At 40.8% G+C, this 52,260-nt stretch overlaps 1 protein-coding gene across 1 annotated transcript; it reads right to left on the reverse strand.

The window, feature by feature from the left end:
* Positions 1–18,408: 18,408 nt before the first annotated feature.
* LOC124616528 (cytochrome P450 6k1-like) lies at positions 18,409–51,709 on the reverse strand. The gene is made up of 7 exons (XM_047144844.1): positions 51,490–51,709; positions 51,124–51,362; positions 45,881–46,143; positions 44,388–44,569; positions 23,402–23,623; positions 18,528–18,779; positions 18,409–18,413 (listed from the first exon to the last, which is right to left on the reverse strand). Exons 1-7 carry the CDS (start codon positions 51,707–51,709, stop codon positions 18,409–18,411), a joined length of 1,383 nt encoding a protein of 460 aa, XP_047000800.1.
* Positions 51,710–52,260: the final 551 nt, after the last annotated feature.

A 52,260-nucleotide genomic window follows, 5' to 3' on the forward strand; every position in this document is an offset into this window, starting at 1 on the left:
CTTGCTTACTCCCACGAGTGTTCAGTTGTTGAATTTCATATGGTATGATAATAGTTTTAGCTATTCTGAACCTTGTAAGGCATGTATGTAGAACTGTGTACGGATCCTAGCCAAGGCTTGACATACGTTACGTACCAAGAATAATGTAGATGTAACCCTTGTGCGCAATTTCTGGTTAAGCCACCTCACAAGGGCAGTTATAAATTTAAAAATTACAGGGTTGCCACCAGCCCAAGCCCTTCCTAACAATTAAGAAAAGATCAAATTGGAAATTATCAGTTCAACTAAATTAAGAATTTAATTATAAGAATGCAATTTTTTAAAGACACTAATAAGATGAACAGCATTGTATGTCGTACATCAATGAGCTTGTTTAATTAAATTGATTTTTCCTCCCATTTTTGTTCATCACAAGCAAGCAGATGAAATTAAAAAAATCAGGGAATAGAAAATTAATTTGAAAACTGGCATCAATGAGAAAGATAAAGGACTCAGAGTTTATCTTTTATGTAGCACATTTATTTCATTACTGATCTGATACACATCCTATGAATACACATGACTGGTGCCTGAATGAAAAATTTAACTAAATAATTCGCCAAAAATGGCAGAATAGCGCAATTAAAAAAGGATAAACACACAAAATGGAAGTAGAACACAATAATTCAATCATTCCATCTACACACCCAGGACAGAAACAGTTCAGAGAGATACCTATCACCATTATGCTCATACACTAGCTTGGAAAGAGGTTTATCCGATTCGCAAGGTTTGTATAGTAGATATAGGACATGGAATCCGCGCCTGCCTCTTACGAACGGAAGAACTTCGGGACGTGGTAAACTTGATTACGAGTTAACGATTCAGAAATTAGGCATTAAACCAGGCACAAATGTAAGAAATTTTAATGGTGCAATAGCAGAATGATTTTGCCGTCACGAAAAAACTCTCTAGGAGCTACTGACTGTACTCAATCACGGCTAGCTGCAGAGTGACCTTTCTCCCTCGAGCTTCGCCTAACTAGCGGTGCAACGGAAGCTGCCAGAGGGGTAGGCTTCCGCCACCAACCTGCCAGACAAACCAAACTCAGATTAAAAGGAGTAAACCCCTCTGTCCTTCTGGGAGAGTTAATAACTTTGTAAGTAGGCTGTTTATGTTTTCTTATTGGCAATGTTACGTAGCGCTCTGTATGAAAATCACTGGCTGTGCTGTGTGCAGTCTGTGGCTAGTTTGCATTGTTGTCTGCCATTGTAGTGTTGGGCAGCGGCAGCTGGATGTTAACAGCGCGTAGCGTTGCACAGTTGGAGGTGAGCCGCCAGCAGTGGTGGATGTGGGGAGAGAGATGGCGGAGTTTTGTAATTTGTCATGAACTGCTATATATATTATGACTATTAAGGTAAATACATTGTTTGTTCTCTATTAATATCTTTCATTTGCTAACTATCCCTATCAGTAGTTAGTGCCTTCCGTAGTTTGAATCTTTTATTTAGCTGGCAGTAGTGGTGCTCGCTGTATTTCAGTAGTTCGAGTAACCAAGATTTTTGTGAGGTAAGTGATTTGTGAAACGTATAGGCTAATGTTAGTCAGGGCCATTCTTTTGTAGGGATTTCTGAAAGTCAGATTGCGTTGCGCTAAAAATATTGTGTCAGTTTGAGCACAGTCGTGTATAATTGTTCAAAGGGGACGTTTCATATGTCGACCCTTAGCCTAGGATACCTCACTGGAATCTTCTGATTTTTTCTTGTAGTTTGTGTAATTAGTGTAGATTTTGTTTATTGCTGGCGCGTAATTGTAGAGAGAATCTCCTTTGTAGTTGCAGTCTTTCATTGTTGTACAGTAAAACAGGTGTGGCATGCATGTAGATTTGCACCAAGTATTTCGCAGCTGCGCTTGCAATTAAGTAGACATTATATCCATTGCTATGTTATTTTATTTTCCTCTTCAAATTGTGCTTTTCTGTGTTATCGTGTGAAATATTGTGACAATTATGGCGTGTGAAAAACGTAATACTAGGCTCCAAAGTAAACTGAGAAATGACAGTGAAGACGAAAGCAGTGTGTTAGCGCCACCGAGTAGTGAATTAACTGATGTTCAAAGTAGTAATTTGGTAATCGTGCATAGGGAAATGGAGCGGGCTGCAAACAATGGTGTAGACAGTGAAACAGGTAGTGAACAGGGAAGCATTATCGATCGATCGGTCGGCAACAGCTCGCCTCAGGAATCCGAAATGACAGGACACAATTTCGCAAATACTGTAGATTCAGGTTTTGGGTCATCACCGTTTTCTCAAATAAGTCAAGACACATTTTCTGCTTGTCAAAATGTGAATGTTGCCGGTGCAAATGCACTGCCGAAAAGCGTAGAGAAACAGATTCCAAACACTAATACATTATTATTGCAATTAATGCAACAAATGGAACAAAATCAGAGACAAATGGGACAAAATCTTAAAAAGTTAGACACAGTGGAACAAAATCTTAAAAAGTTAGACACAATGGAACAAAATCTTCAAAAGTTAGACACAATGGAACAACACCAGAGACAAACACAGCAACAGTTAGACACAATGGAACAAAATCTTCAAAAGTTAGACACCACACTTGAACAAACACGTGAAGATCTAACTACTGAGTTACATAACATTGAATAGAAATGTCAAAAAGTCTGTAATGACGTAAAAACACAAATTTGTGAGCATTTTCAACCTATTTTTTCGCGGCATGAAAATGCATTACAGAATCACGAAGCAGCCATAAAAGAACTGCAAACCATTGTTCATGAAAATCATGAGACCTTGTGGACTAAAATTGACTCAGTTGCATCTACCGATTCGGTTACGCAACTTGCAAAAACTCAGGCTAACTTAAAGGACACAGTAGATTCGATTTCAACACAAATGGACACTCTGAAATTTGATTCTGAAAAACACACTGAGGAAATGTGTTCACTATCGGAGAAAGTAGCCGAACTTTCGGATCAGGTCACTAACTTATCTACAAAGGTAGATGATGATCTGAATGACACAAGACCTGTAGCCTTCACAGACACAGAAGAGTATGAACAAATTAGAAAATTCAAACAGAATCAAAATCAAATCAATACACAGTACAAAAGAGAAATCCGGGAAGTACAAGATCAGCTGACACAGGTAATACAAGAATTACGTATTTCAGAGGATACTCGCGCCCCAATACGGGAAGAGGGACATAGAAATACGGAACAGCCACAAAATAGTAACACAGGGCATTTCGGAAGTTATGAAAGAAATTGGCAATGTGCACCGAATTTTGAGATGGAACGGCCGACACGACCTAACAATGACCGATATGCGACTCGCCGACATGATGATTTTGACTATAAGCTGTTCATTACTACACGTAAATTCAAAACATTTAAGAATTCTGGCAACGACATTCATCCACAAGCATGGCTCCATCAATTCTCTCATTGTTTTCCTCCCAACTGGTCGTTAGAACACAGATTAGAATTTATGTGTGGCTACTTGGAGAATGAACCAGCTGTAAGAATGCGATCGGTCATTCACGATTGTCACAGTGAAGGAGAATTTTATCATGCCTTCCTCTCAGCATATTGGTCTCAAGCTACACAAGACCGAGTAAAACATAGCATCATAATGATGAAACGTTTCGAACAATCTGAATTTTCCAGTCTTGTGAAACATTTTGAAGAGATGTTGCATAAGAATCAGTACCTGTCAAACCCATACAGCCCCTCAGAACTCATCCGCATTTGCTTAATCAAATTACCTGAACATTTACGACATATTATTTTGGCAGGACGTTGCAAAGACGACATTGAAGCTTTTCAGGGGCTCTTACAAGAACTGGAAATTGACACTGACATTCGCGGAATGCGAAAACAGGAGCACAGCAATTACAGGTCACATCCGTCACAATTCCGCGATGACAGAAATAATAACTGGACACGACAAGGCTATTCTCACAACACATATCGTGACCAAAACAGACACCACCCGTATGACAACCGTTGGCAGAGTAGTAATAATTACAGGGAAAGATCACTTCTCCGCGGTAGTGACTATCACAGAGACAATCAGAGAAACAGACAATTTGGGAACCAAAATAATTATTATCAAGGGAGACAGAATAACTTTAGACGCAACGGACCAGCGCGCAGGTACGATTCAGGGAGAAATTCTCCACCACGTGACCGACAAGAAAGAAACTATGTCATCCACCGACGAGACGACAGACGATATGATCGTAACGACAGACCTGAATTCCATCAGAACTGGCGGGATTCAAACAGAGCAGGGCCCTCTCGAGGAGGTGAATTTGTAGAAGTTAGGTCTCCAAATCCCAATAACGACGCGCGCCAACAAAGAGACAATAGGCAATGACTCATACCGCTGGCAGCCACGAAACATACGTATGAAACTGACGACGCAGCTGCCGTAGCTAGTAATTACGTAAAAATGGAAAACATTAGGGACATCTTACTCCAGGAACACGACATAAAACATAACAACATTGCAACATAGCATATCCTGTGATTCACATTACAGTAAATGATGTAAAATTTACGGCAGTACTTGACTCTGGCAGTCCCATTACAGTAATTAGTGCAACAGCCTTTAGCAAATGCAACAAATCGAACGATTGTCCCACACTTCCGTTACGTAAGATTAAATTACAAGGTGCAATCTTTGGAAAAAGTGTAGATGTACGCCAACAAACCAACTTAGAATTCTTTTGTCAAAGCCACAGCTTCTCTATGAACTTTCTTATTGTTCCATTATTGTCGACAGAAATTATATTGGGAGTAGACTTTTTGAATGAATACAAAGCAATCTTAAACTTTCACGATGCTGAAATAAGTTTAGAGAAGGAAGGTAAGTCAATAGCTTTGAAATTTGAAGATTGGCTCTCAAACCATGACGAAGAAATTAATCGGCTTTACCTTCTGTTGGACAACAGTTCGGAATTTTCTACTGAACTAGACACTAACAATCACTCTGCAAGTACTGACAGGGATGATATCGACGGCATATTTGAAATTAATGAGTTAATTCAGAATAAAATTCAAACAATTGAGAATTGTAATGATACTGATAGGCAAGACCTTTTTGAGATTTTACAAGCACATTCCACAGTTTTTACTCACAAAACAGGAACAATCAAGGGATTTCAATACCAATTTCGTGTTCGTGAGCATACTAAATTTTGTGTTAGACCATATGTAATTCCAGTGCATTATAGGGACCGTGTTAGAACAGAAATACAATTTATGCTTAATGAGGGCATTATTGAGCTGCAGTAAGCTCATACAACAATCCATTACATGTTGTTGAGAAGAAAAATGGATCGATCAGACTTGTCTTAGATTCGAGACAAATCAATACTATCATTATTCCTGAAACAGACAGGCCGCAAACGTTGGAAGAACTTCTTCAAAATTTTAATGGTGTAAAAGTGTTGTCTTCCATTGATCTCAGATCCAGCTTTTATCAGATCGAACTTCATCCAGAATGTAGAAAATACACAACTTTCCTTTGTTTCGGCGTTTGTTATCAGTTTCGGAAACTTCCTTTTGGTTTGAACATTTCTTCGGCAGCATTCATTCGCGGGCTAAATTCCATATTACCTGAGTTCTTAAAACGTCACATCACCTTATATGTGGACGATATTCTAATAGCAGAAGCTTCATGGGAACAGCATAATCGCATCCTCAACAGTTTGTTACGTATTTTTGCAGAATCTGGAATTACAGTTAACTTGGGAAAGTCTGAATTCGGTAGGTCAAACGTGAGGTTTTTGGGACATATTATTTATTCTGAAGGCATTCAGCCGGATCCTGAAAAGTTAGAAGCAATCAGAGCCATTCCAGTTCCATCCACAAAAAAACAAGTCCGCAGTTTTCTAGGTCTCGTAAATTTTTACCGTCGTTTTCTGAATATGCAAATTCTTGTTACACCAAAACTTTGTTCTCTCACTGGAAAAAATACTATTTGGAACTGGGACGAACAAGCACAGTTGGAATTCAATTCTTTGAAAGAAGCATTACTTAACGCGCCAATACTAGCTCATCCAGATCTGTCACAAGATTTCTGCCTTAGCACGGATTCTTCTAAAGTCGGTCTTGGTGCCCATTTATTTCAAGAAGCCATAGAAAATGACATTACTGTTCAGAAAACCATTGCTTTTGCTAGCCGAGTGCTAACAAAATCTGAAAAAAATTATTCCATTACTGAATTAGAAGCTTTAGCTATCGTTTGGGCATTTAACAAATTCCGTTTCTTTCTTTCTGGTAAACACGTAAAAGTATACAGTGATCATCGTGCATTACAATTTCTTATGTCTTCAAAATTAAATCATGACAAGTTAAAATGTTGGGCATTGTTTCTGTAAGAATTCCGCTTCACAATAGTCTACATTCCCGGCAAGGAGAACATTGTTGCGGACGCACTGTCACGCGCACCGGCTGGGCTTGAGAAAAGTAACACAGAAGGCAACCTCGAGAAAAGTTTCAGTATTCTTTACATTCAGAAAGTCGCCTTTGAAAACTTCATCACCACATCTTTAAAGGACATTGCTCATGAACAAGATAAAGATCCGATTTGGAAAGACATCAAGAGCAAATGGCATGGAAAGACACACACACAGATTCGGCATTATTACCTGGTTAGAAACAACATACTCTTCAAACGCTGCACTGTTGATGACAAGCTATGGGTACTTTGCATTCCAGACGATTTTGTTAATAAGCTCATTTGGTACATTCATTTCAGCTACGCACATTTTGGTCCACGAAAATGTTATCACATTCTTCGAACGACTTGTTATTTTAACAATACCGGTATGGAAAAAAGAATTCGAAGAGTCTTGTCTATTTGTAAACTTTGTCAAAAGGCGAAACCATCTACTGTCTCACATCGTGCTCCGTTGTTTCCTATTATTCCTTCTAAATTAAAAGAATTTGCTGCTGTTGATCTCTTGGGACCGCTTGTCAGAACATCCAATGGATTTTCGTACGTTCTAGTCGCTGTTGAACTTACTTCAAAATTTGTTTCTTTCACTCCGTTACGTAAAGCCACTGGACAGTCTGTATCCAACGCCTTTGTTAAAAATTTCTTACGTGAAGTTGGACACGTTAGTAAAGTCATTTCAGACAACGGACCGCAATTCAGATCTGCTGTTTGGTCACGTACGCTTCGGAATCATAAAATCAAACCTGTTTTTATTTCATTGTACTCACCACATTGTAACCCGTCTGAACGGATTATGAAAGAAATCAATAAGCATTGCTGACTTTATTGTCACAGAAAGCATCAGCATTGGGACAGATATTTACACTTATTTCAAAACGTGCTGAATGAAATGCCTCACGACTCCACTGCTTTACCACCTACTCTTGTACTGAAGAATGAAGAACCACCGAACAGAATCAGAGAGCTTGTACCTTTCCCGAATACACGTAAGCTTCGACACAAAGACATAATTGATTTGGCTCTTAAAAATATAAAATCTGCAGCAGACAAAAGGAGAAAACTACACGGTAAAGCAAATGCAAAGAAGTTGTATATTGGTCAGAAAGTTCTCATTAAAGCTCATTCATTGTCACATAAGAAGAAACACTTGAGTCACAAATTCTTTCTAGTTTACAATGGGCCTTACAAAATCCGACGTATACCACATGATAATTGCGTTGAAGTTGAAACTCTGCGTAGGAAGAGTAAAGGTTTACACCACATTTCACATGTAAAACCGTTTATTGAAAGATAATCTGCTTTTTAACTTAGTCTTTGCCATAAAATTTTTCGCTTCACATTACTAATATGCTTTGTCAGACTTAGAATCTGTTAACATACAACAATGTTTGAAGTTAAATATCCAATCAAGAACCAAGAGAACTTATTTAAACAGAAATGACGAATGCATTGTTATAGTGAACAGACGTCACAGTTTTATTGTGTGTGTACATTCTTGCTTGTTAGTTGCACGATTATGGAACGACTACAAGGCTCACATACTTAGAACATATACCGGCACTGCTAATGAGATTTTCATGTAACATTTTGGTTTACTTGAAAAGACATTCTTTATTTGAAGTACTTTCTGTGGGATTAAAGATGACTTAGCACTTGGTTTCTTTGACAGCTACACAATTATATCACGACACTACTAATGTGTGACACAATTTACATTGTTGCTTTTGTGCTGTATCTGCTTTATATCTGCACAGTTTTTTTGAATTCTTCTGGAAAGTAAAATATGTTTTAGTAGTAACTTTTGTGGTATAGCTACAATGAGACTGCCTTTTCTGTAGCACAACAATACGTTACAGCACAGTACTTTCTTCATCATGGCAATAAGCGTAATAACTAAGATATCTATACATAAAGCATTTCACTTTTGTTTATCATGAGGTAAGTACATTAACTTCTGCAGAACTTAGCTTTCGGAGGACGATAAGTGCGACACTTCCACAGAATTATCTTACAGCAAGACGCACATTTAGCGCTACAGGACACGCATTTGAGTGATTAATTTTGTACTTAAAACATTTATTTTTAAAGATATTTGAAGTACAATGATACAAAGGTTTTCAGTGATACATTTCATTTCATTGCTGTAATCTGTAACACCTGAGGGTATAATTACATTAATCCTCAGGGGGGTACACGCTTACTTTGTGTATCATGTGTTTGGCAAGCACAAGGAGCCCTAGCTAATATGGTATTTGCTTATACAACTTTACACATCGGTACCATATTTCTCTAACACAGAATTACACAGCTATCTGATCATTTAACTGAGAGATAAACATTTTTTTTTACTACATCAGTGACAGATGTTTATGTAATTACACAGTTGGATAACTTCACACTTATGAAATTGTATTTTGTATGTACTTTGTGAAATGCTCATATTTTTCTTAACCATAGTGATACTATGAGAGCTTTGAATGATGTATTTGGTATGGGATAATGATTTTTAAAGTACGTTTGAGGTAAATGACACTACTGACATGAGCAGAGAATTTTTTTTAGGTTTTGACATTATTGTAAAAAGCTACGACGTTTTTGAGATTTGACTGAGGTGTTATGATGTTATTATTATGACGACGATGTGTATTATGCTGTTGAGGTATGTTTATGATCAATGAGATGATGCTATATGAGGAATTTGATTATGCTACATATTTATTATAATGAAATATTGAAGAATGTCTACGAATACATATATGTGTAATAAGGTAAGAAATAATGAGTAGTGGTTAGGGACGCTGATTTGTGAAAAAGGTTGTTGGAAACCAAGAATCGTACTTTAAGAGTTATGAAATGTGTGTAAATGCATGAATGTATCACAATGCCGACGAAAACGTTTTGAACACTGTTATATTCATAGGATTTTGTTTCTACACATTTGCAACGCGAATTCTCGACCAGTGAAATTTTTTATATGAGACTGTCACTGTAATCCAAACTGGTGTCGTAAATATTTTGGTAAGAAAGTTAAGTGACCACCTGCACCTAATGCGTCGTGGGCACCCAGCTGGGCGACAGTCGCCTTGAAAAAAGCCATTAGCGTGTGCCTTCCAGAGGCACAGGTGGAAAAAGAATGGGAGGCCATTATCCTCGCTATTGACGTTCCTTTGTAGAAAGCATCGGAAAAACGACACGGTCGAACTTGATAACATATGATTACACTGTGGAGCTCTTAACTTATGATTTACTGAAATGCCTAATGAAATGATGAGAAATATTTTTATGTTTATACACCTGATTATGACTACTGTCTCTCTAGTTGAGAGATTTTTCTACTAAATGCCTAATGAATGCCTAATGACTACTGAATGATGTTCTTATGCTTTACTTTGTACATAGTTGCTTATTTCATTTGATATCTAGTTTCTAGCTGCACTGTAGCATTGGTTAAAATAAAATTTTATAGATGTACTAATATAAATATTTTCTGTCTACAGATCGAGTAAATAATAATTTTTTTCAAAAAAATGAGGGAGCACAAAACGACATTTACCTTCACAGGAACTGCATTCATAATTTTCTTTTCAAGTACTTGGTAATTTCTTTTGTAGAATAAATTGTGATGCATCACTCTAGTATTAAGATGTGACATAGGTATTAGACATGGCCATTTTTAGTGTACTATTTTTTCTGCTTGAGCTTTGTCATGTTTAGGTATAAGTTATTTCATTTTCTGTTGTTGGTTACCAGGCATAGTGCTACTGAATTTCAATTTGTGTTACTCTGCTAAGCCAGATTTATTTTTCTTGTTTGCTGTGCATTGCCTCATATTAGTTGTAATGTGAATTGCTTGGTAATTTAGATTTACTGTAGCTTGCTTTGCAAATTTCCATTTTTTTCATTGCTGTTTGCGTTAATTGTTTTGTGCTGCTGCATTGCCTCGGCCCTTAGTTTAGCATCTGAGCTCAGTAGATTTAAGTTAGCTTAAGAGGGGTAGACTATATAAGAAACTCACTATGGAGAATAGGTAAAGAAGGCGTTGCGAAGTTATATGAAAAAGATTTGGGTCAAAATGAGTATTGTACACTGAGAAATAATTATATTGAAAGAAATATGAATAGAATATAGAAAGCAGGTATAGATAGGACTGTTTGGGAATAATGATGAATGAAGGGAGATCTCCAAGAAGTAAATGAAGTTTTGTTTGCAAAATACTGCAGTAAAACAAACCCTGTCCTTTCGTTTTGTATTATTCCGCTATATGTGTGTGTACTCTTGTGTATTTATGTTTTTCCTGTCTTTATGTGTTTAGCTAATACGATTTATGATGTAGAATTTTTCTAGTACTAAGCTATATTCACTATGAGGAGGAATACTGTTATCCTCAAATATAAGTTACATTAATAATATGTTGTTTTCTATGTAAAGTTGTTTACAATTCTGTTCTGTTTCAATGTTCATGTGTGAAATTAATGTTTCGAAAACTGTTTTCATTATTTTATATATTTACTTATGTCATAATTACTGTAACTCTGATGGATATGTTATTTCGATTATTTTGTAAAGCCTGTACTACAAATGTTATCTGTATTGTTATGTTCTTTAATGATGTATTTTGTACCTTTGTAATTTTATTTTCATGTTGTAAATTTATAATTTTATAGACACCAGTTCTTCAAATTAAGTTACATTTCACTGCACACGTTTCTGTTGGTCATAGTATATGGACAATATGTGAGAAGTAGGGACTGTTAGTGTTTGCACGTGTGTTGATAATTCAGCAAGGGACTGGATAACAGCATTGCTGGTTCTAAAGACATTTCAAACAAATTTTTTGTGAGTGGACAAGTGGTGGTTTATAGACTTACTATATTATCTGCAAGACTCTTCAATGGTGATTGAGCACCTACACAATCACAGCAGATGGCTGCTGGCCGTCTCTAGAAGGACTACAGTGGGTCTGCATCTTTGATGACCCACCAATACCATGATTTCTACAAGGTCTACAGTGGGTCTGCACCTCTGGTGGCCCACCAGTACCTTAATCTCTACCAGGACTACAATGGGTCTACTCTGTGATGACCTACCTACCAATATTCTTCAAAACTTCGATTGACTCTGCTGTGGGTTTGCTCTGTTGTGGCCCATTACCTGTCTGCATGTCAAGAGTCAGCACTGTCTTTCTGTTGGAAGGACACTACTTCTTCAAGACTGCATGGAAATCCACTACTTCCATGTGCATTTTCTTTTACTGCTCAGACTTTTAAAAAAACACTGATATTTTACTGTGATGAATGATCAGGACTGTCTTTATGGACTGTGAGAAAATTTTAGCTTTTGACCAACATTGTATCAATAAGTGTGTGCATTTGATTTCTTTGTTATTGTAATTATGAAAAATTTTTTCAAATCATTATTGGCCACTGCCCAAAACAATTTGTAAATTTTTTTGTGGGGAGCATGAGGGCTATGTAAGTAGGCTGTTTATGTTTGCTTATTGCCAATGTTACGTAGCGCTCTGTATGAAAATCACTGGCTGTGCTGTGTGCAGTCTGTGGCTAGTTTGCATTGTTGTCTGCCATTGTAGTGTTGGGCAGCGGCAGCTGGATGTTAACAGCGCGTAGCGTTGCACAGTTGGAGGTGAGCAGCCAGCAGTGGTGGATGTGGGGAGAGAGATGGCGGAGTTTTGTAATTTGTCATGAACTGCTATATATATTATGACTATTAAGGTAAATACATTGTTTGTTCTCTATTAATATCTTTCATTTGCTAACTATCCCTATCAGTAGTTAGTGCCTTCCGTAGTTTGAATCTTTTATTTAGCTGGCAGTAGTGGTGCTCGCTGTATTGCAGTAGTTCGAGTAACCAAGATTTTTGTGAGGTAAGTGATTTGTGAAACGTATAGGTTAATGCTAGTCAGGGCCGTTCTTTTGTAGGGATTTCTGAAAGTCAGATTGCGTTGCGCTAAAAATATTGTGTCAGTTTGAGCACAGTCGTGTATAAATTTTTCTAAGGGGACGTTTCAACTTAAACCGCAATCAGGTGGTGGACAGAATAGGATGCACAGAATCCAGTGAGACAAGCGTCTATGAAACGACTCCACAGAGACGTTTCAACCTCGAGTCACCGAAACGCGCCTCTTCTTTTTCCAGAGAATTTAAACACCTCCTCGTCCTTGATGTAATACGTCCGCCTCCATCTCGGTTCGGTGGTCATGCATCGTCTCTCCTTATGCTGTTCTAAATAGTTTGCGATAGAAGTGCTAAGTACCTAACACTTTCGCAAAACAGTTGTTATAACGATTGTATGTGTCTTTCACATGAATAAAGTTCGCGTCATGGCACATGTTGATCGTATGTAGAATGCATTGTAGATCTCTCTTGGGCTGTTGCTTCGACCAAGGCACCCTCCTTCGTCATCTCGCAATCTGACGTACCAGGCACCCACACTCAGTGTCCCTTCGTCTCACGCCTAACCGCTCTAGTCAGTTATGCTGTCGCTCTGGACACAATGATACTGCATCGTGCTTGACTGCGTCATGTATAATACAATATTGTCCAAGCACTTGTCTATCTTACTTCTTTTATATCTTCAAATTTCACAAGTTTACATGATATTATTACCTAGCTTATCAGAACGTTTACTCCCTTAAAATACATAATAAGATTTAGAAACACTAAATTCTTTAGAAACTTTACAGAAGCCCTTACCTAAACTATACAAAAAAAAAAAAAATTCCTATTGCCGTTTTTATTATTTTAAATCTTTTAACCCAATAATATGTGAAACGTTTTATTAGTATAAAGATTATGGTATCATCATCTGCGTCACGGTGGCTAGTAAGAGCGGAATTGATGGTGATGAAGGTTAGTGTGTTAGTAAGTTCTTTTTCTTTTTTTTCTAGTTACAGGTACCTCAAATTGTCATGAAAACTTCGCACCTTGACTCCAACTCCAGCGTCTTTTTCTCTCAATATCTTCTTTTCGGCATTAGCTGTAACATAACTTCAAAATACGCTATATTGCTACTGTGTAATGTAGCAAGCTATTACCAGATAAAATTCTGTACAGTATAGCACGCAACTGTGTATTACGGTGGCTGCAGGATTAGCTCTCTGCTATGACTCACAGCTCAGCTGACGCTATTGGCCGTGAGAACGGTCTCTAGTAATATCTAATAGGAACGTAAATTCATACCCCCTACGAATCAAAATAATCTGTAGTAATTATCATCCGATTTTGCTCAAACGTGGAATAGTATCTTTTGTTATTAAGTCGAAGAACCTGTTAAAATACCAGATTTTTATCTATTATAGTTACTGAAACTGAGAAAATTACGTAAAAGTCAAAAAATCGACACTTATGTTTCAAAACTCAGTTAGGAACATTAGCTGTTTGTCAGTTATTATCATCTAAAGCCATAACCAGAGATCTTAGTGTATAAACTCACTTAATTGGAATTTTTCTTTCCGAAACTTTAATTACTCTGCATTTCGTAGTGTAAAAAAAAATCATTCAAAATTATTATCTGCTAGTATTTTGTTGTGTGTATACAAGGAAATGAATGAGAAAGTGTCTGTGAGGTATACATAAGAAACTTAATATTGTTTTACGTCTAACCCGATAAAATTGAATAGTGGGAAAATTGTGGTGCAACCACAATGCTGATGACGTATGTCGAAGTGTGCTTGCTTTTGTAAGAAAGCAGCCAGAATAAAAGTTAGAAGTGGAATATGTTTCTAAATTAATTTAATGATTATTTTGTATTTCGGTCAATTTTATTAAATATTATATTAGAAATTGGCATTGGAATGACGTAAATGATTTTCTGATTAGTGATTGGCTCAGGCAACTTTTGCCACGACAATGATCTAGAAGGATCGTTCTGAATGCTCACTCAGACCACCAGCCAATCAGAATTAAGCTGCTCCTGGGCGGAGAAAGTTAGATAGGCAGAGAGTGAGGGGGCATCGAGAGGGTCGCTCGCTAGCTGCAGTACGTGTGAGACTATGCTAGATGTCAGTGTGCAAACTGCATGTAAAATGAAGAACTATTTGAGTTCATTGCGTTTATAACTAGTCGTAACTAAGGAGGTTTGAGTTACGAACGTTTTGAGTAAAGTTAGATGTTTCTGAATTAGTTAATTTATGTGTTATGAGCAAGTGATATTTCGGTCATTGTGAAAATTCCACGTGGCACATACCTTATTCTTTATGGAATATTTAGGCGAGCACTTCAGACATTGAAGACCACTGATTTGACCAAATGTATTAACTGGCTATAGTAGTGGCTCAGTGAATGTCACATCGAACATTAATCGGGTCGGATTCATAGATATTCTGGCTGCTTTCCCATGTGAAATTATGGTGTATTGAATGTGAACTTGGAATGATAGAGCAGTTAAAAACAATAAATTCGGACTTGATAGCAATTTCACGTGCTTAGTGAAGTAGGTGTACAATTAAGGTGAGACAGTACGAACGGCGACGACAAACAAAAACCGCGCCCCCGCAACTTTTCTATTTCATTGTCCTAGAGCCTATATTTCTCAGTTGTACTTATCCTTTTCTCCTTCTTCTAAACAGTACACTTTTATATTCGTTTCTTCCCCATCATACTCTTACTTATTGAAATCCTCTCTTGGGTAAACTTACATCCCTCTGTCTGCCTCCTTCCACGAAATAACACGTTTCTCGCTTAGCTTAATAATTCAATTTTCTCTCTTAATTCTTTCCTCCAAACGGCCTTTTATACTTATTTCCCTCATATATCCATTGTAATATCAGCTTGTGGTACTTTCCTCAAATCATATGTACTTCTCATTTTCCCCCAAAATATCTCCTCAACTATATGTTCACCGCCCTCGACGGAACAAACCAGAAATGATTATCTCCTTCTTACCTAATTCTTTACTTTCTTCCTACTTCATGACTTCCTTTTGTTCACAAAAATCAACTTCTTTTTTTTCTTCTTCAGACTACCATTTGTAAGAGAGAATTTACTACTATTTCGTCACACTATCCACATGCCGATCTCTATCTTCCTGCTTGCTTTCTACTGTTTCCCCAGAACACAGTTCGTTTGCAGAGGAGTTACTTTAGTTCTTACTTTATTGTTTTTCCTTCACTATTATCCTTTTAACCTACTGCGAAAGTAGTCCTATTTATTTAAATGAGACGTACACAAATTAAAAAGTTTTATTTGTGTGCATTTTCTTAGGTTTCCTACTGTTTGATTTCTGGATATTTAATACAACTAAATTTCCTTGTGGGGTTTATATTTTTTTTGTTTTACTCTTGTAGAATTTCAAATCACTCACATGGTGTAAACCTAATGATTTTCCTGTTTTTGGATTAATCAACTCGACTGCGCTATTGCGGACTACTTTACTTACTTCCATAGGGTCTTTGTGTATCGAAAAGAACTAACTTTAACACCGTAGCCTTCCTATTGCTCAGTGCTAATCTTACTAGGTGTTGATGATATACTCTGGGTACAGGAGGGAATTTAATTCCGGCTTGGGTATCAATAATGCTGTTGCCAATGGTGCATTATCCTCTCGGCATACCATTTCTCTCTCGGTTTCGTATAAATGAACTACGTCCTTCACAATTTGGTCATCATCAATTTTTGTACATCTGCCTATGTTAGGTATTAACAACTCTTGTTCCTCATCATCGGTCAAGTCGCAGACAATTGTCTCCCAGCATGCTGGTATTTGTATCTGATCACCCCTCAAAACCTATTTCAGAATCTTGCTGATTAAAGCTAAGTCTATTTATATGTTGAATTATAAAATCAACTTCATTTGGCGACTCAATCGCTTGTGACTGGTCTTCGTACCGTTCATCTCGTCAGTTCTGTGATTTACCAGGATTTGGTGGCTTCAACTCGACTTCCTGCACCGGTTCATTTAGCGTGTGTTGTCCTGCTGAAGTCTGATTCTCCCAACCTTTCTGCGTTCTAGCATCCCAGTTAAACCCGAATAACTTGGGTTTTGTGGTGGAAAACATCTAAATCTTCCTGCTTCGTTTGCACGGTGATCATATCGTGAATCAAAGTTACCACCATGTTTTCTGGGACCAAAGCCATTATTGTAATTCCGCGGCTCACCAAAACCATAGTTATTGTTTGACCTCTGTGAGTTGCCAAAATATTAGCTATTATTATCCGATGGGTGATTACAATTCTTCCCAAAACGATTACCTTTCCCAACATTGTTATTGCCATTGTAAGCATTATTGAAGGCCAATCGGCTGCTCTTATTCCCCCTACCGTTAGTTTGTCTCACTGCACGCTGCTTCTATGCGTCATCTTCACTGAAGATGACTTCAGGTTGTCTTAACACCCCTGTAAATTCCTGTATATTATCTCCTGCTCTACCAACCAATGATCGCTGATAACGCAATGGTAACTTCATTGTGCACATACGTATCAGTTCTCCATCACTGTACGGATTGTCTAAACACTGATTCCTTTTTGCCGTTTCTTAAAAAAATCTAACTGGCTTCTTTTCTCCTGAATTTTCGAATGACTCCTTCTGTAGCAATTCATATTTTATCCTATTTTGGTTTTCCGTGGACCAGTATCGCTCCAAGAATGCACTCTTAAATTGTTCATACGGCTGTTTGCAGCGACTCTTTGCATGGTTTCCGCTATTGCACCTTCCATATGACCACAAATGAAGTCAAGTTTATGGCTAAGTGGGCAATGCACTGGTAAACATATCTGGAATTGATGTATAAATGTTCTTTGTAATGTTGGAATTTTCTGACTGTCAAAAAGTGATCATTGTCAATTTTTTCTATTGCACCATATGGCATTTGTGTTTTCGCAACATTTCACGTTCCCTTCAACTGAGATTTACAGAATTTCTTCAGTCATTATTTTACTACATATAAGCTAATTCTACTAAAATGCCAGTAAATTTTTAAAGCAATTCTCTGTGGACAGAGATTTTAAATACCGTTACAAGAATGTGGTGCTTTGCTTTAGTAATTTCATGATGCCAGAGTGTACTAGGATGACACTTTACACACACAATTGATAAGGCAAGGACGTACAGTTGAGTAGCCAGCATGTCCTCAGTATCCAACTCCTTTTAGTTTCCTTTAATGAGGAATGCCGAAGAATGAAGATTATAGAAAGAGACCAAAAATACTGAAGGCGCTACAAAGATGCGTCAGATGGTCAAGAAGAGTCGTCGTACCAGTCACATCGGCAGTTTTCTCAGGGGACGACAATGGCGTTGTATCGTTCCTAGTAGTGGTCACTTCGAATACATACGGCCTCCCAACAATGTCGCATTATTGTTAACTACACTTCATTTTCTCCGAAGAATCTGCGTGTCAAAGAATGACTAAAAGTTTTGAACCTTCCTTGCACTGCAGGAAATGTTGATTAAGTATGCAACAGAGGAACAAAAAATTTACTATAAACAATATTTTGTAGGTAGAATGAAATAATTTATTGTCTCTTCATCGTTTCCGACCACAAATAAAATGTTTACAAAACAAATAGTATAAAATGTTACACAGACAGACAAAGAGTGTGAAAGAAGGCTGAGAGCAACCAGTGAGGTAGTTTTGGTTACTTCCTGTGGGCCAGTTTCAGCTGTATACCAGTAGCGGACATCAGAACCGCGGACCACGTACTGTACTGAAGAGGCACCGTGGTTTCTTCACATCGACGAACTTCGTATTTGGACATCAAGTACGCCAGACCAATCTTAGCCTGAAGAAGACCTAACCGCATTCCTGGAAGACAAAAATTAGTCCAATCGCATGAGTCTGACGTTGATTTCCAAAATCCTCGTGTACAACTAATCGGGCTAAGAATATTTTCCAAAGGAAACTCGTTGGGGGAAAGAGACAACTGCAAAATCACGATAGTTACGAAACGAAATGCACTTATTTAAGAAAATGTAACCAACGTTGCTTATCAATCTACCACAGAAGAAAAAAAAATTTTATCATGAATCTGATGAGTTATAAAGAGACTATCGTAAATTTTTCGCATTACATGTCTGTTGCACCCATATTAAGAGTCTGAGGACTTACCTATACAGTTCCGAGGACCCTCACCAAACGGCATGTACACATATGGGTGTCTCGCTGCTTTCTGCCCTTCTGAGAACCTCTCGGGGTCGAAGCGTTGTGGTTCTGGGTAGTACTCGGGGTCGTGGTGGAGGGCGTAAATCGGGATGAACACAGGCGTTCCTTTCTCAATAAGAGGTCCACCATCAGGAAGCTGGAAGTCGCGTGCACATCTCCGGTCAGTGGCAGCTGCCGGTGGGTGTTTTCTAAGAGTCTCTGTGGAACGGAAAGAAAGCCTTTAGGAAATGAGGTAACTAACACCGTCAACAGTTGTTACAAATTTATAGATTGTAAGTCTTTCAGTGATTCCGCTAAAACCAAAACGAAGCGTTACATACATGCGCTGCCACTATGTCTTTCTTACAGTTGCGGTATTTTCTCCGCTAATGGACTGAGTGTTGTGTTGTCCTAATCATCATCATCTCATCCCCATCGACACGCAAGTTGCCGAAGTGGCGTCAACTCAAAAGACTTGCACCAAGCGACCGGCGTACCCAACGGGAGGCCCTAGCCAGAAAACATTTTTTTTATTACATTGTTTTATTTTGACGTGTTTTAACATCGGGTGAAGTATGAATTAACTCAGTCCTCGATAGGCTCGTTGTGTGAGGGGTGCTGAACAGGTAATGCAACACGTTTTTTTCTAAAAATACCTGGTTTTATTCAGGATTGCAATACGCCAATTATTCTCCACGCTTTTGGCTACAAAAACGTATACTCTCCGTTCAATGCGATGGCCTTAAGCCACCTTACTTGACGGCATGTATGCCCGTATGTTGCCAATCTAGCGGTCGACGTCAGAGACCACGTGTCACGATCAGTGTCGTAACGTACAGGGAATGGTCCTTCGTCGCTCTTTATGGTCTTCTGCTAGGCAGCGAGGAGCCTAGCGGGCACAAACATTTGAGTACCCCAACTGGAAGATGAGTGTGTCAGCAGGACCAACAGGAAAGTACAGTTGAGCAGCAAGGCGCATGATTCTGTCGCGTCGATCACCTCGAATGAGAGTCATGGAACGTATTTGCAGGTGCGAATATGGAGAATCATTAAAATTTGTATTCGACCGGGACTCGAACCCATATCTCCTGCTTATCGTGAGCGATCGCCCTACTTTTAGGCTGTCCGGGCACGCTTCACTGTCAGACCCAATCTTCAATCATGTGTCTACAAATGGTTCAAATGGCTCTGAGCACTATGGGACTTAACTTCTGAGGTCATCAATACTCTAGAACTTAGAACTACTTAAACCTCCGTTTTTGCCTCTAAAGCAACTGTTCACAAACACAAACGCCGTTTCAACGTCTCTTGGTTTCAACTCACAGGGGACACATGTTCCTTCTTTCTGAATCATGCCCATAGTCTTGAGACGTTTTGAAATGGCTTGTTGTGTCACTCCAAGTAATCGTGTCAGTTCTTCTTGAGTTTTTCGCGAGTCTTCACTCATCAATACATCCAATTCTGCATCTTCGACAACATTCTCTCTTCCACCACTGTGCCGGTCTACGCCGTTAAAATCAGCGTTCTTGAAGCGTTGAAACCACTCACGACACGTTCTTTCACTAATAGCTTACCATACGTACTTGAGAGCGTTCGATGAGACTCAGCTGCTGTTTTCTTCACATTGAAACAAAACAGCAACATCTCCCGCAAATGACGAGAATTAGGCTCGGAAACTGACGTTTTCCATCAAGTACAACTTTATGACGCAGACACAAGTAGACTAATGTTTCAATGAGGTTATGTTGAGCAAAGCCGGCCGAAGTGGCCGTGCGGTTAAAGGCGCTGCTGTCTGGAACCGCAAGACCGCTACAGTCGCAGGTTCGAATCCTGCCTCGGGCATGGCTGTTTGATGTCCTTAGGTTAGTTAGGTTGAAGTAGTTCTAAGTTCTAGGGGACTGATGACCTAAGATGTTAAGTCCCATAGTGCTCAGAGCCATATGTTGAGCGGGGTCCAAGCTAGCTGCCTGACGTCTGCGATCGATTTCTTTCTACCGCTACTTACCGTTGTCGCCACCTATCGGCAAACGACAGAAGCAAAGTTGTACACCTTGTAAATCACTATCCAAATAAGTAGCTCAACGTGGTCTAAACTCTTTCATGTATTTGGTTGTGATGAGATACGTTATTTCCATTTTTTTTGGTTTCACTATTGAACAAAATTAGAGCATTATCATCTGCCTCGCAACACCCACGAAATACATGAACTCTTTTAAGTGGAAACTTCGGTCGGTGATAACCATTCGAGATTGCTTGCCTGCGGGGTGTTGGACATTGTTACAATCGATTACTCTTTGTTTATTCCTGCTTCCGCATTGTCAGTTAAATATGTCATCCGCACTTGATCAAATAACAGCTTTTAATGGATTTATAAATTCTGTGGAAAACAATATACAATTGCACCAAAAAGCATTGGCACAGTTACATTTTAGTGGTTGTAGGTTAAGCGAAATATATGTTTCAGAACAGAACCCAGACACGTGCCACCTTCCATCACACAGCTTACAAATATGTCAAAATCACCTGTCCGTAAAGTAACATACAGTGTTATGAAAATAAACATCGCTTTTCTGCATCCAAAAAAGTATTGGCACACGCGTATGAATCGGACAGTGTGTTCGTTTTCTTCATAGATGTTTACCTTGTAATAGATAGTGTGCATCCCTTTAGCATCTACAACAGCACGTAAATGCCTAGGAATGCTTTGTATTCAATTCCGGGTGATGTGAGGGGTACTTTTCGACCATCCCTCCAGGAGCACTTTCTCCAGGTCGTTTTTACCGGACGGACGCCGTTTTCTGACTTGTGTGTCAAGATGAGCCCACAGGTTCTCAATAGGTTTCAAATCAGGGCTCTGAGGTGGTGTTAGAAGCCTTCTGGGGGCATTGTGCAGTAACCACTCCCGGGTTTTCATGGCGGTATGTTTTGAGTCGTTGTCTTGGTGGAAATGAAACCCCCCAGTAAGGCCCAACGTCTGTGCACTAGCGTGTAAATTACCTCGAAACACATCGGTGTATCACATGTAATCCATTGTACCGTTGATTACAGCTAGATTTCCAACGCCGGACGCCACCATACCGCCCCCACCGTGTTTGACTGTGGGATGCATGTGTTTGATGTCGAGATGAGTACTCGGCTTACTCCAAACTTTCTTTCTCGCATCAATTCCGAACACATTGAACTTCGATTCGTCGCTAAATATCACAGTGTTCCAAAACTCCATCGGCTTGCTGATGTAGTCCTTGGAAAACTGCAGGCATTTCTGCCAGTTAATTTCCGATATGTATAGCTTTTTCCTGGGAGAACGTCCACGCATGTCAGCCTCATTCAACACCAACCGTCTTGTCGGACGTTGTATGAAAAACCTCAGCAATAATTGGTGCACTTGTAGCAGGTTCCTTCCGAGCAAGTGCGATGATACGGCGACGCTCTCGGGTTGTAAGCACTTTTGGACGTCCAGGACGACACTTATTCACTGTTGTACCAGTCTCTTTATATTTATGAATGATGGCTCGTACCGTGGTGTAGCTAACAGACACCTCTGCTACGATTTGTCGATAGCTTCTCCCTTGTGAATGGGGCAATACCACTCTCTCACGCAACGCCACTGAATATTCCTTCTTCCTCGGCCGCATTCTGACCGCTATCGTGCAATACAGCAACATTTGCAAATCAGGCATTGGCAGTGCAGCGGTTCCTTCTTTTCTCCTGGAAAAACGTCAAAATAATAATGTGACACAGCAAAGATTTCAGAACTTCCGTCTGTTAATATTTCGGCATTAATATCATCTACTCGTGCACGAACAGTATGAATCTAATGATTTTTGGTTAACTAATCTTCAGTAACTACTCAACGATCGAAATCTTTGTTACCAGGAGAATTTGCATTTGGCGCTCTCGTCAAAGGTAAACACTGAAACAACTTTGGCAGCCCCGAGAGAAGCGAGGCTTTTCTAAGTTTCTTCGTTTCATTTCTAAATTGTCGATCACACCTTCTGGAATAACTCGCACTTTACAATGAGGTGACAAAATTCATGGGATAGCACGTATACAAATGGCGGTAGTATCGCGTACACAAGATGCGTGGATGGAGCTGTCATCTGAGCTCAGGTGATTCATGTCAAAAGGTTTCCGACGTAATTGCAGACCGACGAAGGGAATTAACAGATTTTGAATGCGGAATGTCTGTTGGAGATAGACGCATGGGACATTCCATTTCTGAAATCGTTAGGGACTTCAGTACTGCATCATCGTAAAGAGTGTGCTGAGAATGCCAAATTACAGACATTGCCTTTCACCGCGGCCAATGCAGTGGCATTTGCTTAGTGTTGTCAGTGTTAATAGCCAAGCAACTCTGCACGAAATAACCACAGAAATCAATGTGGGTCGTACAACGAACTTATCACTTAAGACAGTGCTCCATAACGATGTGAGATGGAGGCAGCATGGCTCAATCTTTTCTACAGCGGACTTCCAACGACTTGTTGAGCCAATGACACGTCGAGTTACGCTGCACAAATTACCAGATAACCGAATAAAGCCGTCTATATAATGAAACTTCTGTGTCAGTACTCAGCCGTGGACATGGTTTTTTTTCCCTAGCAACGCAAAGTCTGATTATCGCATTCGGTATCGACAAAGTCTGGGGGCAGGTCCGGATCTCGAACCCAATTTTAAACTGTTACGGAATATAAAATCAGCTTACAGTGGGCTACAGAGTGAAAAAAATTACTTCAGGATAGTTCTGTGGAATCTGTTACATCCTCCAAATGAAGATTACCTGTGTGGAAATGAAAAGAAGGCAGTCAGTTTTAGTTATGATGGTGGCTGCAGAAACTCACCTGCGACGACCTTGTCCAGATACTTCATGCTGGAAATGGCCTCGTACGTCAACTGCCCTGCGTTCTCTTTCAGCGTCGCGTCCACCTCCTCGTGCAGCCGCTTCTGTACATCTTGATTGAGAGCCAGTTCATAGAGCGCGAAACTCATGGTGGTAGACGATGTTTCGAATCCTGCGGCGTAAAACAGGATTGACTGTGCCGCCACGTCGTCGATCGTAAATTCTGTGAAAATAAGTCGTGCCATTAGTTCAGTTACTGTATGTAATAATAATAAGTTCATCTTACTAACACAGCGCAGTGCTTTAACAGCGCAGGACGAGAAATGCTCAGTCGGTTGCTAGACGGTTTTGATAGAGTCGAAGCAGCTGAGATCTCATGCAACTTTTCTATGGAGCTATCCACTCACAAAAGCCCGTAATTACGTCTTTATTTCTAAATGTAAATGTTTTTCGTGCCAGTTTTTTCACTGTAATTTTTTGTGGTATTTAGTGGCTGTGTATGTTCTAAACCGCAGTACTTATCAAATGGTAGTTCACGTTTACCGTTGTGTGTGAAGTCACTGCTGCACAACAGGCAGTGCTCCACAATGAGAGATTTACAGGCAACCATTGTTTTCATCAGGTGAAATCAACAGCGATGGACTACTTTAGAAATGCGTTTTAATCATCAACTACTTTATTTAATAAAACAGTTGATAGAAAACTTTATTTTTGAAAGCAACTGACAGCTGCATGACAAATAATTCTAGTAAATATTTTGTTTTTCTGCCGTACGACAGACCGTCAGAATTAAAAACAGATTTCAATCGTTACGAAGCCAGATTCGTGGTTTTGTATGTACAGAATTTCCGTTGTTACCGTCTCTTAATGTCGTACTACAGAAGACGTAATTTACAGACTTCATTTTGAGTCTAGCTCCGCTGGCCTTAATTAGCTACAGGGAGACAATTATTGAACTATATGAAGAAACGTAAATTAGTTACAAACTACAGCACACACACACTTTATTCAACATCTAACGTCGCTACACATATTCGGGTTTCTGTTATGACATGTTCGATGTGCCTGCCATCCTTGGCTATGATGTTCGTATGTGTGTGAAATCTTGTGGGACTTAACTGATAAGGTCATCATCCCTAAGCTTTCACACTACTTAACCTAAATTATCCTAAGGACAAACACACACATCCATGCCCCAGGGAGGACTCGAACCTCCGCCGGGACCAGCCGCACAGTCCATGAGTGCAGTGCCTCAGACCGCTCGGCTAAGCCCACGTGGCTCCTTGGTTACAGTGTGGCGCAGATGAATAGCGAAATCCTGCATGACTCGCTGAAGTATCGGAACATCGGTGCTGTCAATGACCTATTGAAAGGCTGTTTTCAGCTCAGCTATGGTTTTGGGGTTATTGCTGTACACCTTGTCTTTAATATAGTCCCACAAAATTGAGTCGCATGTGCTCAGATCCGGATAATATGGCGGCCAATCGAGGCCTATGCCAGTGGCCTCTGGGGTCCAGCTCCATCTTCCACGAGTCCCATCTTGTCGAAATCAGGGTCGCACTGCATAATGAGAATGAATCCATCGTCCGAAACCTACCGTACTGTTCGGTAACCACCGTGCCATCAAGGAATATCGCCCAAGAAAATTTCGGAGTAGGTATTAAAATCCATGGAGAAGAAATAAAAACTTTGAGGTTCGCCGATGACATTGTAATTCTGTCAGAGACAGCAAAGGACTTGGAAGAGCAGTTGAATGGAATGGACAGTGTCTTGAAAGGAGGATATAAGATGAACATCAACAAAAGCAAAACGAGGATAATGGAATGTAGTCGAATTAAGTCGGGTGATGCTGAGGGAATTAGATTAGGAAATGAGACACTTAAAGTAGTAAAGGAGTTTGGTAATTGAGGAACAAAATAACTGATGGTGGTCGAAGTAGAGAGGATATAAAATGTAGACTGGCAATGGCAAGGCAAGCGTGTCTGAAGAAGAGAAATTTGTTAACATCGAGTATAGATTTAAGTGTCAGGAAGTCATTTCTGAAAGTATTTCTATGAAGTGTAGCCATGTATGGAAGTGAAACATGGACGATAAATAGTTTGGACAAGAAGAGAATAGAAGCTTTCGAAATGTGGCGCTACAGAAGAATGCTGAAGGTTAGATGGGTAGATCACATACCTAATGAGGAAGTATTGAATGGGATTGGGGAGAAGAGAAGTTTGTGGCACAACTTGACCAGAAGAAGGGATCGGTTGGAAGGACATGTTCTGAGGCATCAAGGGATCACCAATTTAGTATTGGAGGGCGGCGTGGAGGGTAAAAATCGTAGAGGGAGACCACGAGATGAATACACTAAGCAGGTTCAGAAGGATGTAGGCTGCAGTAGGTACTGGGAGATGAAGAGGCTTGCATAGGATAGAGTAGCATGGAGAGCTGCATCAAACCAGTCTCAGGACTGAAGACCACAACAACAACATGTTTTGTGTAAGGTGTCTAAAAAATGGTTCAAATGGCTCTGAGCACCATGGGACTTAACATCTATGGTCATCAGTCCCCTAGAACTTAGAACTACTTAAACCTAACTAACCTAAGGACATCACACAACACCCAGCCATCACGAGGCAGAAAAAATCCCTGACCCCGCCGGGAATCGAACCAGGGAACCCGGGCGCGGGAAGCGAAAACGCTACCGCACGACCACGAGATGCGGGCTGTGTAAGATGTTTTGTAAAATAAGTAACTGTGCATTTTAATAGTAAAGTATGAATCTGTTCTACATCTGTATAATACTCCATAAGCCATTGCGCCGTGCACTTTTATCGATTTTCTCTCCTGTTCCATTCACGTATTGAGCGAGGGGGAAAAAGGCTGTTTAATTCCTCTGTATGCATCCAAATCTCGCTTTTTTTTGTGTGTGTTTCTTATGCGAGATACGTCTTGGTAATAGCTTAATGGACGCAGTTATCTTCGAATACTTCTTCTTCTTCAATGTATCTCAATTCACTGACGGATATTGGCCTCTTCCATACGTTTCTATTGTCTTCGGTTTTGATCCACCTCTTACCACCTTTTTACAGCCACCAGCCTCGCGTGTTCAAGCCATCCCTTTTCGCGTCTTCCAGTGCCCATCTTGTGATCTCAGGATCTCCAGTGAACAGTTCTAAGGATCGACATTGTCGAGCTACGTGCCCGCTCCATTGCTACTTCAGTCTTGCAATTCTCTCTGTGACGTCTGTCATTCTTCGAACGTCCCCTGATCGAATCCTACCCCTGAGGCTGACTCCTTAGAACCTGTCGTTCCATGGGTCGTTGTGTGCGCTGTAGTTTACTGGCACTTGCCTTAGTCAGAGTCATAGTTTCCAGACCGTAGGATAAAACTGGTACTATGCACATATTATAGACCTCATTTGGGACATCCTTGTTGGTCAGAATAAATCTTACTTTCTGTACTGTTGCTCAGCTCACTCCTATTCTGCGAGGAATTTCTGCATTTTGATAGTTTTCCCTGGTTTAATTTTCTGACCAAGGTAGATGAGTTCATGAACAGTTTCAGTAGACTAGTTTCTGGCTGTAAGTTGTTGTCTGTCTGGGCTTAGTATTTCTGTTTTATTGCCAGTCTTTGAAAAAGAAGGATTTAGTTCTTGGATCACAGCCTTTAGTTCTTCCACATCTTTGTTTATGAGCATATCACCGGCAAAGCGCAGGCGGTTCATATATGAGCCATCGATTTTATTTCTCTGCTATTCGAGTCTAGTGATCTGAATACATTCTACAATGCAAGGGTGAACAGTTTCGGAGAAATGGTGTTAGCTTGGCGAACTCTTTGCCGAATGGGATCTTATTGGCAATAAAGTCTTCATCCACTCTGCCATTGTTGCCTGTTCGTAGACGTATTTCAGGAATTCTGTCTACCTCGTATTTATACTGGCCTTCATTATTTCCCAAATATTTTCCATAATCTATAAATCTAACCTGGTGTTAAACTCAGTTGTTTCTTCGAGGAGATGGCGAATAATGTGGATTTGACCCATAGACGAAAAACTTTCCCGAAAAACCACTTGCTCAATAAGTTGCCAGAAATCTAATTCTCTTGTGTGACAGTTTGTTGCAGTTTTAATCACGATTTTCTAAAGACGTGATAAACTAACCGGACGGTGGTTATCCAAGTTTCCCTTATCATCCTTTTGAAAGAGTAGCATCACTTCATTTTTCCATTTTTAGGTATTGTTCCAGACTTGATGCATTTATCCTCACACCTTCCTGCAGACAACTTCGACCTAGTTTCAGCATTTCATTCGTCATCAAAACCTCCACAGGGATTTTTTTTTTTTTGTTTTCTATTCGTCTGAGCGCCTTTTCAACAGTAGCAGCGATTACTTTCAGTGTTTCTTTCTGTGTATAATTTAGGGCTATTTCTTCTTCCTCATGTGGTCTTTCAATCGTCGCAGCATGCAGAAGGTGGTAGAAATCTATAATAATTTTAGTAATATTATGTCCATCTGTGAGTATCTCTCCTTTCTTGCTCTTGTGTTTCATAATTTTATATGTTCCTGCTGGTCTTTAAAATTTTCTATTTTCGGCTGTTTTCAATCGTCTGCAAGACCAAGTTATTGATAAATTTCCTCAGATAGTTTCTTATTTCCTTCAGAACTATCTTATCAAGAGTTGTATAGTCTACTCTATCCCTGTCCACTGTCTTCCCTTCTTTGATGAGCTGAACGGTATTAACTGAAGTTCGACTGTTTCTTTCAGATTTGAGGAGAGGGACATCATTAGCTGCAATCTGTATGTTTGTCGTAATTTCCTCTGCGAGGTCGTGTACTTCTGAGGATATCACGTATTCTCAAGAGCCAGATTTCCCAGAAAAACTTTGCTCAAACGATACAAGCCTATGGTCGCTTCGTCTGTTGAGTACAGACGCATCTTTCCAGTTCTGCTTCAGGGCTCTTCCATGTCATTTACGAGGTGCATTCAAGTTCTAAGGCCTCCGATTTTTTTTCTGCAGACTGGAAAGAGATAGAAACATGCGCATTGTTTTAAAATGAGGCCGTGTTCATTGTCAATACGTCCCAGAGATGGCAGCACCGTACGGCAGATGGAATTTTACCGCCAGTGGCGAGAATGAGAACTGTTTTAAATACTTAAAATGGCGACGTTTTCCTTACTTGAACAGCGTGCAATCATTCGTTTTCTGAATTTGCGTGGTGTGAAACCAATTGAAATTCATCGACAGTTGAAGGAGACATGTAGTGATGGAGTTATGGATGTGTCGAAATTGCGTTCGTGGGTGCGACAGTTTAATGAAGGCAGAACATCGTGTGACAACAAACCGAAACAACCTCGGGCTCGCACAAGCCGGTCTGACGACATGATCGAGAAAGTGGAGAGAATTGTTTTGGGGGATCGCCGAATGACTGTTGAACAGATCGCCTCCAGAGTTGGCATTTCTGTGGGTTCTGTGCACATAATCCTGCATGACGACCTGAAAATGCGAAAAGTGTCATCCAGGTGGGTGCCACGAATACTGACGGACGACCACATGGCTGCCCGTGTGGCATGTTGCCAAGCAATGTTGACGCGCAACGACAGCATGAATGAGACTTTCCTTTCGTCGGTTGTGACAATGGATGAGATGTGGATGCCATTTTTCAATCCAGAAACAAAGCGCCAGTCAGCTCAATGGAAGCACACAGATTCACCGCCACCAAAAAAATTTCGGGTAACCGCCAGTGCTGAAAAAATTATGGTGTCCATGTTCTGGGATAGCGAGGGCGTAATCCTTACCCATTGCGTTCCAAAGGGCACTACGGTAACAGGTGCATCCTACGAAAATGTTTTGAAGAACAAATTCCTTCCTGCACTGCAACAGAAACGTCCGGGAAGGGCTGCGCGTGTGCTGTTTCACCAAGACAACGCACCCGCACGTCGAGCTAACGTTACGCAACAGTTTCTTCGTGATAACAACTTTGAAGTGATTCCTCATGCTCCCTACTCACCTGACCTGGCTCCTAGTGACTTTTGGCTTTTTCCAACAATGAAAGACACTCTCCGTGGCCGCACATTCACCAGCCGTGCTGCTATTGCCTCACCGATTTTCCAGTGGTCAAAACAGACTCCTATAGAAGCCTTCGCCGCTGCCATGGAATCATGGCGTCAGCGTTGTGAAAAATGTGTACGTCTGCAGGGCGATTACGTCGAGAAGTAACGCCAGTTTCATCGATTTCGGGTGAGTAGTTAATTAGAAAAGAAATCGGAGGCCTTAGAACTTGAATGCACCTCGTAGGTTGGATAGACTTCTCAAAAAAAGTTATTCGTGCATCTTCGAACACAATTTCTCTAAATGTACCCAACTGGGCTCCCTAAAGACTACGTCACCTTTCTTCCAATGATTGCCACTTAGATTCACTCATCATTTCCGGTACACTTCCGCATCAGCTATACCGATCTGCTACGATCCTTGGACCGCGTCTTGTAATATTTATGGCTTAGTCAGCCATCATATTAGGCTCCAGAGCAGTGGAGATGTAAGAAGTATATAGATGACGAAATGTGGTGTGAGGTACCTGTGACAGATGTTAGGTTCGGTACCATTCCCGTGAGAAAGACCGCCTGCATAATGCTACTGCTCTGTGATTGGCTTCTGTGTTCGGAGCAAGGGCGCCAAAACGTTACAGTATAGTTATTATTATTAGTTAAACTACTCATTGGAATGACTTTAGTTTTTAATATAAATATCTCTCAACAGCTGACTATCAGTCAGTCATTTTAGAATTATTAAAAACAATTTAAAATAAAAACTAAAGACTGACGAAATTGCAGACGAAGCAATTCGGAAGAGTTCAGGTCACGCCTTTTCTGGTATGGCGCGCGAAGTGTTTCGGGCTGTTCGTCACTCTGGATTAGGCAGTCGAGAAGAACAGACATGTTGTCTGTCGTAGGATGCGTTTCCAATTTTTATTTAAGTTCTTGTTCGTGACTCTGGATTAGGCAGTCGAGATGTACAGTCATGTTGTCTGTGGCAGGATGTGTTTGCCAGTATGCAGTATTAAAAGATTCTCTCCGGTAGTCATGAGGCACAGACAGGTGCCACAAATAGTGTAAAGGTACCTTTTCGTAAACATTGTGTTTGATCATGTACTTTGCTGTATCAGAAGGTGTTGTTATATTAAAATACGCGAGTGGCATCCCAAAGAAGTGATACATTATTTCAGAACAGAACCTCGTTAAAAGTCAGTTTCAGCCTCAAGATACAGAACCTACGACCTGCGTGCAGTTTTCTGCGCTGGGGACATCAACTTGAAGACAGCAGGTTAGTGACCTATAACAGAACCTTCGTATTCCACACACTGCAGTGGAAACAACTAGGCGCCTCACGTGTACTGCACGCACAGAACAAATGTGCTCAGTGACACGTCATCTGCAGTAATGCACAGGAGGTAAAGGAGGATGATCGTTATTAACACCAACAATCAATTCATTCTTCCTTTCTTGCCGTAGCCTTCCAATTTATTCGTTGTCTGTTGTCATGATTACTTGATAAACAGTCAAACTACTGGAACACAATATTCTAGAATTGGTCGCACTAGCATTATGTACGCGATTTCCTACACAGGTCCACCGGTCCCTCCCAGACCTCTTCTAACAAACCTGCAACTCCAATTTTAAGTTATCCTCCCATTTCATACCACTACTTACAAGGAGACCACATGACGATCGGAATTTTGAAATTCTTTATTCACTCTAACAAGGAGACAGCACGAGCGTGGGGTCGGGGGTCAGTTCCGTTTCAGCCGCGCTCGCGAGTGGCCGCTGTTAGCTGTTGCGCTGTACTTCAGTGTTCACATCGCTGTACTTGTGCTTCGCCGAGTGCCGTCCGCAACACCGACTCAAAGGAAGGCCTCGGCGCTTGTTGGTGACGTCACGTTAGCTAGGCACGTCAAACGCCAGGTCTGTTGCAGGCAGAAACGCCTGGGCGTGCTTATCACTATAAATCTCTTATTTTTGGACAAAATGTTTGGTATTGTTTTGGATTCTGCAGTTTTATTTAGAAGAAAGATTTTCTTACTATGTTAAAACTACAAATGAAGATCATAGCTCTGTATTACTGAATCCTGTTGAAATAAACGTAGATCAATATGAGAAGATCCTTTGCCCCATTGCAAGCTTCGGAAATTTTACATTCAAGTAACTATATTTACTTGATGCATATTGTTATCGAAACTTACCCCAACCCCCTTACAATTAACTCGTTTCTTTTATTTATTTATTTATTTATTTTCGTTTGACATCGTCACTGGAAATGTGAACTAATTTACATGTGTAAATGTCCAACTGTTGCCAGTCATTAGATTACAGTCGCTTTCAACGAAAGGAATTCCAAACAGGAAACAAAATAGCTTCATACATCGAAAATATTGCTGAGCTTAAACTTTTTTAAACATGCACATTAGAAAAGATAAATATGCACTCTTGCAGCTGAAAGGAGAAACTTTATAAGATAAAAAAATTTTATTTCATAATACAAGTATCTCTCTTTTGCCTCTTCTTCTGTCCCCTACCCCCTCCCCCAACGTGTACAATCGCAAGATATTTCATTAACATTCAGTGCTCCTCACCCCATAGTCAACCAAGATACCTGAAGAAGAGCACCAATATGTTCACAGGTTCTTGTAAAAGCAACCCAGTACAAACGTAACTTCCTCAGATTTACAAATAAAGTAAAGCAGTACCATGGAGAACCATGGACCATGAAGTTGATTTTGTATGTCAATCCTTAAAACAGGTGGAAATTGAAGTTCAGGACTACACTATTTATTAAGAAGTGTAATGAATTGCACAATTAATTGACTGCAGAAATCTCTCAGAACAATGTGTGTTGGTCAACTACCGCCAATAGTTTCACATTTTCCTGTGTCAGAGAGGAAGACACCTCCATTATGAGTATGCCTGCAACAGACCTGGCGTTCGCCGTGCCTAGCTCACGTGACGTCACGAACAAGCGCCGAGGCCTTCCTTTGAGTAGGTGTTGCGTCCGTCCGTTAATCTCCGTGTTCGTTCCTGTTCCTTGTGATCTGATCGCTCTTTCTGGTCTTGCTGCTGATACTTTGAATTTCGGTTGTTTAACCGAAATTGCTTCGCTGGATTAACCATGGCTACAAACCTTAGGAAGAATACTCTGGTATTTGCTTTTGACAAGGAATCCCGTCCTGTTCAGCCGACATTCCTGGAAATAGATGACTGGATTACACAGGTAATTAGTCCAAATTCTGAAACCGTCCATGCTTGGAAACTGGATCAGGAAAAATACTGTGTTTTTGTCAAGTTAATCAGTGCTTCGACTGTTGATAAAGTGTTACGAAAGTGGGGCTATGAAGTAGATTTTGTGCATAGAAATGGTTATAAAAGTAAGGTTTCCATCTATAGAGCGGACATTCATTACAAAACCGTTCGTGTCTTGAATCTTCCCATTGAAATTGAAAATGATAAGATTAAGGAAGCTCTTTCAAACTACGGAGACATTAAATCAATTGCAAATAAAAGATGGTCGCCTCGCTTTAAACTGCAGTGTTTTAACGGGGTCCCCTGTGTAGAGATGGACGTTAAGACGAATATTCCGTCTCACGTAACTGGTTGTGGGTATAAGGCACAAATTGTTTATACAGGTCAGGAAGCTACATGTCATATATGTAACGAAACCGGCCACTTCAGACAGGAATGTCCGCGGCGAACTGTTGTTCTTAAAAGTAATTTGATACCGCGTCAGAAGCTTACCTTAAATGATCTGTTACCAAAGAATAGCCCGGAACAACTGGTTGAGGATGTTAATGCAGCGGGCCAAGCTGATGTCTCCCTTCACGATAACAGTCAATTTCCCCCGTTAACAACAAAAGGAAACCCTGTTGCCACTACTCGTGAAACTGAAACGCAACCGAAAAAACGACCTCTGGAGATAACTGATAGATGTTCAGAGGACGAGCTGTCTTGTCCCACTCCCTCACTTCGCAAGCAAAAACAGTGCGATGAGGAGGCAGAGGAACCTGAAGGCAAAATGTGAATGGAAACTAATGAACAGAAAGCTAATGCACATACTGTACCAGAAAATGAAGGGGGTGTAAGCAGCATTAATTTGCAAGAAACAACAGGTGCAGTAGCCGATTGCAAAGATCAGAATCTATCTGTTAATAAACAAATTCAGGGAGAGGTTGCAAAACTGCAGTCTCCATTTGTTTCCTTCGATCAGGAAGTGAGTGAAATTAATAATGAACGAGGAAGTGGTGGCCAAACTGAAATCACGGTCAACACCTCAGGACAGGCGCCGGCAACCGAAATTGCTAAAGCGTCTGCTGCTGCTCCAGATAAGCCGCGAAGTAAAATATCGACGCAGCCAAATGAGAATGTAGCTCGTAACCAAGGGAAGGGAAAATCCGGTAGGGGCGACCCAAGCCCAAAGAATGTTCAGTCCGAAACGGTCGTACACGTATCACTGGAGGAAAAATCAGACAGTTTACCAGGAAATCAGTCTGCTTGCGGTACAAGAGAAAACATCAGAAGTAGAAAAAAACGGGACAGTAACTAATAAACTGATTGAAGTGTTATTCCATGTTCAGCCTTCCGAGAAAACTGTTACAGCTTAACTGAACCCTGAACCACAGGAAACTAAATTAGTTCATCGAAACAACTACATAGTGACAGCACAATGACGCAATCTTATTCTGTCACCACTATAAACATAAATAAAATCACGATCGGTTTGAAATTATCGGCCCTTAAGGAATTTTTGTACGAATCGGCGACTGATATTGCCCTGTTACAAGAAGTTCTAATTTCGGATTTGGTAATTCCCGGTTTTGTCAGTTACATAAATGTGTCTCCCGAAACAAGTGTTGGAACAGCTATTTTGGTGAGGGACGGGATTACAGTAAGCGAGGTGGAACGACTTGAATCCGGAAGGGGAATAGGACTAAATATCTATGATGTGACTATCATCAACTTTTACGCCCCTTCAGGAAGTTCTCATCGAGCTGACAGGGCACGTTTCTTCAAAGATGACCTGATATACTTGTTAAGGAAATTGCCAAGACAGTTATTACTTGGAGGTGATTTTAATTGTGTTTTAAATCTAAAAGATCAATTACCTAATTTTAATTTCTCAAGTGAACTAAAACAACTAGTTACTGGTTTAGAATCAAAGGGTATATGGGAAATCAAATACCCCTCCACTGTTGAGTTCACTTATGTCACGGCAACATCACGTAGCAGGATTGATAGTGATATATTTCTAAAAATCTTGAAACTTCCGAGACAAAAGTAGAAACCATTCCTACGTACTTTGCAGACCATTCAAGTGTCTTAGCTTGCATAAATCTAACAAGATAGCCGTTTCGCCGATTCAAGAATCAGTGGAATTTGAACACTTCCTTGTTAGTAAATCATGATTTAGAAGATCTGATTAAAGAAACATGGGCAATATGCCTGCGAGCCCGTAGTAGATATGCCACTGCTATTGACTGGTGGGTTAAAATGGCAAAGCCAAAGATGAGGAAAGTTCTTATTCAATACAGTGCCCAGAGCGCAAGGGAAATGAAATGCACTGTAGAGTATTACTATTCCGTTTTGAGAAATCTGTATGATCAAGTCTCAGCAGGTTCCTCACTTCGGATAGCAGACATCAAAAAAGTCAAAGCCAAGTTACTTAATATCAAGAGAAGTCAAATGGAAGGATTGAAAATAAAATCGAAGGCAAATTCGGTGTCAGAAGATGAAACTACTTCCCTATACCATTTAGTGAAACATACAAAAAACGGGAGAAGGACTTTTATTGATGAAATTCGAACAAAACACGGTACGATTCTCAGAACCGAGCAGGATATCATGGACGAGATTTATCGCTATTATTGCGAGCTATATTCTGAACATCAAAGTAGTGATGCTTCCTTGGAACAATTCCTTGACATCCTAGCCCCACAGCTGACAGAAGATGACAACGAAAATTTTCTCGAGGTTGTCAGTGAAGAAGACGTGTGCGCCTCACCACCAAAAAAATCCCCAGGACCGGATGGTCTGCCAGCGGAGTTTTACATCCGTTACTGGCCAATAGTAGGTGCGAAAATCATGGACATTGTAAATGAGACTATTCAGCGTAAAATGATTCCGACTGAGTTTGAGAAGAGTAAATTTGTTCTGGTGTCAAAAAATAATGGAAACAAAGATTTAAATAATTTTCGTCCAATTTCACTGCTGAATTCTGATTATAAATTAATAGCTAGAATAATAAACAAGAGAATTTCATGCCTTACAGATAAAATTGTAAGTCAACATCAGAACTGTGCGCAAGGCAGAACCATTTTCCAAAATCTAGCGTAATTCAGGGATATCATTGCAATAACTTCTGTAACAAACATAAAGTGTGCTTTATTGTTTTTAGATTTTTATAAAGCGTTCGATGTAGTAAATCATGAATATCTTCTGCAGACATTGAAGAAAATAGGTTTCAACGATAGGGTCATACAGTTGATTAAGAACATAGCAACTGGAATAAATGCTAAAATAGCGGTGAATTGTCAACAATCCAGGCCGATGCAAATACAACGAGGTGTTCCTCAAGGAAGTACTCTGTCCATGTCGCTCTTCGCCATTTCGCTGGAACCTTTCCTCAGACATGTCCATGCTAGATTAAAAGGCTTAACATTATCAGGAAATAAAACAGTTATAAGAGCCTATGCTGACGATATAGTGATCATTATAAGGAATAATGACGAGGTAACCACGCTAGCAACAGTGATTGATTCGTACTGTAGAGCATCTGGAACCAATGCAAACGAAAAAAAAGTAATATGTTAAATCTCAGAGGTTTTGATAATATCAACGTCGAGTGGGCAAAATTAGTCCGACAACATAAAACACTTGGGATCACCCTGACAGCATGCCCTATGAAAATGACGGCTTTAAATTGGAAAGTTGCAGCAGATGAAGTGCAAGGAGCCATTGTAGAGAATTTAACTCTATATATGAACCAAGTTCAAAGAACACAGTATATCAACTCATGCATCCTTGCTAAGACTTATTATACTGCCCAGCTGTTTCCAATACCGAGAATGATAGCGAGGAGAATAATGTCCAAAATCACCAACTTTTTGTGGAGAAATGAAATGTTCAGAGTACCTGCTAAAGTAGCCACTTTAGATCCTAAAAATGGTGGACTAGGATTAGTTGATATAACGGATAAAGCCTCTGCTCTTTTTATCAAAAGGCAAGTTAATTTAATAAGAGACACACGAGAAAGTATAACCAGCCAACTTTTCGAGATCATTAAACCTCCAAGCCTGCTTCCCCCGATTGACGTGCAGAATATCAACAGTCGCTTACGGCACGTAAGGATTTTCTGTGTTGAGTTTAGTTATGTCAATGTCGAACTCAGGCAGTCCCGACACTTGACATCGAGAGCCATAATGCGGTAACGAAAGAAAAGCGAAGGAAGGAACAAAATAGAACGACAGTTTCCAAACATTGAGTGGACTGAGATTTGGAAAAACATTAGTTCTAATGTGCTCACGTCTAATATAAAAACGTCATGGTACAAGACAGTTAACAAAATAGCTAGCATCAATGAAAGACTGCACACAATCGGACTCTGTGAAACAAATTTATGTCAACAATGCCATCTAGTTGACACAGTAATTCATAGATATACTTGCAGTGGTTACATGAATAGTTGGAAGTGGATCCGCGAGCAAATAGCTCTGATTACAAGAACATCCCCTGAGTATATATCGCTGTCATTGATACACAGGCCTGAAGCACGCTATTTCCCAGAAGCAAAAAATAACGCTATGTACTGGTTGCTGGGAAATTTTGTTAACTACGTCCTTAACAAATTAGGATCGGATAGCATCGTAGAGTTCAAGGTACACATGCTGTGTGAGTTCCACAAAATTAGAAGGTATTCGAACCACAAGAAAAAGTTTGGTAATATGTTAAAAATTGTATTTGAAAGAATGGGCATTGGTTAATATAAAAAAGACGACTGTGTTGACAGTGATGTATTGTAGTTACCTTAAGGATACTATTTAAGATGTTACAGTATATTTATGATGTGTGCTTTTTCTACTTCAGAGAGTAGTTTTTGAAATTTATAAGCTAATGTACAGAACTTATGTGACATTGAGATTGTGTGTCTAATAGTGTCAAAACACAAAACTTTAAAGGTGCACTATTGGCTTATACCAGAAATTTGGAAATAGACAGTTTTATAGAAATGTCCTTATCGATTGGTTAAAACCATAAGATTCTATCTGATAAATGCAATATTCAATGGCTGGCACATTGCCCTGTTCAATTTTGCATTGTGATGTGGAAGTCAGTTTTGCAGTGAAAGACTGATTATATAGATCTGATCACTTCAGATAATTAAAATTCAATTAATATCCAGAAAATGTAGTTGGAAGGCTAGTCAACTTTATTATATATCTCCTTTCCGCCATTCTCAAGTATTTCAGAAATTGTCTAATATGACTATTAAATTGTTTTATATTTAAAATTATCCCACCAACTTGCTGATATTCATCATACAGAACTAATTATGCTTCTGTAAAGATTGGAGCTCATGTAATTCAAAGTGCAGATTTTACTTCTTTGAATGAATTTAAAAAAAAAATTCTTGATATTTAGCTTAATTCTTTCTGGTAATTGAAATGATCAAACCGTTTTGTTTAAATAACTTCATGTATGTATAATTCAGTATGTATTTGGAATGTGTAACGTTGTTTTTTTAATAAATGTTTTTATAAAAAAAAGATGTTTAGGGCTTGGACTCTTACCACAGAGGTCTCGGGTTCTATTCCTCCTCTGGCACTTTTTTTCTTCTGTTTCATTTTCTTTTGTTATTCCACCAATTATTCAGAAAGTTTCCCAAACCTACATTATCTTTAACAAATTAGTAACATTATTCAATAAAAATTATTTTCTTTTTGTCCAACAACACAATTCAGGGCGGTGGGTTTTCCATTTTACATTGTAAAGTATACAGGGTGAGTCACCTAACGTTACCGCTGGATATATTTCGTAAACCACATCAAATACTGACGAACCGATTCCACAGACCGAACGTGAGGAGAGGGGCTAGTGTAATTGCTTAATACAAACCATACAAAAATGCACGGAAGTATGTTTTTTAACACAAACCTACGTTTTTTTTAATGGAACCCCCTTAGTTTTGTTAGCACATCTGAACATATAAACAACTACGTAATCAGTGCCGTTTGTTGCACTGTAAAATGTTAATTACATCCGGAGATATTGTAACCTAAAGTTGACGCTTGAAACATCCGACGTTCAGTTGCGTGTTGTAACAAACACGGGCCACGGTCGGCGAGCAGCATCTGCAGGGACATGTTTACGATGACGACCGTGTTTACGAGTGTGGCTGTAGTGCACTGTTGTGGTTTGGTCTAGCTGTCGCAGTGTCCGCACGTAGCGCTTGCTGCTATTGTTATTCTGCATTCGTCTCCGCACGCAGACCAACTGTAGTACACCGTGTTACCAGACGTCTGTGATAGTGTAGTGTTGTAGGAACTGTGACGATGGTGTATTCGAACTCTGAAAAGGCGGAGATGATAGTCATCTATGGCGAGTGTCGACGAAATGCAGCTGAAGCCTGCAGGGTGTATGCAGAACGGTACCCGGACAGAGAGCATCCAACGTGGCGCACATTGCAAAACATCTACCGCCAACTGTATGCAACAGGTATGGTCGTAGCACGCAAACGGGTCCGTAACAGGCCCGTCACAGGAGAAGCGGATGCAGTTGGTGTGTTAGCTGCCGTTGCCATGAACCCACACATGAGTACACGGGACATTGCGAGAGCCGGTGGACTGAGTCAAAGTAGTGTCATGCGCATACTGCATCGTCACCGCTTTCACCCGTTTCATGTGTCGCTACATCAGCAATTACATGGTGATGACTTTAATCATCGAGTGCAATACTGTCAATGGGCATTAACAGAGAATGCGTTGCAGTTCTACCTGTTTACCGATGAAGCAGGTTTCACAAACCACGGGGCAGTGAATCTACGGAACATGCATTACTGGTCTGTGGACAATCCTCGCTGGCTCAGACAGGTAGAGCGACAGCGACGTGGACTGTAAATGTATGGTGCGGAATCATTGGCGACCTCCTCATTGGTCCTCACTTCATTGCAGGGGCCCAAACAGCTGCAACATACATCGCGTTTCTACAGAATGATCTGCCAATGTCCCACTGCAAACGCGTCGACGTATGTGGTATCAGCATCATGGTGCACCTGCACATTCCGCAATTAACACTAGGCTGACCCTTGACAGGATGTTCGACAGGCGTTTCATAGGACGTGGAGGACGCATAAATTGGCCAGCCCTTTCTCCTGATCTTACACCTCTGGAATTCTTTCTGTGGGGTACGTTAAAGGAGAACGTGTACCGTGATGTGCCTACAACCCCAGAGGATATGAAACAACGTATTGTGGCAGCCTCCGGCGACATTACACCAGATGTACTGCGGCGTGTAAGACATTCATTACGCCAGAGATTGCAATTGTGTGCAGCAAATGATGGCCACCACATTGAACATCTATTGGCCTGACATGTCGGGACACACTCTATTCCACTCCGTAATTGAAAACGGAAACCACGTGTGTACGTGTACCTCACCCCTCATGGTAATGTACATGTGCGTCAGTGAAAAAGACCAATAAAAAGGTGTTAGCATGTGGACGTAATGTGCTGTTCCAGTCTCTTCTGTACCTAAGGTCCATCAACGTTCCCTTTGGATCCCTACGTAATTCGGTGCTCTCCGATACACACGATCGAACAGCGGAGGAGTGGTACTCAAGCGTCAACTTTAGGTTACAATATCTCCGGATGTAATTAACATTTTACAATGCAACAAACGGCACTGATTACGTACTTGTTTATATGTCCAGATGTGCTAACAAAACTAAGGGGGTTCCATTTAAAAAAACGTGGGTTTGTGTTAAAAAACATACTTCCGTGCATTTTTTTTTATGGTTTGTATTAACCAATTACACTAGCCCCTCTCCTCACGTTCGGTCTGTGGAATCGATTCGTCAGTAATTGATGTGGTTTACGAAATGTATCCAGCGGTAATGTTAGGTGACTCACCCTGTATACGGAAAATCATTGGGTTTGTAATCAGAATAACAAATTCGATTGGGAAACATTCAATTTTTATACATATAATAATTATAAACAAGAAGCGCAGTGGTAATTATCGTAAAAACAAACAAAGCAATAATTTTTGCGACATCTTGCACAATATATAAAAGCTGATTTTCTACAATCACAGGGCGTTTGCAATAAATCTGTACAAAAATATGCCCCATTAACATTTACGAAAATGATTTGAGTTTCTGATAATTTTGAGGCAAACCAGGAATATTGAACCATGTCTCGGAATATCGGTGACGATAACTGATCGTGAATAATAGAATGAATTTTTATACAGTCTTCCCGGGAATTAATTTGACGATTCTCCTGTAACAATGCGCTGCAATTTTGCAAGCAACGGAAGGAAAAAAGAAGTGCCGGAGGAGGAATCGAACCCGAGACCTCTGGCGGAAGAGTCCGACCGCTAACCATGTAGGCCAGACGGCGGCTCAGCAATGGACTAACAATTTATACTCATACGGCACCTAAGAAACTTTGGATCCATTTTTCTCGGGATTTTACGAGTAGTGCGTCCTAATATTTTAACGACGTGAGGTGTTAGGGGTCCTCTTTCACCACACAAAATTTCGGACAAATCCCGGACCCCACGGTCGTGCCGTCTCCTTGTAAGACAAAAATAACGACACACCACGAAGGAATGATCCGAATGGGATGGAAATTAGTAGACGCGAAGTACATGAGAGACAAAATAGGATTACAGTTTCAGAAAAAAGTGCATGATTTATTCGAGAGAGACAGCTTCACAATTTGAACAAGATCGCATTGGTCCGCCACTGGTCCTGATGCAAGAAGTCATTCAGCTTAGAATTCATGACAGAGTTCAAATGGTTCAAACGACTCTGAGCACTATGGGACTTAACATTTGAGGTCATCAATGCCCTAGCATTTAGAACTACTTAAACCTAACTAACCTAAGGACATCACACACATCCATGCCCGAGGCAGGATTCGAACCTGCGACCGTAGCGGTCGCGCGGTTCCCGACTGAAGTGCCTAGAACCGCTCGGCCACACCGGCCGGCTCATGACACAGTTGTTGGATGTTCTCCTGAGGGATATCGCACCGGATTCTGTACAACTGTCGGGTTACATCGTCAAAATCTCCAGATGGTGTAGTGGCCTACCCACATTGCTCCAAACGTTCTCAATGAGGAAGAGATTAGGTGACCTTTCTGGCAAGGGTTTGGCAAGCACGAAGACAAGCAGTAGAAAAATGGTTCAAATGGCTCTGAGCACTATGGGACTCAACTGCTGAGGTCATTAGTCCCCTAGAACTTAGAACTAGTTAAACCTAACTAACCTAAGGACATCACAAACATCCATGCCCGAGGCAGGATTCGAACCTGCGACCATAGCGGTCTTGCGGTTCCAGACTGCAGCGCCTTTAACCGCACGGCCACTTTGGCCGGCACAAGCAGTAGAAACTCTTGTCTTGTGTGGAGAGGCAATATTTTGCTGAAATTTAAGCCCAGGATGGTTTGCCAACAAAACGGGTCGTAGAATATCGTCGACGCACGACTGTGCTGTAATGGATCCTGACATGAAATGAAACAGCACCCCAGCCCATCACACTTGGTTATCGGGCCGTATGGCGGCCGAGACTCAGTCTGGTATCCCACAGCTCTCCAATGAGTCTCCAGCCACGTCTTGAGCCTGGAATCTCATTGTCTGGAGTAGAATTGTCTTCAGTGACGAGTTTCGCTTCGTTCTGGCCCTCGATGACCAGAGAAGACGTGTCAGTGGTGGGATACCAACCTGACTGTCGCCCGCCATACGGCCCGACAACTCCGAGTGGTGGTCTGGATAGCCATGTCTTTACATACACTGAAGAGCCATAGAAACTGGTATAGGCATACGTATTCGAATGCAGAGATATGTAAACAGGCTGAATACGGCGCTGCGGTCGGCAACAGCCATACAAGACGACAAGTGTCTGGCGCAGTTGTTAGATCGGTTACAGCTGCTACAATGGTAGGTTATCAAGAATTAAGTGAGTATGAACGTGGTGTTATTGTCGGCGCAAGAGCAAAGGGACACAACATCTCCGAGGCAGCGATGAAGTGGGGATTTTCCCGTACGACCATTCCACGAGCGTACCGTGAATATCAGGAATCCGATAAAACATGAAATCTCCGTCATCGCTGCGGCTGGAAAAAGATCCTACAAGAACAGGACCAACGATGACTGTAGGGAATCGTTAACCGTAACAGAAATGCAACTCTTCGCAAATTGCTGCAGATTTCAATGCTGGGCCATCAACAAGTGTCAGCGTGCGAACCATTCAATGAAACATGGGCTTTCGCAACTGAAGGTCTACCCGTGTAGTCTTGATGACTGCACGACACGTAGTTGTATTGCTAGCCTGGACCCGTCAACACCGACATTGGACTCTTGATGACTGGAAACATGTTGCCTGGTCGGACGAGTCTCGTTTCAAATTCTACGGATGGACCTGTATGGGCATGGAGACAACCACATGAATCCATGGACCTTGCACGTCAGCAGGCGACTGTTGTAGACGGAGAAGGCTCTGTAATGGTGTGGGGCGTGTGCAGTTGGAGCGGTACGGGTCTTCTGATACGTCTAGATACGACTCTTACAGGTGATACGTACGTAAGCGTACAGTCTGATCACCTGCATCCATTCAAGTCCAGTGTGCATTTCGATGCGCTTGGTCAATTCCAGCAGGACAATGCGACACCCCAAACTACCAGAATTACCACAGAGTGTCTCCGGGAATACTCTTATGTGTTTAAACACTTCCAGACTCCCCAGACATGAACATTATTGAGCATATCCGGGATACCTTGCAACGTGCTGTTCAGAAGAGATCTCCACCCTCTCGTACTTTTACGGATTTATGGACAGTCATGCAGGATTCATGGTGACAGTTCCCTCCAGCACTACTTCAGTCGTTACTCGAATCCATGCCACGTCGTGTCGCGGCACTCCTGCGTGCTCACGGGTCCCTACAGGATATATCGCAAGTGTGCCAATTTCCTTTGACTCTTTAGTGTCGCTGGACCCCTTTGGTTGTGATCCGCGGCACCCTTACAGCACAGGAGGACGTCAACGATACTCTACACCCCTTTTTGTTGGCCATCATGGCAAGCCATCTGGGGCCTGCATTTCAGCAAGATACTGCCCTCTCGCACACGAAGAGAGCTTCTTCTGCTTGTCTTCGTAATTGTCATATCCTACCTTGGCCAGCAAGGTATTAGAATGAAGCCCTGCCCCTCCCCCCCCCCCCCCCCCCCCTTCGCAAGGCAGGCAAACATTCTACAAGAAAGCCACACTGCCTGCCGGAATACCAACATTACTCTAGAGTATTAAACTTACTCGGAAAATTTCAATGTCGATTTTCTCGAGAATATTTGACTTTGTCTCTAATTGCTTCGATCTATTGATATTTACGTTCTGAACTTAACGTACCATAAATATGAAAAATTACAATAATACGATTGCTTGTAGTCTGTTTGTTAGTGTTACTCTTAAATACATATACGATGTGAAGCATTCAAAACGTTCATCCCTAGTCTTGTAATTAGGCACTATCCCGATCTCTCCTTTTGTGATGTGTATCCACACATTGGTTCTATCGTTGGAAAACCATTTCTGCTATAAGAACTTAAAAATAAGTCCGTGGATATTTTATTTACGTGATTCAAACCTTCAGCTGTGTGCGAATAAAATCACTTTTCAGAAGCCTCATGTAGAAGTGGTTAACTTGTTTGTCCTCACACCCATCGAGCTGTGTCCTCATACTTACTCCAGTTATCAATTTCTTGGGCTCCCGTTTTGCTTTGTTCGTCAATGAATCCTTTGTTCTTGAGCTGCATCATCAGGTGCAGGAAGTCATTGCGGACAATGCTGTGCTGTTCGCGGTACTCCACAGTCTTATGCACCACTTCCTGAAAGTATCTGAAGACTTCATTATCGCCTCTTTGTAACCTGAAAGTTGGGAAAGTACGTATACACATTCAAAGTCATGAAGTAAGTAGTAAGGTTAAATCCCAACGAAAGTAAGGCACTTTCTCTAACTTTACTCGTTGTCGCCCATTCGATAAAAGTTTCCATCGATCGCTTTTGTTGTATTCAGCATTCGTTAATCCAATGTACATGATATTTGATGTAATACACATATAGTTGCCAATTTTCTCTGATGGAGAAGAGCTTTTTTTAAAATGGGAATGTAACTTCATACAACTACACGGGTATGTAAATGATTATAGCTGCAGTTCTCTGTCATAGGTAGAACGACCACTAATGTGCATTAGTGATGTTTCTGTTTAGTGTAGATAACAGGTATGGTAGAGTACACAGCAGACGAAATCAGTATAAAGGCATGGATATTTGCAGGAAAATTAACGTTGTCGTTTGGAATAGTTGCACACAAAGTATATGGAAAAGTGTGAAATCCAGTATACATACAAATGCTGTCTTATGGTATCAAATTTGAGGCCAGTAGTGCAGTATATAACAACGTTTCAGGTGGTAGAGGGTGGAAGTCGGTATAAAGGCAGTCGGCTCTGTGCGGTGTTAGTGTATGCACACCTGCCTTTACTGAAGATAGGACACAAACATTTAAGTGGAAGAGCAGAAGAAGGTGGAAGCCGTTCCAAACCAGCAAACACGGATGTGTTTAGTATGTGTGCCACAATCCATAGCAAAGTTTAAGTGCGGCCCATGAGCGTATAAATACCTAACCATTTTTGTACTGACTAGTGTTAGTATCGCAGCGCTATCACCATGGGGTTGTGACACTTGGGGCGGTATACGGAATGTATTTATTTGAATCATCTGTTACTTTCTTCTGGTCTGTTATAGATAAATAACAGACCGAATGTTGCACATGAATTGGTAAGAATTAGGCACATAACATTTTAACATTATTTCAATGTGTTAGTAATAACTAAGCAGTATGCTATCTAAGGGAAAAATTCTACAAGAATAACGATATTAAAACAAAATAATAATAGTGCTAAGTAAAAATGTCTGAATACTACTATTTGGCCATCTGGCCCCGACTAAGTGCAACGAACAATAACGAACAAAATGAGAAAAAGAAGTCGGTAGGGTACTTGCCAGCGAAAGGCAAACGCCGCAAGTTCGAGTCTCGGTCCAGCACACAGTTTTAATCTGTCAGGAAGTTTCAGTGTTAAACTGTTTTAGCGTGAAGCCTCATGGGGCTGACAGGATTTTGCTCCGTATCATTACAATGTAATACGCTTTAAAGAGTAAATGCACTTTTAAACAACTCACCTTATCGCCTTAGCCACAAATGGAAAGAACCTGTACATAAGCCGAGCAATCCTCTTTTTAATCGAAAATTCGAATAACTTTCGTCCCCAGCGGCGGAACTCTGCATCCGGGTTTCGTTGAGAATTACTCTCGAGCCCGAAACCGACGGAGGCGATGATGTCGGTGGTGAACCTGGCGGCTACCTCTCGCATCTCCAGGATCTGACCCTTCTTCGCTGGCTCCTCCAACACCTCCAGCAATTGGCGCCCACAGTCTTGCATTGTCTGCAAGGAAAAAGAGACCAATGATTGCAATAGTAGTCATAGGAATTTTTTCCCAGTATACAGGGTGATTAAAAATACAGTTTACAAACGACATGATGCATCGCACATACGGCAAGGATTAGTAATCACATAGCAACTAGTGATCGCAATGGCCATCTCGGGCTACTGAGTGGCATTGCAGTTATTTAGTCAAATTCTACAAATGGATACCCATTACAATAGATGCTCAAAGTTTTGTCAAGATGAACCGAGACACGCGTGACTTTGATGCTACTTTGAACCACGCCCTCTCTCAAAGCTACCTGCTGTAACTCGAAGACATCCAGCGGCCGACGTAACAGGTGTTTCACACATAAGGTTGTTGAGAGATCCACGCCACCAGGAAAAAATCGACTGAGGGCAGATAGGGTGATCGCGGTGCCATGTGACTGGCCCACCGCGACCGATCCAAGGCTGGGAAGGGTTGCCCGCAGGTGTTCCTTCATTTGTCTACTGAAAACCGCAGGGGCTCCATTATTCTGAAATCGAATTCGGCGGCTAATAGGCAGGGAATTATCATCTAGCAAGAACTCTCGCAGTATTACGAGATACATGCGACAATCAAGTCGGTCCTGGAGAATGTACGGACCAATTAAACAGTCTCCGACTACGCCAGCCCACACGTGGCGGTTGCGCCCCCTCGTGGCGTTTACGAGCCCCGCTTCATGTGTGGTTATGAATCCTTGTTGTGTGCCCAGTGTGCCATGTCAGACTGTAAACCTTTTTCTGAATCACCCTGTATACCTAACAATACGGCGATAATCTGGCTACAACCATTTGCATCGTACATACACTAATGTTTTTGAAAATGGCAGCGCACGAAAGGAATGAACCGAATGAGTCAGTTTTGCATGGTGTGTGTATAGCAGTGTAACAGCAGTAAGCGTTTAAGCTTACATGCAAACAGCGTATACTTAAGCATGGCTGAGCGCCTTCTTGTGTGACCATAAATTTCTATTTTTCAGAACACACTTACAGTGAAGTTGATTCTTTGAAGAAACAAATGTATGAGTCGTAAACTTAATAGAGCAGCTCAGTAAATTCGAATGAGTAATGTGCCTGTCGGCTCGCAAAGGGCACATTGGCTGTAATGGTAATATGTACGAGGATCCAGTGAAAAGAACAGGGTTGTTCCCAGCGATGAGCGGATAGTGGGCCAACCAGTGTGGCAACAAGAAGGGATTATCGAGATCGTATTTGTATACTCATAACGAACCTACTGCTTAGTCAATGTAACAACCTGCAATGTACTGAAGTATATAAGGAACTGGTGGAGAAAACGAAGTAACAGTAACCTAAAACTACCTACAACTTGCCTAAAAGTAATCGTCCATAATTCGAAATATACCCCTTAAAGCAAGCAAAGCTATAACTAGATTTAAATACATCTTCCGTAAGCCATCGTGTGGCACATGCTGGAGGATACCTTGTACTACTACTAGTACTTTCCTTTGCTGTTCCACCTGCAAACAGAGCGAAGGAAAGACGAGTGTATGTCTGCATACTAGTTCCAATTTCCCTTACCTTATGTTCGTGTTCCGCGCACAGCACCAGCAGCAGCAACAGCAGAGGCCAACAGCAGCAGCAGTAGAATCTTTCTGCTGTCATATTTAAATATATGTACAACATCTTTACAAATGAACCACACTTTCCTATTAACTTTTCCCATAGACTGAAATCGATCATTCACCTACCCTACTACTGCCCCTTACATGCTCACTCCTTTTCATATCACTTTGCAACATTACTGCTAGATTATTGTATTTAATTGATGTGATTGTGTCAAACAAAACACTACTAATGTTGTATTCGAATATTGTTTTCCTACTCATCTGCATTAACTTATGTTTTTGAACATTTGGAGCAAGCTGTCATGCATCATACCTATTAGAATTTTTTTAAATATTGTTGTATCGTCGTACAGTCCCTCAATGACGACACCTTCCCATACAGCACAGCATCATCAACCAACAGCCACAGACTGCTGCTCATCCTGTCCGTCAGATATTTTATGTATACAGAAAATAATAGCAGTCCCATTATAAGGTGGCGTGGTCTCCTGACGTTCATTTCTTACATATTCCGACCTGACTATCGTATTCTGCGTATCAAGACATTTCATTCGAGACTAAACTCGATACTATATAGTCAATTTTACATATTTCCATTTAATCGATATGCAAATCTAATAAATAAATCGCAACTGTGCACCGAGATTCAAAAGTCGAGGCTGGTGTACACAAACATTCAAGACACGACGGCCACACGAGTTTTTGTTCAGCGGGGGCAACCAGCGCGCTGTTAAGTCCGTAGGAGGGTGTGTAAGCACGCAGCTGCGCCGGCCGGCGTACTGCCCAGGGACTAAAACAGTTTTTGCCAGAGGAAAGGGATAATGGCCTGCGTGTTCACCTTAAAAGCAAAACCCACTGTATTCGTTGGGAGAGCCCCAGTATATGCATTTTTGGTGGACCTAGTGTGCAGTTTCAGAGTTATCACAATAATGCCTAACGCAGATGCTATATATTCCCGGATTGGTCGGCTTAAACGGAGCGCCATTCTACCATTTGTAAGAGTAACGCTGATTGGCGGACTATTTCTGATGAAATGAGCAGGAGGAATGTGGGAAAGACAGCGGATGATATACCCTTTCGCTTTTTGTGCGCAGAGGAGTCATTCCGGTGACGCTCTTGAAGCGGGAACATGTAGCAGGGGCGAGTGCGTACGTGATTGTAAGCAGAGTGCGAGGAACAAGGTCTCTACTCAGTACTGCACTGAGAGAGCACCTCTGTAGCTAGCAAATCGAAGTGATACTCATAATGAGTCTTCACTGTGTTGGCCACTACACTTAATATGCGGAGTGAACACAGACGAGTATTAGTTAGTGCCTGCAAGCAGACATTGAGTGGAATCGCGATGGACTGGTTATCTGACTGGTGTGCCACGCCAATAGTTAGACTAGGGGCAGATAGGAGTCTTTGACTTTATCAAGTCGTAGTGAGAGTTCGACTGGCCAAGGTCAATCCAGATAGAAAGAGATAGTTTTGTTATTTTTCAGCAGCGAACGACGTAGGCAGCAGTCGTCGCAGCTCACGGTATTGTGCGCTACAGCATAGGCGAGCCCTATCTTTCCTCCATTAGAAATAACAAACTTCATTCACGTCACTCCATTATATTTCTCACGTGACAGCCTCGACCGTACTCTTAAAAAATCAATCGGATAATTATTCAAGTTGACCAGGCACGGCTCTCAACCATTCTGCTGAGTAAAGAACATTTGTAAAGAAAAGGGATAAAAGAGCTTTCCCACACTTTGTGTATAAATTTCATTAACAGGATTCCTATCCATAAGAGGTAACCTATTCCGAAAAGAACCCGGAACTTTGTGTATCAGTTCATAAATAAAAGTTTCACTTGATTTTCTCAGATTTTGCAATAAATAATATTTTACGTTCGTTTAATGTTTTTCCTACACTAACTAGCAATCCTACGGTACCCAAGTATCCCACCAGTTACGTAAGAAAATAGAATATTTTTGTGTCTTTTCCTTACAGCAGACTACTCCGGAAGATATTTATTGCTGAAAGTTTTTCAGGCATTTCTTTTTGGTACGTTAGGAGTGTCTGTCTGACTTCTGTAGTAGTGTGGGGTGTAAATCACTTCTTGCAGGAGCCAAAGGGTACTTGTCAGATCAATCCATTATGCAATTCGTCAACATAACACCCACATACTGACACTGTCACACTGCCCTGGGGATTCTTGAAGATATTCTTGTCTTTGGTGAACGACAACGTAATGGGTTCTGTTACATGAGAAGTCTTTGATGCGAATAAGGAGGGGCGTGGGGTCAGTACAACGTTCTCCCAGTTGTTGTCAGCTTTCGTCATCAGAGCCGCCACTTCTTGATCAAATAGCTCCTCAGTTGGCATCACAGAGGCTGAGTTCATTACCACAACAATCTAGTTGCACGGGTAACATGTTTTTCTGCGTGGTAGTTTACCACAACAATCAAATTGCAAGGGTAACAGGTTTTTCTGAGTGGTAAGTTTAGGTACATGACTGATTGCCTCCAACTTAATTATTGCAGCGCACTGCTCCACTGTACACAACGACGCAATCTGGTGACCTTCAGTGTTCATCTGTCACACTATTAGTGCATGGCGATACTTAGTTTCCACAGCTGCAAAGCTAATACACTATAATAACAGCTAGTGAATTGTATAGATACAGCTACTAAAACACAAACTTCGACTGACATTTTGCGCTAGCGAAGAAGACCTTGGTCTCTGTCACCATATACTTTTACTTAGAGGAATCTGTCTCAGATTTAATATTTCACGCAAAAATGTAGTTGATACAAAATCATTTTTGGACTATATTATTTACGACAAATAAGGGATTGGCGTATTTTTGAGTTACAACTAAATACTTTAAGAAATAACAGGAGTGTTAGTGAACTGTGAACAATATTTCTCTGTAGTATGGACAATTGCATTTTTAGAAATAATTTAAAAGCCAAGATCGTTTAAATACTATTTACTAGATGACCAGTTTCAACACACTAAAGGTGCCATCATCGGATCTGAATGTAGCTTAACATGTGTAGATCATTTGGATATATCGATACATGAGGCAGCCCAGTCTTGTGATTTCGGTTTTATACATCTGATGAAATAGAATGATCATGAGAGCAGTTGTGTTTTAACTTTTATTTCTGCGACAATGATTTTATATCAGCTGGTCTGCCTCATGTATCGTTATATCCAGATGATCTATACATGTTAAGCTACATTCAGATCCGATGATGACACCTTTGGTGTGTTGAAACCCGTTACCCAGTAAACAGTACTTAAGCGATCTTGGCTTTTGAACTATTTCTACAACAGAATGATCGCCCCACAACACATTATGTGTTCACTGCAAAATTGCATTTTTAGTACTTACTTGGCACATCATTTTCAGCTTTCCTGTAGTAAAGGCAGGTGTCATCTTAGCTCGTAGTCTTTTCCATCTGCCTCCGTTCAGGTTGAATAAATGATAATTCAGTGGATCTTTCTCATCGAAGTTAACATTTCTGTGGGAGAATGCATCAAACTCCTTGACTAACACCAGCCGAATGATATCTGGGTCGATCAGCAACAGACCTGGTTTGCTGAAGAGATATACTCCCAGGTACCTTTGGTCTGAAATGTGTGAGCCATTAACGGTAGGCGGAAACATATGCTGTATTAGTAAATAAAGTTGCGGTCAAAATAAAATTGGAAACAATATAAAAAGTAGGCAGCTCAGACGTGTATTGCTCCACAGTACCTCGAAAACGATTGTAGAGCTCATAGAAGATGAATTCGAGACGAGTCAGTCCAAGAAACATTCTCGCCATATTGCCAAATGGGATCACGGTTGGTGCCTGCGATACGCCCTTCCTGGTCCAGTAGCTGTAGCGATGAAAGTACCAAGTGTAGACCCCCGCCACCACTACCAGGGCGACAGCGAGGAATTCACTCAGCCATGATTCCAGAAACACACCCATGGCGAGTCGTCGGAAATGTTCAACCAGTCTGTTAAAAAGGAAACAAAACGAATAAACTAAAAGTAATACACTACATCAGTAGGTGATTAAGAGTATCACTACTCATTTTCTGTGACATAGTTGTCTCAACCCAAGTGCTGGCAGACACGTTTCGATAGGCGGTGTTAGAAAGTATTTTCTGCACCGTAATATAACATGACGGAAGTGGGGAGGCTGTTGATTTCAGTTCCTGGTCACTACATGATATGTCTTAGTGGTGCTCGTACTACTTCGCACTGGAAAGTTGCAATTTGTCCCGACTTTTTTTTTTTTTTTTTTTTTTGTTAAACAAGCAATATGTCCCGAATTTCAAGGATTATTTTCAGACATTTACAAAGTGGGTAAAATATTTTCTGAGTGTCGATTTCATAAACTATCAACTGAAACTGACATTCCATACGTTGGTAGCCCCTGATAATGTACAGCTTAAGCACTATAATTGTTGCGTACTCTTATTTTCTTTGCTTTTGCTTGCCATTGTTGTCAGCACTCAGTATCAGTTTCGTGAAGTG

The sequence above is a fragment of the Schistocerca americana genome, chromosome 5 (genome assembly GCF_021461395.2).
Source record: "Schistocerca americana isolate TAMUIC-IGC-003095 chromosome 5, iqSchAmer2.1, whole genome shotgun sequence".
Lineage (NCBI taxonomy): Eukaryota > Metazoa > Arthropoda > Insecta > Orthoptera > Acrididae > Schistocerca > Schistocerca americana.

Bases quoted from the DNA above. Each gene is read 5' to 3' on its own strand.
- LOC124616528 (XM_047144844.1), bottom strand. From the start codon at position 51,709: ATGGGTGTGTTTCTGGAATCATGGCTGAGTGAATTCCTCGCTGTCGCC. The intron at 23,624-44,387 runs GTAAGTATGAGG...TTATTTTCACAG, and splicing joins CCAAGAAATTGATAACTGGA to AATTTACGATCGACGACGTG. The intron at 18,780-23,401 runs GTGAGTTTCTGC...TCCGTTCCACAG, and splicing joins TCTGGACAAGGTCGTCGCAG to AGACTCTTAGAAAACACCCA.